The sequence below is a fragment of the Aethalodelphis obliquidens genome, unplaced genomic scaffold, assembly GCF_003676395.1.
Source record: "Aethalodelphis obliquidens isolate GAN/ISIS:26980383/991018 unplaced genomic scaffold, ASM367639v1 scaffold70, whole genome shotgun sequence".
Lineage (NCBI taxonomy): Eukaryota > Metazoa > Chordata > Mammalia > Artiodactyla > Delphinidae > Aethalodelphis > Aethalodelphis obliquidens.
The window spans coordinates 3,380,912-3,453,000 of NW_020838014.1; the positions used below are offsets into that span (position 1 = coordinate 3,380,912).

General features: G+C 43.8%; 1 protein-coding gene across 1 annotated transcript; it reads right to left on the bottom strand.

The window, feature by feature from the left end:
* Window positions 1-8,264: 8,264 nt before the first annotated feature.
* Window positions 8,265-50,253, bottom strand: TSPAN2 (tetraspanin 2). The gene is made up of 8 exons (XM_027090967.1): window positions 50,124-50,253; window positions 34,289-34,391; window positions 25,854-25,951; window positions 24,267-24,341; window positions 22,887-22,985; window positions 21,344-21,415; window positions 18,985-19,068; window positions 8,265-10,664 (listed from the first exon to the last, which is right to left on the bottom strand). Exons 1-8 carry the CDS (start codon window positions 50,190-50,192, stop codon window positions 10,599-10,601), a joined length of 666 nt encoding a protein of 221 aa, XP_026946768.1. The 5' UTR covers window positions 50,193-50,253; the 3' UTR covers window positions 8,265-10,598.
* Window positions 50,254-72,089: the final 21,836 nt, after the last annotated feature.

The following is a 72,089-nucleotide window of genomic DNA, read 5'->3' on the forward strand; positions in this document are numbered from 1 at the left end:
AAACGGGGCTGGAGTAGAGAGAGAGAGTAAGGAATATATGAAATTTGCAATATACTACTTTATCCTGTCATTCAAATACACAAGATAAAACTTCACCAAAACTCAGTAAACAGTATATTTTAATCTATTTAATTTAATTACTCTGGTGGGCCTACTGACTTATGAAAGTTATACTCCAAAAGCCTAGAAAAGAGGCCACGATCATTTTACATGTAGAAGTCTAAATCCTTTGTAGTCTTTAAGGTAATTTGAGACACTTCCCAGCAACTTATGCTGTTTTGGCTTTCGATGTCATGAAAAACTATTATGATTATGAAAGATTTTAGGAATAGTGGTAGAGTGCTAAGGGATCTAACAGAGAGGAATCATCCTAAATTCTAACCTAAACCTTCAATAGTTAAACACTGTTTTCCAGTAAATGTGCTTAGAGAGTGGTTTATTTTTCTCTTCCTTCCTTAGGTACTCTTTCATTTGAGTTTGGTTTCAATAGCTGCGTGAAGTGAGACAGACCTAGTGTCCTGCTGACTTGACCTCATAAAAGATGACTTATCCTATATTTTTCCATTTCTCTCTATCCAAATTGCTGCCATTGGGTGAAAATCAATTGTCAGCAGGGCCAGTTGTCTTTGTTATATCCTAGTCATTGGTTGCATTCATCTGGGCATGTTGTAAATGCCTGCAGGCTGACAGTGTCCAAAGGGGGGATGCTAAGGTGGTGTAGATGGATTAGTACCAAACCCATGCTCTGCCAATGGGGACAGAATAGTTGTACATTTATATGCAAAGTCATGAATCCACATTATTCTTACCTTAACATGTGAAGTCAATGTTATCATGATCTCCAAATATTAATCTGGGGTTTTGGGTTCTCATATCACTTGACAATATGGACACTTAAAGCTGTAGAATTAAAACATTCCCTCTGAAAACTGTATATCAAATATAGATTTTTGATTAATCAAACGTAACTGGCACTAATCACACATGCCTTGCACAGAATCTGAAAAATGTTTTCCAAGGACTTGAGCTGTGGAAAGCCTATGGGGTTCAGTGAGGCCCCTTATAAACAGTCCAGCTCAGAAGACATTCATTAAATGGGCTTCCTCAGCATTCAGGGAGGAGGCTAGGCCTGGACATGGGTGTGGTGGCCTGTATCAGCATGGAGCCCTAGAGTGAGTGCATTAGAGACTACTTGTTGCTTTCCACTGAAGGCAGTCCATTTGGATTAGATGCATATATAAATTATCTTAAACTACTTTTGAAAATGGAGTTGTCCAAGGCAAAGAATCCTTAGAAAAGAGCTTAGGAATTGGCATGACCAAAAATTTACCTCAGCTAGATCCAGAAACTTGGGTATATGGAAATGCTATTTTGGAATGTATTAGTGTTCTCTGGGTTTAGAAGTGGGAGAATGAATAGAGAACTTAGAGATGGGGAAGTGAAGAATTATTGCTTGTGTGAGAAGAGAAAGATGGAAATTTTGGAACATCTTCTGAACTGGTCTTTAATTCAACCTGAAGTTTAATAAGTCAGTTTTTGGCAGAGGAATTTGAGATTCAGTTCTTTAAAAAGAGTCCCTCTTGTTTCTCATTTGACTTTGAAATATAAAGAGTTCTTTCATAACTAAATGGATGCTGCTAGTAATAGAAATTCTCTTTTAGAGGGAATGTACCTCAGCATAATAAAGGCTATATATGCAAGCCCACAGCTAACATCATACCGATGAAAACATTTTCTCTAAGAAGAGGAACAAGACAAGAATATCCACTCTTACCAATATATTGGAAGTCTTAGCCAGAGCAAGTAGACAAGAAAAAGATAAAAGACATCCAAATTGGAAATGAAAATGTAAAATGGTCACTACTGCATGATACTATATATAGAAAACCCTAAAGACTCCATCAAAAAACTGTGAGAACTAATTGCAGGATACAAAATCATGTACAGAAATCAGTTGCATTATATATACTAGTAAAAAACTAACAGAGACATTAACAAAAGTATCCTATTTACAATTACATCAAAAATAGATAGAAGGTAAAGACCTGTACACTGAAAACTATAAGAAACTAATGAAAGAACATGAAGAAGACACAAGTAAGTGGGAAGATAGTCTGTGCTCATGGATTGGAAGAATTAATATTGTTAAAATAAATGTCCATACTACCCAAAGTGATCTACAGATTCAAAGCAATCTTTATCAAAATTCCAATGCCATTTTTTACAGAACTAGAACAAACAATTCTAAAATTTGTACAGAACCACAAAAGACCTCAAATAACCAAAGCAATCCTGAGAAAGAAGAACAAATCTGGAGCATCATCCGTCCTGATTTCAAACTATATTACAAAGCTATAGTAATCAAAATAGTATGGTATTGGCATTAAAAAAAGGCACTAAATCAATTGAACAGGATAGAGAGCTCAGAATAAAACCATGCATATATGGTCAATTACTATAAAACAAAAGAGCCAAGACTATACAATGGGGAAAGGACAGTCTCTTCAATAAATGGTGTTGAGAAAACTGGATGTCTACATGCAAAAGAATGAAACTGGACTGCTTTCTCACACCATATACAAAAATCACCTCAAAATGCATTAAAGACTTAAACATAAGACCCGAAACCATAAGTCTCCTAGAAGAAAATGTAGGCAGTATGCTCTTTGACACTGGTATTAGCAATATTTTTTTTCAATCTGTTTCCTCAGACAATGGAAACAAAAGCAAAAATAAATAAACATCAAACTAAAAAGCTTCTGCACAGCAAAGGAAACTATCAACAAAATAAAAAGGCAACCTACTAAATGGGAGAAGGTATTTGAAAACAATATATCCCATAAGGGGTTAATATCCCAAATATACAAAGACTCATGTAACTTGACATCGAAAAAAAAAAAAAAATGAACAGCCTGATTTAAAAAATGGGCAGAGGACCTGAATAGACATTTTTTCCAAAGAATACATGCAGACAGCCAACAGGTACACAAAAAGATGTACAATATCACTAATCATCAGGGAAATGCAAATAAAAACCCCAATGAGATATCATCTCACATCTGTTAGAATAGCTATTTATCAAAGAGACAACAAATAACAAGGAGAAAAAGGAACCTTGTACACTGTTGGTGGGGTTATAAATTGGTGGAGCCATTATGGAAAACCGTATGGAGTTTCCTTTAAAAAAATGGAAAATAGAGCTACCATATGATCCAGCAATTCCACATCTGGATATTTATCTGAAGAAAATGAAAATATTAACTGGAAAAGATATATGCACCCCTAAGTTCATTGCAGCACTATTTACAATAGCCAAGATTTGGAAACAACCTAGGTGTCCATTGATGGATGAATGGTTAATGATGTGGTAGATATATATAATGGACTACTGCTCAGCAGACAAAAAGGAAATCTTGCCATTTTCGGCAACATGGATGGACGCCGAGTGTATTATAAGTGAAAAAAGTCAGATGGAGAAAGACTGCCAATCATTGCCGTTTGATTTCACTTATATGTGGAAAGAAAACCCCCAAAAAGCCCATAGAAAAAGATAACAGGTAGGTGCTTGCCGGAGGTGAAGGGTGGGGAGGTAGGTGAAATGGATGGAGGGAGTCAAAAGGAAAAAACTTCCAGATATAAAATAAATAAGTCATGGCGAGGTACAGCATGGCGACTGTAGTTAGTAATACCGTGTTGTATAGTTGAAAGTTGCTAAGAGAGTAAATCTTAAAAGTTCTCATCAGAAGAAAAAAATTCTGTAACTATGTGTGATGACAGATGTTACCTGGACTTATTGTGGTGATTATTTTGAAATATTTACAAGTATTGAATCATTATCTTGTACACCTGAAAGTAATATAATGTATGTCAATTATACCTCAATTTTTTTAAAGTTGTTTTTTATATAAGAAATTACCTCTCCCCCGTTTATTGAGCAGCAAGTCTGAGTTTAAGTGCCATAAAAATTCTTATATCATGGTATCTTCCACTCTAGTTCTAATGTTCAGTGTTGGGTTCTTCCTTACCCTCTCATTTCTTTTGACCAATTCTTACTTATCTTTTAACACAACTCTGTCTCACTTTCTCTACTTCTATTACCCTCCTTTCACCTACCATTTTTGCCTGGCTAACATCCATGTCCCTTCTTTTGGTAGCTGCACCTTGATTTTCCTTTGGGGGCTCTCCCCCCATCCTTTTCCAAGTCAAATGGTTTGAGTGGAGCTGATGGAGGTAGGCATGCTACTTAAGCTCAACCAAGCCTGATGGATTAAGGGGTGGACATATGACCTAATCTCTTCCAGTAGGAGTCAGTCTCAGGGCTTTAACTGTAACTGTTGGACAAAGAGGAGTGCTTGGCCTGTTGGGGTTTCTAAGCTGCTAGAATGTGAACCTAGAGCCACTGCTAGCCATCCTTGGCATCTCCTAGAAACAGCCAGCCTGAGAATAAAGCCAACCCAGAGAAGAACAAGAGAGTGAGGAAAGGGAGACCTTCTGATATCAGTAGGTCTAATCTGAAGCCAGCTTCAACCCTTAAAGAAGTCATAACTTTCCTGTTCTGCTTAAGCTAGAGTTGGGTTTCTGATACTGTTTCAACTGAAAATTACTGATTGATTCAGCACCTTTTCCACTAGTTTAAAAAGATGCTCCTCATCCCATCCTCCATTTCCTCCAGGACCTTGCTGTTTCCTCTTCTATCTTCTCTTACTTCTGCTTTATGGACTCCTTCGCTTCAGTATAAAGCATCCTTGAATGGTTTCTCATCCAAAAAAAAAAAAAAAAAAGCAAACAGCTCTCTCTCGACCCTGTGCAACCTTATATTTATTTACCCCTCTCCTTGAATTCTTATTCCAGGTTCTTTGTGAAATAGCCCTGTCTCAGTCTGTTTGGGCTGCTATAGCAAAATACCACAGATTGGGTAGCTTATAAATGACAAAAATCTATTTCTCACAGCTCTTCCGGCTGGGAAGTTCAAGGTCATGGTGCCAGCATGGTCATGTTCTGGTGAGAGCTCTTCCTGCTTCAGAGCTGGCTCCTTCTTACTGTGTCCTCACTTGGTGGAAGGGGCAAGGGATCTCTGTAGGGTTTCTTTTTATAAGAACACTAATCCCATTCATGAGGGCTCCACCCTCATGACCTAGGCACTTCCCAAAGGCCCCACCTCCTAATACTATCACAATGGGCATTAGGATTTCAACATATGAATTTTAGGGAGAAACAATCAGACCAGAGCAAGACCCTTACACTAAATATTTACTGCCTCACTTCTCATCGTCTTCCTAACCCATTACAATTTGACTTCCACTCCTATCTTCCCTTGAAACTGTTTTCAATAAGGTCAACAAAGACTTGCTAATAGTCCAATATTCAGGACAATTTTTAGTCCTGATCTTCCCTGACCTTTCTGCTTCCCTAGAGGGCCCAGTGGAGGTCACATATCTGGAGTCTCAATGTAATACATTCATGGCATTTATAACCAGTCCTAATGAGGCTGAAGTCAACATTTTCTCCTGTCATGCCTTTATACCCTTTTTCTCTAAGATGACTCAAAATCTATGCTATGGTGTTTAGCAGGCAACAGTAATATAGTTCTGGACTATACTTCCTTCTGGGAATGTAATTTTGCTTGGTGCTGTAGGGGTGAAGGTTATAAACTTTGTGAAGGAAGGGCTACTGTTGTGATAATCTTATGTGTCCTGTTGACCTTGTGGACACTGTTCAATGTAGAGCATATGAGAAACTTCAATTTGTATTCATTCAACCTTGGTTGTCCTAAGGAATTACACTCATTGCATTAAAAGACAGTTTAGATGGCAGCTATTGAAGGAATGCAGGTAGCTAAGAGACACTCCAGTCTGAGATTAAGAAATGCATGGGGAGTAAAGAATTGTTTGGGGCTTTTATCTTCCTAGAGTAGGAGATTATAATTTTTTAAACTTTATCACTGAGATCTTAAATATGAGAGGTGGCTCATATTGTTCAAATCTGGGCATTACTACTTTTATGTTGCAGATTCCTCAACTACAGTTCTAGTCTAGACTTCTTTCCCGAGCTTCAGAGTCATGTATCCAGTGCCTGTTTATATATCCTCTTGGATGTCCTGTAGTCATCTCCAACTAGCATCATCAGTACAATCTGCTTTTCCTCCTGTACACCACTATCTTCCAGCTGCCAAGAAACCTAGGCATGGCTCTAGGCTCCTCTTTCCCTCAATTTCTCTTGCATCTGTCTACTACTTCTTGGTAGAATTTGCATTTCATTAGTTAGAAATCCTCATGACTCTGGCCTTTGCCCTCCAATCACTGTTTATACTAAAGCTAAGTAATCTTTAAAAGAATGAAATTTGATTTTGTAAAAATTAATTTGATTAAAATCAATTAATCAAATTAATTTGATTTTGTTTAAAAATTTCCCAACGACCTCTGTACAAACCTAAGACTTCTTAGCACAGTTTAACAGGGCCCTTTATCAACTCAGTTCTTGACCTTCCCTCTTTGAATGTTTCCATGCTTTCTCTGTTTCAGGGCCTTCTTCATACTGTTCCTCAGTAATCCCTTTTTCTTTTCTACCTCTGTTTCTTTTTACTTGACTCATTTGTATGGGTTCTTCAGGACTCAGTTTGGTGACCTCAAAATTCAGGAAACCTCTTTCCTCTGACCATCCTTCCCAAGGCTGAATGGATCCACTCCGGGTTAATGATTATCATAGCACTTACCTCATGGTAATTATACTTGCCTTTTTTCCACTCTAACCTCCTTGGGGACAGAGACTTGTCTTGTTCATCTTAGCATATCAGCATTCTTATAAAGAGTTTTTTCAAGTGTACAAAATAGTATTTCCAAAACAAAGTAAGAAAACAATTCTAATATTAGAATGGGTTGCATCTTACAAGGCAGAGCAGGCCCAGGGAAAACTATAGGAACTGTAGCTATGGCTCTTGATATGTAGTCTTTAAATTAAAATAGAATTGGGAAATATATAAAAAAACTATTCATTAATTCAGCAAATGAATGTGTTCAAATAGGTATTTGGTATCATGCAGAAGTATCTTTAGTTATACACAATTACACGTTTGATTTATAATTAACAAAAACTCATAAACATAATAATTGTAACAATAGGTAATAATATTCATCAGTGCCAGGCATGCTAGGCACTTTGTTGGTTATTTCTTTTAATTTAAGTTAAATTTCTTCTATTGAATATAAGTAAAACCATCATAAATTATACAGGACAAAAACAAAAACAACACCAAAATTTTGGAGTGTTTCTGGTATATTAGCTAAAAACTTTGTGAAATCATCATAGATTTTGCTTTGCAACATTCAGGACATATTACTTCTATTCTTCATGTATTCCATGTCCCCAGGAGATAGCCATCTGAATAGTGGATTCCTGAAATGTATTTAGTGGTTGTTTTTAAAATGAGAAAACCAACAAAATGATTAACAACAACATTTTGCATTGTAGTCTTTTTACCTTTCAAAAGACACCTACATACAGTACCTTACATTTTATAGAAAAAAAAAAAAGTCATATTGAAAGAAAATAGAAACCATTTGTCTGTCTTAAAGTATACCTTAACACAAATTTGATTTTGATGAGGCCAAACTAAGATGATGTAGTTAAGTGACTAGCTTCAAGGGTTCATTAGTGCTCCCTCCTAGGGGTGGGGAAAATGGGGCTGCTGAAATCATAGGGGCTGGTAGTTACATGGGAGCGGTGAACCGGGAAAGCTGGGGTGCACCTCCTAAATACTCAAGGGCTGCCCTTGGGGCCATGGAAACCACATTTTACCCATGACACAGAGGGGGTCTCTTCTTTTTAATCTCTGATAAACTTACTTCAGAAGGGAAAATACACTATCTCCTTCATTGCCATCTTTCCAGGAGCCTCATTCTCACCACACCAAACCTACTGGCACTGCTCACAGGGGAAACGAGAGCACCTGTCATTGGTGACTGCACGGGCGGTTACACTGGCCTCTGTATCAGTGTGTAATTTTACAGGTTGTACTATGGATGACAAAGGAGCTACTCTGGGGGAAAGAGGTGTAATTCGGGTGAAACAATATTAATTGAAACATAACTATATGCAATAACTTTGTTAGTGTGTTGTTAAGCCCAGCGCCTATTAGTAACACTATAGAAAGGTTACTACTCTTTCCTTTTTCACCATATTATTTGGGTTGATTGACAGGCATTTAGATAAGTTGAATGAGTGTGTATAAAGATATAACAGGATTTTAAGATAAATCAAACAAGAAATTCTGGTACATAGAAAATTTAATTTGAAATAACTTAAAATATTTCATCAAGAAGTTTTAATTCTGTGCCTTGGCACCATACATTTAAGAAAATCTTTGGGCCTGATCTCAAATTAGTTCAGATAAACAGATATAATCAAAACTTTATACGTGTGTGTATATATTTGTACACATATATGTATACATGTATGTGTGCACATATACATATATATACACACACGTATACATATGTTCAAGTTATACATGTATATATATTCAAGAGATATATATTCAAGATGCATATGTAGATTCAAGATATATAGGTATGTAATTCTTCCCTCACTCAGAGATGAAATTCTCTAATTTTACTCATGGCACATACTTTAGAAAAATTACTCCCAAAAGTCACACTTTAATCACATATGGAACAAATCTCTACTCTTCCACTTTTAGCTACACTTCTTTAAGGTTAATTCAGATATAGAATGAAACTCACTTTTGTTGAATCCCAGAAGATTCTGAGCTGGAAGAAACCTAAGTATGCCCTTAAGCCTGTTTCCTGTCTTCAGGCAGACAGGTGAAATAAGCCACCAGGAGAGATGGTGGCTTTTTGTTCTTTACTTAAAAAGCTCTACTTCTCAACTACCAGGGTAGAAACATCTATTGAGTTTCTTAAAATAGTCTTTCTGTTAGCTACAGACACAGCAAAGTAGCCATGCACAATTAAATTTTTGGCTTGCTTCCAGTCTGACTTTTTTTCTAGAAATCTTCCTCCACAGTTAGTAGCAATAGCAAGTATGGCAGGAGAAATGTGGTTCCCTATGGGAGTGAGATTATTTCAAATGGTTACACGTTCTCAGCAAAATGTTTTGTAGAACTTTCTCGGAGTGCACACTCTCCTTTAGTGTAGACCCAAAGACTTGTGTTCTCACATGAGTACAAACTTACTTGGGGGTTTCCAAAAGTCCCCCATACTTTCATTTTTGTGTGGCCTTTTAAAATGTAATTTTAAAAAATCCATGATTTACTAAATGTACCAAGTTGCTATTTAAAAATGGACGTATATGTCAATTTAGATTGTAAATTTGGGATTACAATGAAGCGTCAAGACCATAAAGAACACAAACATTTTATTTTTATAGGAGACCTGCACAGAAGGAACATATTTCTGTTGTGTGTGTATTTTTGTTTCCTTAGCTTGTCTCTCTTGTGTGCACAAAACTAGGAGAGGATGTTTTTCTTTATTTTGGTTTGGCTAAGATGCTCATGATATAGTATATTTTAAGTGGCAAAAACTGTAGTTCTTAATCTATAAAGAAGAATTCTCTAGGTGAATAAATAAGAAAAATACCAAAAAATTAGGAAAATATGTAAACTCAAGTTATGAGGTATTTCAAAGATACAGTGCCAGTAAAAATTCTCTTTCCCACAATTCGCAACTGCCAGATCTCTTGCTTTAGTCTTTCTATGCTTACATCTGAAGAAATACAGAAAAGTTGGAGATAAAAGCCCTTTTGTGTATGTGGGGGTTACAGTAGTTCAGGGAAGAGTCAGAAAAGGAAAGTCATAAAGCAATATTTAAATGTCTTTATATAAGAACAAAAATATTTCCTTAAAAAGTTGTTAAAAGATTTTCTTTCTAGTCCTAAAAACACTCAGTTTTATAGGGCATGTGATTGTCTGTGTGACACCTCTTTCCAGAGCAACGTTTTCTTTGTTTTGTTTTGTTTTTTAAATACTAGGAAAGTATGACTTAGTCAAATTAGATTTTCCAAGCTATATTTAGTTTTATAGATGTGTTTAGTCCTGAATTCTGGGGAGAGTATGTATATAAGAAAAATCCCAGGAAACCCTTACACCTAACCCAAACACAGTTACTTTTAACACTGCACCATGATCTCTCAATTCCTGTAGCTTATTGCTTCCACAAACTAGAAATCCCTGAATTCTCTGTATCTAACTTCCTATGTCTAGAGTCTGAGAAACTGACCCACTATCATATTTTTTTCCTAAATAACCCAGTTTTTAAAGTTTATCAAAGCTTTTTGATCTTTTTCTGAGAGTTAAATATGTGTTTCTCTCACATAACAAGAATCAGGAATTCCCAGCAAACAGATTTCATTATGCATATACCAGAAACATGCAGATCACACATGAATATGCTTCAGTCAACACACATAGGCATTCACTCAAGGGGTAAACCAGTAATGAGCCAAACATACATACATGTGCAAATGTACAATTAACAGCAAATTATTTTAGATCCTAATGTCCTTTGAATATTAAAAATGAGCCAGGAGACAGCTCCTGTGACATTTGTATGCTCTAGATTACAACTTTACATGTAGAAGTAGCTTCATATGACATCTCGTGAATTTCGTATCGCACAGCAAAGGACCATGCTGAATATCATGCCAAAGATCTGAAACAGAAGGAACCACTTATTAATGACTTTCAAATGATGAAAATTGATTTTAAAAAAAGGCCAGCAAACTGCTTGCATGTTTAACTCATGTTGACAAATAATTATAAGCAATAATTACTGAATATAAGTGGCACTTTGATATGTGCTACTTAATTATGGCTACTGGTTAAAGACTTCCGTTAACTGCTTAAAATACATTCCTATTTTATTATTGTTAAAAATAGCAAGACTCTGGTTTAAGAAAATGACTCTATTTCTAGCTTATAGGGCAGTTCTTAATAATTATAAAAGACTAATACACTACTGGTTTTAGAATTTTATATTTCAGGTTAATCCCAGATCTAATTTATATATATATATTTTTGAAATTCTGAATTTTATTTTTTTTATACAGCAGGTTCTTATTAGTCGTCCATTTTATACACATCAGTGTATACATGTCAAACCCAATCTCCCAATTCATCACACCACCACCCCACCACCCTGCCACTTTCCCCCCTTGGTGTGCATACATTTGTTCTCTACATCTGTGTCTCAATTTCTGCCCTGCAAACCGGTTCATCTGTACCATTTTTCTAGGTTCCACATATATGCGTTAGTATACGGTATTTGTTTTTCTCTTTCTGACTCACTTCACTCTGTATGACAGTCTCTAGATCTATCCATGTCTCTACAAATGACCCAATTTCATTCCTTTTTATGGCTGAGTAATATTCTATTGTATATATGTACCACATCTTTATCCATTCGTCTGTCGATGGGCATTTAGGTTGCTTCCATGTTCTGGCTATTGTAAATAGTGCTGCAATGAACATTGGGGTGCACATGTCTTTTTGAATTAAGTTTTCTCTGGGTATATGCCCAGTAGTGGGATCACTGGGTCATATGCTAATTTTATTTTTAGTTTTTTAAGGAAACTCCATACTGTTCTCCATAGTGGCTGCATCAATTTACATTCCCACCAACAGTGCAAGAGGGTTCCTTTTTCTCCACACCCTCTCCAGCATTTGTTGTTTGTAGATTTTCTGATGATGCCCATTCTAACTGGTGTGAGGTGATACCTCATTGTAGTTTTGATTTGCATTTCTCTAATAATTAGTGATGTTGAGTAGATTTTCATGTGCTTCTTGGCCATCTGTATGTCTTCTTTGGAGAAATGTCTATTTAGGTCTTATGCCCATTTTTGGATTGGGTTGTTTGTTTTTTCAATATTGAGCTGCATGAGCTGTTTATATATTTTGGAGATTAATCCTTTGTCCATTGATTCGTTTGCAAATATTTTCTCCCATTCTGAGGGTTGTCTTTTAATCTTGTTTGTAGTTTCCTTTGCTGTGCAAAAGCTTTTAAGTTTCATTAGGTCCCATTTATTTATTTTTGTTTTTATTTCCATTACTCTCAGAGGTGGATCAAAAAAGATCTTGCTGTGATTTATGTCAGTGTTCTTCCTATGTTGTCCTCTAAGAGTTTGATAGTGTCTAGTCTTACATTTAGGTCTCTAATCCATTTTGATTTTATTTTTGTGTATGGTGTTAGGGAGTGTTCTAATTTCATTCTTTTACATGTAGCTGTCCAGTTTCCCCAGCATCACTTATTGACGAGACTGTCTTTTCTCCATTGTATCTCCTTGCCTTCTTTGTCATAGATTAGTTGTCCATAGGTGCGTGGGTTTATCTCTGGGCTTTCTATCCTGTTCCATTGATCTATATTTCTGTTTGATAGAGATTGAACTGAATCTGTAGATTGCTTTGGGTAGTATAGTCATTTTCACAATATTGATTTTTCCAATCAAAGAACATGGTATATCTCTCCATCTGTTGGTATCATCTTTAATTTCTTTCATCAGTGTCTTATAGTCTTCTGCATACAGGACTTTTGTCTCCCTAGGTAGGTTTATTCCTAGGTATTTTATTCTTTTTGTTGCAATGGTAAATGGGAGTGTTTCCTTAATTTCTTTCTGATTTTTCATCATTAGTGTATAGAAATGCAAGAGATATCTGTGCATTAATTTTGTATCCTGTAACTTTACCAAATTCACTGATGAGCTCTAGTAATTTTCTGGTGGCACCTTCAAGATTCTCTGTGTATAGTATCGTGTCATCTGCAAACAGTGACAGTTTTACTTCTTCTTTTCCAATTTGAATTCCTTTTATTTCTTTTTCTTCTCTGATTGCCATGGCTAGGACTTCCAAAACTATGTTGAATAATAGTGGTGAGAGTGGACATCCTTGTTTTTTTCCTGATCTTAGAGGACATGCTTTCAGTTTTTAACCATTGAGAATGATGTTTGCTATAGGTTTGTTGTATATGGCCTTTATTATGTTGAGGTACGTCCCTCTATGCCCACTTTCTGGAGAGTTTTTATCATTAATCGGTGTTGAATTTTGTCAAAAGCTTTTTCTGCATCTATTGAGATGATCATATTGTTTTTATTCTACAATTTGTTAATAGATGGTGTATCACATTGATTGATTTGCATATATTGAAGAATCCTTGCATCCCTGGGATAAATCCCACTTGATCATGATGTATGATCCTTTTAATGTGTTGTTGGATTCTGTTTGTTAGTATTTTATTGAGGATTTTTGCATCTATATTCATCAGTGCTATGGGTCTGGAATTTTCTTTTTTTGTAGTATCTTTGTCTGGTTTTGGTATCAAGGTGATGGTGGCCTCATAGAATGAGTTTGGGAGTGTTCCTTCCTCTGCAATTTTTTGGAAGGATTTGAGAAGCATGGGTATTAGCTCTTCTCAAAATATTTGATAGAATTCACCTGTGAAGCCATCTTGTCCTGGACTTTTGTTTGTTGGAAGATTTTTAATCACAGTTTCAATTTCATTACTTGTGATTGGTCTGTTCATATTTTCTATTTCTTCCTGGTTCAGTCTTGGAAGGTTACACCTTTCTAAGAATTTGTCCATTTCTTCCAGGTTGTCCATTTTATTGGCATAGAGTTGCTTGTAGTAGTCTCTTAGGATGCTTTGTACTTTGGCGGTGTCTGTTGTAACTTCTCCTTTTTCATTTCTAATTTTATTGATTTGAGCCTCTCCCTCCTTTTCTTGATGAGTCTGGCTAATGGTTTATCAATTTTGTTTATCTTCTCAAAGAACCAACTTTTAGTTTTACTGATCTTTGTTATTTTTTTCTTCATTTCTTTTTCATTTATTTCTGCTCTGATCTTTATGATTTCTTTCCTTCTACTAACTTTGGGTTTTGTTTGTTCTTCTTTCTCTAGTTCCTTTAGGTGTAAGGTTAGATTGTTTATTTGAGATTTTTCTTGTGTCTTGAGGTAGGCTTGTAATGCTATAAACTTCCCTCTTAGAACTGCTTTTGCTGCATCCCATAGGTTTTGAATGGTCGTATTTTCCTTGTCATTTGTCTCTACGTATTTTTTTATTTCCTCGTTGATTTCTTCAGTCATCTCTTGGTTATTTAGTAATGTAATGTTTAGCCTCCATGTGTTTGTGTTTTTTACATTTTTTTCCCTGTAATTGATTTCTAATCTCATAGTGTTGTGGTCAGAAAATATGCTTGACATGATTTCAATTTTCTTAAATTTACCAAGGCTTGATTTGTGACCCAAGATGTGATCAGTCCTGGAGAATGTTCCATGTGCTGCTGTTTTTGGATGGAATGTCCTATAAATATCAATTTAATCTATCTGGTCTATTGTGTCATTTAAAGCTTCTGTTTCCTTATTAATTTTCTGTCTGGATGATCTGTCCACTGGTGTAAGTGAGGTGTTAAAGTCCCCCACTATTATCATGTTACTGTTGATTTCCTCCTTTATAGCTGTCAGCAGTTGCCTTATGTATTGAGGTGCTCCTATGTTGGGTGCATATATATTTATAACTGCTATATCTTCTTCTCGGATTGATCCCTTGATCATTATGTAGTGTCCTTCTTTGTCTCTTGTAACATTCTTTATTTTAAAGTCTATTTCACCTGATATGAGTATTGTTACTCCAGCGTTCTTTTGGTTTCCATTTGCATGGAATATCTTTTTCCATCTCCTCACTTTCAGTCTGTATGTATCCCTAGGTCTGAAGTGGGTCTCTTGTAGACAGCATATATATGGGTCTTGTTTTTGTATCCATTCAGTGAGCCTGTGTCTTTTGGTTGGAGCATTTAATCCATTCACATTTAAGGTAATTATCTATATGTATGTTCCTATTACCATTTTCTTAATTGTTATGGGTTTGTTTTTTTAGGTCCTTTTCTTCTCTTGTGTTTCCCACTTAGAGAAGTTCCTTTAGCATTTGTTGTAGAGCTGGTTTGGTGGTGCTGAATTCTCTTAGCTTTTGCTTGTCTGTAAAGCTTTTGATTTCTCCGTCGAATCTGAATGAGATTCTTGCCAGGTAGAGTGATCTTGGTTGTAGGTTCTTCCTCTTCATTACTTTAAATATGTCATGCCACTCCCTTCTGGCTTGTAGAGTTTCTGCTAAGAAATCAGCTGTTAACCTTATGGGAGTTCCCTTGTATGTTATTTGTCATTTTTCCCTTGTTGCTTTCAATACTTTTTCTTTGTCTTTAATTTTTGTCAATTTGATTACTATGTGTCTTGACATGTTTCTCCTCGGGTTTATCCTGCCTGGGACTCTCTGCACTTCCTGGACTTGGGTGGCTATTTCCTTTCCCATGTTAGGGAATTTTTCGACTATAATCTCTTCAAATATTTTCTCGGGTCCTTTCTCTCTCTCTTCTCCTCCTGGGACCCCTATAATGCGAATGTTGTTGCGTTTAATGTTGTCCCAGAGGTCTCTTAGGCTGTCTTCATTTCTTTTCATTCTTTTTTCTTTATTCTGTTCTGCAGCAGTGAGTTCCACCATTCCGTCTTCCAGGTCACTTATCTGTTCTTCTGCCTCAGTTATTCTGCTATTGATTCCTTCAAGTGCAGTTTTCATTTCAGTTATTGTATTGTTCATCTGTTTGTTTGTTCTTTAATCCTTCTAGGTGTTTGTTCTTTAATTCTTCTAGGTCTTTGTTAAACATTTCTTGCATCTTCTCAATCTTTGCCTCCATTCTTTTTCTGAGGTCCTGCATCATCTTCACTATCATTATTCTGAATTCTTTTTCTGGAAGGTTGCCTATCTCCACTTCATTTAGTTGTTTTTCTGGGGTTTTATCTTGTTCCTTCATCTGGTACATAGCCCTCTGCCTTTTCATCTTGTGTATCTTTTGTGAATGTGGTTTTTGTTCCACAGGCTGCAGGATTGTAGTTCTGTTTGCTTCTGCTCTCTGCCCTCTGGTGGATGAGGCTATCTAAGAAGCTTGTGCAAGTTTCCTGATTGGAGGGACTGGTGGTAGGTAGAGCTTGGTGTTGCTCTGGTGGGCAGAGCTCAGTAAAACTTTAATCTGCTTGTCTGCTGATAGGTGGGGCTGGGTTCCCTCCCTGTTGGTTGGTTGGCCTGAGGCGACCCAATACTGGAGCCTACCTGGCTCTTTGGTGGGGCTAATGGCAGACTCTGGGAGGCCTCATGCCAAGGAGTACTTCCCAGAACTTCTGCTGCCTGTGTCCTTGTCCTCACAGTGAGCCTCAGCCACCCCCTGCCTCTGCAGGAGACCCTCCAACACTAGCAGGTAGGTCTGGTTCAGTTTCCTATGGGGTCACTGCTCCTTCCCCTGGGTCCTGATGTGCACACTACTTTGTGTGTGCCCTCCAAGAGTGGAGTCTCTGTTTACTCCAGTCCTATCGAAGTCCTGCAATGAAATCCTGCTAGGATTCAAAGTCTGATTCTCTAGGAATTCCTTCTCCCATTGCCAGACCACCAGGTTGGGAAGCCTGACGTGGGGCTCAGAACCTTCACTCCAGTGGGTGGACTTCTGTGGTATAAGTATTCTCCAGTTTGTGAGTCACCCACCCAGCAGTTATGGGATTTGATTTTACTGTGATTGCGCCCCTCCTACCGTCTCACTGTGGCTTCTCCTTTGTCTTTGGATGTGGGGTATCTTTTTTGGTGAGTTCCAGTGTCTTCCTGTTGATGACTGTTCAGCCGTTAGTTGTGATTCCAGTTTTCTTGCAAGAGGGAGTGAGTGCACGTCCTTCTACTCCACCATCTTGAACCAATCTCTCTCATTTATATTTTTATTTTGGAAAATGTGTTTGTAACCACTTGTTGTTTAAATACACTTGCAGTCTAAATAGTTTTCTATTGCTGGCAAAGCTTTGAATTTTTGCAACAGTGACCACATATTAAAAAGTGGAGCATCTCTTCATTCCCAGTTCATTTTTAAGTGTACATGATGCTTTATTATTTAACTCAATAGTTTTACCAAAGCATAAATTGTGGTGTTTGTACTATGGTACTACTGACATCTTCTACCACTTGGATGCTTCTTTGAAAAGACAAATATTTAGCAAAATTAATAGTTACTTAAATGGTTTGAATAGAAGGACGTCAAAAAAATCCTTCTTTTCCTCAATCACTTCTCCTATTAATTTTGCAGAACCTATGATATGCTATCTGTAGGTGCGTTGTTCATAGACTACTCTCAATGTTTGTTCAAAGAAATCAGTACCATATCTCTCTGATTCTCTCCTCAATCCCATCCTACATTAGACTAGGATCTGTAAATGCTGAATTTAAAAAGGCATGTGTTATCAGTTATTGGAGGGGAAGGGGCAGACTTAAGGGAATAGCTGGGATCAGGGCTCCAAGCTTCTGGCTGACAGAACTCAGTACCAGTGTGTGGCAGGGGAGACACCTAATGGACATTTTGTTAACTGATTACATTGTGAAACTCTTACCTTATGAAGAAAAGAATTAAAGAAGAAACTCTGGGCGTTTCTTCTGAGGCCAGATGGCCAACACAGGGCCTTCCCCTTTTCCGTGGTTGTAAGGTTGGATGCAACCCCTGCTTAGACCTCGTTGTACCTAAAGGGATCCCCTCAGAAAGAAACTCATCCTGCCACTGTCATGAGTCAGGGGTGACCACTTCTAGAATGCTCATTCCTTGAGACTGTAGAATTGTTGGGAGAGTCTATTTGATACCTCCGTTAATGCAGAACATTTTCAAACCATCTGCCTCAGAATTGTCCTTGGGAAGCCGCAGAATGGCCATCAGGCTAGCCCCAGGGCGGGTGGGGAGGCCCTGAGAGAAGACCCTGGATTGGGAGGTCCTCAGCATAGTATTTTCACCCACTGCCCCAGCCCTCTGTGCTCTAAATACAGAAAGGAGGGAAGATGATTGTGTGTCCCCTGAGACCTGCCAATTCATTGATTTCCTCACAATTCCATTGCCCCTGCCTCAGCTTAGGCCATGAATTAATCTACATAGGAGGGCTAGAGGGTAAGTATTATCTTAGCATTAGCTATTATCACTCAGCCCTTGGACAATGGAAATCACCTCTTTATGGGCTTACCTGACTCCAATCTTACTTCCCTCCAACTTTACCTCCACACTGCACTACAGGTCCTTCCAAACCTGGGTGGCTCCCCTCTACCTTAAGGATAAAGCCCAACCTATCAAAAAGTCACACAAAGAACACAATTATGTGGACCCTCATAACCCTCTCCAGTGTCATCTCTTGCTACACTTACCATAGCCTTCTGCCCCTATGAACTCTTGCACACTCTTCTTTTGTACTTTAGAAGTACTGAGCTACCTACAGGTGCAAGGATGCACTATGCTTCACACTTCCATATATAGTTTGCCTGGATTCAGGGTTTGGGAACACTCAGATTCTATGTAGAGCTAGCATTTATTGAGTGCTATGTTCCAGACCCTTTATATGAATTAATTCCTAATAATACTTTATATGTATTATTCCACTTAATTGTCACAACAATTTTCTGAGGTTGATATATTAAAATCCCCATTTTGCAGATGAGGGCATTGAGACATAGAGAAATTAAGAAACTTTCCAGTGACCCCAGGGTTTGTAAGTAGTGGAGCTAGCAGTTGTATCCAGACAGTGTGATGCCAGAGTTTGCGCTGTTAATCACTACACTGTGCTACCTCTGCAAATCATAGGTGAGAGAGTTTAATCTATGTTGTCTTAAATATCTAACGAAGGAAGAGACCCAGAATTAAAAATCACTCATCTAGTTTAAGCTTGGTGACCTTAAAATGGGAAGTTATTACAATGATAAACTCAAAGTCATAATTAGCTTAACATTGAAATTTGTATCATATTTGAGAGAACTAAGTATTGATGTATCTAATTAGCTTTGTTCTTAGATATTCTGTCAAAAACATCTTTGTCTTTTATGAAAAATCTCTCCTAAGATACTGCCATATCACACTTGAAGAGAAACAAGATACAAAGGTTCAAGGCTTCTTAGGTGTCAAAGAAGGTATGTTGTGGAACTTTCTTACCGTGAGGGCTGCGATTCCAATACCGACAATTCCGATGAGCTGGAGCTTAACGCTGATGATGCGCTCAATTTCATCAATGCAATTCTGTGTTGGAAAAGAAGAAGTCAGGAATAACAGCTGGTGGTATGTGTGAATCATCACCCTGATCCAATCCTTTCCTTCTCTACAGAGCATCCTGTGAGAGTTAACCCATGTCAGCTTCTGTTCCTATTTAAACCATTCCTCCCAGATATCACTCTGATAAATTTAAAGCAAAAGTGTTTTTGGGGGAAAAATGACAATACTCTCCTTTTGGTGGAATTTTCCTATTTAGGCCAATGGCTGCTTCAAAGCCCTGAAACCTGGCTGGATGAAGCTATTCTGGGACCTGAGGCATTAAAACTTTGGGGCCTCTTCTTACTTTCAGCAAATAAAAAAAAGTAAAATATCCCCAAAATAACAGCCCCTTGCTTTTGGATTGTCATTTATAGTTTAAAAGACTTTCTACATACCTAGTCCAATTTACTATACAAGGTAGGCATCACCTAGTAAGAAGCTATAAAGTCTGTATAGATTCAAATTTAACAAAGGAAAGCCAAGTGTTGGGGGTTGGAGGACTGTTCTCTTCTATGGCGGCCAGGCTGGGTGGCCCTATTCTTTCATCTGTGTCCCATAGAGACCTGTGCAGTGTAGGTCCAAAGAACCTTCACAGATGGAGGAATATTGGACAGGGGGCAGAACAGATCACTTGTAATTGCAATTAGTTTCTCCAAATTCTATTTGGTCCTCTTAAATACAGAGGTATTCTCTCAACCCAATTTTGTCCTTAGGCTGCCCAGGTCCTTTTACTTGTCAATGGTCAGCTCTCTCTGATACCCACCTAAGCTATATGAAACTCTTACTGCTATCCTCACATCTCCTGTCATACTTCATTCATTCATCATTCATTCATTCAACAAATATTTCTTGAGCATCTGCCTTGCATTAGTCACCAGAATGGCGTGGTGGATATGGAGAGAATAAGACATGGTTACTTTTGCCCTCAGGGAGCTCACAGTTTAGAGAAGGACACAGACTCACAAAAATAATTACAATACATTCTGGTAAAAGTTGAGAACCACTGCTCTAGATAGTGGCTCCCTTACTTATTGGAGTCAAGCTGTAGAAATTCTTCCAACCTTCCTCACCTGCACCTATAAACTTACACACTCCATTCATCCGGTGGCAGGTGCTGCTGTAGGCAGTGAGCATGCAGATGAGAAAGGCACACTGCTTCTTACTTCCTTCTCATTAAAGTCAAAGAAGTGCCCTGCTCTGCTGAAAGTCAACCCCTTTACTGGCTCTGGATCTTATTCTCTCATCTCCTCAGGAAGCCTGTGCTGTCACTTATCTCCTTTCCTTCCTACACACTCAGCCTCTCCTTCTCTGTAGCCAAGCAGGCATCTGAAGTCTTAGCTTCCTCCCTTTCACTCCCCACTCACACCCAGTCAGTCACCTGTGCCTGTTGACTCTACCCCTGGACGTCTCTGTATCTGTCGCCTCCTCTCCCTCCCCACGGAACGTGACTTGCTCTAGTTCCTCATCCTCTCTCACCAGGAAAAACATAAGTGCCACCTAAGCGGCCTCCCTCCATTGGTCTCCAGCCTTCTGTTCTACCAGTCATACCCAGCAGCCTGAGTGCTCTTTCAACAATGCAAAACGGATTATGTTAATCCTCTGCTAAAAGCAACCGCTTCTCCAAACTTCCAGGTATAAAACCATGCCATTGCCTGCCTTTTCAAAAATGTCCCTCACCATTCCCTCTGGACTCCCGATTCTCCTCCAGTCCTGGAATTTCATGCTTCTGTTCTTGCCGCTTTCTGGGCCTGGAATGACCTTCCTTTGTCAAAACTTGGCTCAAGGATCCATCCTCTGCAAGCTTTCCTGACTCCACTGTATTCTGTACAGATACTGTGCTCTGTCAAGCATCAGCTCCCTTGACTAGTCTGTGAGGCCACTGAGGCCGGGACCATGTGTTTTTCACCTTAGAGTTTCCAGAACCTGGCATCGTGCCTGCCACGCAGCACTTAATAAAGGAAGCATTTATCAGTGCGATGACACCCCTGGAAGGGTACGGGGCAACGTCCTTAGGGTGCATACCTCTGGCCCTGGTGAGCTTAATTAATGCCACTGCATTTGCATCATTACTGGCAAGTCAGCACACCATTATTCCCCAGGGTACCAGGAGCCTGGGACTCATCATTGCTTCACTTATTCTGCATAGAATAAAGCTGAGGCTAGAAGCCACTGGCAGAGGGCCTCCCAGAATCACCCCTCCACCCCAAGGGCAAGAACCATCTTAACACCACAGGCAGGATAGGAACCTGGTAGAGAAGCTTACCTTGTGTTCTAGGAGCTCCTTTGGGCAGGTCGGTTGGACCTGTTCAGAGCTTTCTTTTCCACAGCACTGAAACTAGAGAGTCCGAAAAGAGCTTTTAGCACAAGGAGGGAGAAGCTGAAGCTACAAGTCCGGGTATCACTGCTAAGGACTGGGCGTGCTGAGGCCGCAAAACAGCTCTGAGGCCTGACACTACAACCTAGTGGCCGTTCTGGAGACAGGATGAAGAGTCACACAGTCGTGCTAGCAAAGCAAGAAAGGACTTCACCAAATCTGTCCAAGTTTTATGACAGGAGGTGATTGAAGGCAATGCAAACAAGGCAAGAAGCTAGCTGACAGTGCCTGTGTAAACCATTGTTTTTAGACAGGAGTTAGGTCTTTAGATTCTTCCTTTCAGCCTTGCTGATAGCTAAAGTTTTATGAGCTTCAGGAAAGGCTCATTAACTGAGGAGAGCCTGGGACGGACAGGAGAAGTGGCCACAGTAAACCCCAGGGGCTAAAGACTGGGGCTTGAATACTGGCCAGCCAACAGGTGTCCTGCCTTACGGCTGCCCTTCAAAGACAAAGGAACCTGTGTGCTGTCTGATGTCCCTGGGGCAGCTGCAGCTGAACAGGATAAATGGTTGGCACCTTCCAGGACAGACCTGTGACAGACAAGAACTGAGCTACCTTAAAACACCTGGCCAGGAGTTCATAGCTACTTCTCCATATGACAGGGGTTGAGAAATCAGGATGACACTGGCCTGGCCCATCTCCCCCGGGGAGCCTTCCTTGATGAACTGCCTGTAGCTGAGAACACTGCACTGACAGCATGTTCTCACAGGATGTCCCGGGAGAAAAGCAGCGTGCCTGTCTCATGTGCCCCTTCATTTTACAACTGAGGGCGCTGAGTGAGGATCAGGAAGGCAAGGAACTCGCTTCAGGTCACAAAGCTGTTCATTGGCACAGCTGCAGCTAGAGATAAGCTTTTCTGTCTTGAAGGTCACAGCTGTTTCTGTTACATCACAAGGCCACTCTTGTTTTTGTTTTTTGTTGTTGTTGTTTTTGTTTCTTGCAGTACGCGGGCCTCTCACTGTTGTGGCCTCTCCCATTGTGGAGCACAGGCTCTGGACGCGCAGGCTCAGCGGCCATGGCTCATAGGCCCAGCCGCTCCGCGGCATGTGGGAGCTTCCCAGACCGGGGCACGAACCCGTGTCCCCTGCATCGGCAGGCGGACTCTCAACCACTGCGCCACCAGGGAAGCCCCACAAGGCCACTCTTGAGAGAACCTGATATTTACTTGGGCGGCTTTCTCGATGTTCTTATTTGTGTGTGCGCTTCTGTCCCTTTGGGTGCATGTCCTGACTTCCTTCTGTCGACTCTGTGTTAGGCCTCTTTCTCTTCTAGGTTCTACACATAATGCAAACCGTGGCTCCCACGAAGGCAGACATATAGTGCAGTTGCCTGGCTTCACTCAATTTATTTTTAATCTAGGTGATTAGAAAGAACCTGGCTCATGTATAATCTTTAGAAAATTCCATTTTAAGGAAGAAGTAAAGTCACTTACTGTTGAGTGGAAGGTAATGAGAGTCCCATTTCCCTTTTCCCTGTCTCTAAGGTAATCGTTATAAGCTTCTTCATACATGGTCTGAACATGTCGTATAGCCTGAAAAATTACCAGGAAAACAAGAGGACGTGAGTGAGAAGTTTCAAACGTTCCCCTTTCATCAAGAATAAAGCCCCTCTTCCCTACCCTTCAAAAATATGGCGTTTCCATATGTTTACCTGGATTTAAGGGTAATTCTGCCTATATGGAACAGATTATAGATTCTGGAGTTTCTAATATGCTTCTGAAGATGGAAGGATAGATTAACCAAGAATAATTTTCATAGACTAGAAAGATTTCTTAGAGTGGAGGTTCTCAACCTTGAATGGACATCGGCAACAGCTGAACCCCAGATTCCTGGGCCCCAGCCAGGTGATTCTGGTGCACAGCCAGGGTAGAAACCTATGCATTCTTGGGACTCCATTGGTTACAAGTATTCAAGTCTTTTCACGACATGGTTTAAAAGGTGTTCATGACCAAGGAAAACTGTTCCAGCATTCAAATATAGAAAACGTAGAGAATGCTTTTTCTAGTATAATTGCATGTGATCCCCAAATCCATAGGCTCTCAAGAAGTCGTAAGATCCAATTCCTCTAACCTACAAATATAACCAGCTACTTTAGACAAATTCCAGAGGAGGTGACATTACTTATTCTACATGTTTACCGTTTTTAAAATCTAAAATAAGTTCATAAACACAATATTGATAGCACATGAATTTATGTAAAATACAGTAAACTTAAGATTCCATCCTTCCTCCTTTTCCATTTCACTCCTCTCTTCCCCACTGCATGTTTACACTTAAAAAGACCCCTTCCTCTGTGGATTCTCCTGACAACCTATTCTGCTCGCCTATAGTTTGAGCAAAAATCTTAAACTGGCTTCACTGGCACGCAGGAGGCTGCTGTCTTTGAGGATGACCTGGCCTCTGCCCAGGCCAAACCCTAAGGACAAAGGACAGGCTAACATGGGATGAGAATGCGTGTTCTTCCCCATCCTTCTTTCTCATGTCTGCAATCTAACTCCTCCCACATTCCAAACAGGATCATCTTAAATTAGAGATCCTTCTGTTACAAAAAACATAGGCCCCTCTATATATCTAATGAAAGCTAGGAACTATCTCCCCAGAAATACGTGTGCACCTATATGCACGCACACACATACACACATATGCTAAAGTCCACACCACACTCCTAGGTTAAAAAGTTCTGCATAAACGATTATTGTGGGGGTTATTTGGCTTTGGAATATCACTGTGGGTACCAATATTCTCATGACCTTTGCCGTAAAGAGAACACTTTAACCATCGTTAAAAAACAATTATAAGTCATATTTACTTACTACATCCTTGCCTATAAAAGCAAATACTCCAGTGGTTATTTCAGCAGCAAATATCACCAATAGGCAGGTAAAAAACTGTAGAGGAGAGAAAATACTAACTTCATTAATTCAATACCTTTTCAGTTTACTTAACCTCTTTGACTCTAGTTCCTTTTGAAAAGCACTAGGCAAGGTTATTAGTTTGAAGAGATCTAGCGGGAAGCATTTGGCCCCTTAGTTCATCCGCAGTTTGCTCACACATTCATTCACTCATTAATTCATTCAGCAATTGTTTATTGAGCATTTGCTTTGTGCCAGGTACTGTCCTTGATACTGGGCATACAGTGGTGAATAAGATAAGATCTCAGTGCCTCTGCTCTCGGGGACCTTATAGTAGAGAAAGGAGGATATGATAAATGAGTAAGCAATAAGAGAGTAAGTTAATTTCAGAGAGTGATATAGAAATCCCACAACCTAGAACAGCACCCGGCACCCATATGTTCAGTGACTACTTGATGAACAAAAGAGATTCTATAAAGATATAAAATAAGACCAGAAGATAGAGAGTGGCTGGTGGGACTGGGTTTGGGGAGGGGGTGACTTGAGACTGCGTGGTCTGGATGGCTTCCCAGAGGAGGTGGAAGTGGAGGTGAAGGGTGTCCTTCTGGACAGATTTCTGTTCCAATCTCGGGGTCTGCTCTGATTAAACTAAGTTCAGTGATAAACAAGACCTGAGATGCTCAGCAACAGGGGAAAGAGAAAGAATAGAGAACTGAGGGAATGAGTTAGAAATCTTACATGGCAAGAGATCAGGAGAAGGGCTTCCCTGGTGGCGCAGTGGTTGAGAATCTGCCTGCCAACGCAGGGGTCACGGGTTCGAGCCCTGGTCTGGGAAGATCCCACATGCCGCTGAGCAACTGGGCCCGTGCACCACAACTACTGAGCCTGCGCATCTGGAGCCTGTGCTCCGCAACAAGAGAGGCCGCGATAGTGAGAGGTCCGCGCACCGTGATGAAGAGTGGTCCCCGCTCGCCGCAACTAGAGAAAGCCCGTGCGCAGAAACAAAGACCCAACACACCCCCAAGTCAATCAATCAATCAATAAATTTATTTAAAAAAAAGAGAGAGATCAGGAGAAGCAGCCACAGTTCAAACACCAAAGGTTGCAATGAGTAAGGAGAGGCCGCCTAATAAAACTGCCATTTCTCCTCATGGAGAAACACAAAAACTTTCTTCCTGCTCCCCTTCTTTCTTAGGTCACACTGGCACTGGATGTATAGCAGTTAACGGAAATTATTTCATTTTTTTTTTTAAAACCAGAGGCTACTAAACTAAATAGCCTTAAAATAAACCACAAGAGGTATGTTTGTTTAAATTACCGATCTCAAACAGCAGTACTTTTCTTATCGATAACAGTGCTTCCCTGACTATGGGAATCTTGTAGCTGCCTCACTCACTGTGAAATATTATGAGGCACTTTTTCTCCCAAAACGTCTTCACACTAATGACCTATTTTTTGTTTTTTTTTTCACATTTTCCACAGAGGTAGGGACAAAGAGAACGTCCAGCTCCCTTCAGGCCAAGCCCCTCCCCACCTCGCCCCACTTACAGATCCGAGAACGCACTGGGACTCCCGCGTGGCTCCACAGCAGCCGAGGAAGCCCACGGCCATCATCAGGGCCCCCGCTCCAGCCAGCACGTAGAGCCCTGGGGGAAGAGGCCAGAGAAGAGGCTGACGACTCCAGATCGGCCCTCTCCCCGGCACCAGTGCTGCCAGCCCAGCCTCTGCCACCACTGCCCCAGGCATCTGGCCCCGCAGGGCCTTCAGTTGTTCATATGATAAAGGGAACCCTTGTGGAAGGCTTCCTGCTGAGAGCTTCATGAGGGGTAGGGGCTGCTGTAATCCCCAGGGAACAAAGAAAGCCCATGCTTACAGAGGTGAAGGGAGCCGCCCAGGCTCACACAACCAGCGAGGCTCGGAAATCGCCTTTGTCCCACAGCTTACGCTTAGTCATCCGCGAGCGCCTCCTACGTGCCACGCACTTCACCTGTCAGATCTCCGCCACCCCTGTAAAGTGGGCGTTAATACCATGCACAGAGATTGGCGACAGTGGGTCCAGGGGCGGTGAGGAGCCAGTGCCAGAGCTGGGACGTGAACCCCTACCGTCCTAGGAGCCCGTGGCCCTCGTGGCACTCTGGAATTAGTGGCTGTCCCCATCTCATGAGAGGCCCTGAGGACAAAGTGTCTGGGACGGGAGGGGGGCCGTTGATCTGCCCAGGCTCAGATGGAGAAGCAGGGAGTGGGTGGAACGGAAGAAGGGAGCTTTTAGTCAAGGAGAGGGGCGGAGGGCACAGCGATGAGACAATATGGTTTTGTGTGAATGATAAACTCTAGAAGGCAGTAAGTACCATATACACTGGAGGCACGCAAGGTGGTAAGTGTTACAAGAAAATAGCCAGTGAAGGGAGGTGATAAGGTAACATGCACCAAATAATGTTATTATTAATGTAATATTAGCTACATTTATTTTAAGGGTTTATTTTCTCCAGGCACTATTCTAAGCGCCTACCACAGATTTATTAATTTAATCTTCATGAAGCAGGTACCATTATTATCTCCATTTTTTTAGACAGAGGAACTGGGCCCCCAAAGGTTAAGTGACTTGCCCAAGATCATAGAGCTGGGATAAAAACACCCATCTGCCCCTAAAGCTAGCTTTATCCCATCCTGCCTCTCCAACAATAACGGCGGCCTTAACTTGGGTGGTCGTTTCACTTAGTTCTGAAGTCAAGCCACAGGAACAGCTGTTCCACAGAGAAAGAGAAGGGCAGAAATGTCTTGTTCTGAGAGAAATAAAAGCAAGCCAGTTTTTTACTTCCTTTTCTGATCCTGAGATAAGTTAGAACAAAATATGGGGCCTGGCACTCGACTTGCTTAGAATAATGCCAATCACCTCAACTTTATTTTCTGCATTTCATTCATATGAGTCAGCTGGGAACCACTCCCATCCATGAGAGGGCAGGGAGCTGGCGTCCCACCTCTGTGGGGAAACCCTGAGGTTGGCCTGCAGGGTGTCTCCAGGGGCCCCTCTGGGTGCTGACAGTTGTTTGTGGGCAGCCCTCTCTGTTCCCCGACAGACTAGGCGGCAGGCTGGGCTGCTCTGCTCCCTGCACCACCCAGGCTGTTCTCAGGGCCCTTTTCAGGGTCCGGGAAGCCCTGCTCTTCCGAGGTCCTGAGATGGGTATTTATTTATTTCCCAATAGGCAGGCTCAGCCACTTCCTCCCTTTTCCTTTTCTCTAAAAAAAATAATTTCATGGGGAATGGATGTGGTAATGAGAGAAATGATACTGTATTAAAAATAATACTATTGTTGGTCCCACTGCCGAAATACCTTATTGTTTTAAAATTTTTCTTTATTTTTCAAAGCTCTTTTATTTCCATCATCTCTTTGGCTCCTCAAAACAGCGCCACTAAGTAAGGCAAGTATTATACACATTTCTATTTTACTAATGGGGGTAAGAGTGGCAAGAGGGCTCCAGGCTGGACACGCAAAGCCTCGAGCCCCGATTCCCACCCCACTGGAGCAGTTCCCTCACAGAATGTCTCCTGGGTGGGCCACCTTACTGTACTGATTTCCTACTTACAATGTTCATTGCCTCTTCACTGCTACATGATACAGTCTACAGATACTGCTTCGAGTCACTAGAGACTGGACCCACTGGGGACATTATCCATCCTACACTCCAACCACACAGGAATTCACTATGATGTGACCCAGCCTACTCTTTTCCATGTTGTACCTCTGTGGGTTCTCATCTATGTCTCTCTCTGTAGATGTTAGGTCCTTAAACAAACCTTATTCACCCTACATAGAATATGCTAGGAACAAGACAGAATTCTCGGTTAGTGTTTGTTGGATAAGAGGATAAGAGCACACTAAATCTGAAGTTCTGGACTGGCTGTCTACGGTTGCCCATCTTTGCTTAGAGATACATGCTGGGGATACATTCCAACAAGCATCCAGGAAGCCACCAGAGGGCTGGGCTCTCCCAAGTCAGGTAGATGAGGGCGCGGCTGTACACCGCGGGGAAAGCCGTCTGAGAGTGTGGACTCTAGGAGAGAGGGGTGCTCCGGCTGGGGTACAGTGGACAGCGGCACCGGGCTCTGAGGAGGACAGACCTGCTCCCCACTGCAAACAAGCTAACTCAGCCCCTTTTCCTTCTGAAATAAGAGCTCCCCAAGAAAATTCACTTATTTGTACGATATTGCATTCTTAGGCTATCAGAATTCCAGAGCTCACAGCAAACACCCTGAAACTGCCCCAGGGGCTCCGATTCCTGAGGCCTCTCCCCAGCAAAGCTCCGTGTGCATGTGTGGCCGCAGGACTCAGTTCAATGCCAAATGAACACTGCTGGTTGGAGCTGATGGGAAAATCAGAAGAAATTCTACACGTGGCAAATTTCTTGGGCCTGCTGATTTCCATTCCAAATCTGGTTGTAATACTCTGCACACCACAAGGCCACTTGTAGCTTCCAAGCATACCTTATCGTTTTTTTTTTTTTTTGATCTGGCCCTCAAAACATAGTTGTTGAATGAATACATTAATTGGCAGTCACATTTTACTTCCAAGATGGTTTCTGTAGAGCCCTCTCGCTCCCGCGGCAGCTTTGTGACAAGTGTATGACCTATTTCTCAATCCCTTATGCTTTCTGAGTCCTATTTCCCTTGAGTTGAAAAAGGGAAAACACTTTGATATTGCATTTTTAGCATTAGTAGCTGGGCCTTGCAACGCCAGTGATCTCCAGGTGACATGCTACCACCAATTTCCTGACAATTCCATCACTTGTCTCTGGTTTCCGATCCTTCTTTTGAAGCTAGAAGCATCATTTCAGTTAACGCAGAAAGGAGACGGCGGCATCCTAAAAGGCTTGTCTGCATCAACTCATTTTTAAATGGCCCCCCTTTTAAGGACTGGGGAGTGACACGCTCATCAATTTCGGTGGCTTTTAGCTGCAGATGATTTCACATACCCGCCTAATGACCATTTTTCATCTGAAAATATTTTTCTCTGCCTCTGTGCAACTTTCCCTCTCTCCCAGCTTGCCCTGGACACACATAATTATATACGTATTTAGAATATTGGATGGGACTTAGTTTATGGGGAAGGTAAGGACGAGGTACTGTGCAGCTGTTAGTTATTGAGTGCTGTTCTAGGAGCTGAACATACATTAGTCATGGAGTCATTCAACACTGAGTAACCACCACCATTCCCAGTGCCTCAGCTGCTCTATGCAGCATCTGTCCTTTGCCCTAGGCAGGCATTATCTCAGGAACCTGCCACCTGGAAGCCTCAGTGCTACCAGTTGCTGTCTCGCCCTGACTACGTGGCATCTAAACCACTCTTTTATCTTCCCCTCTCTTACTCTCCCACATCATTGTGCCTCCCGCAGGCTGACTCCTTCCTCAGCCTGCCCTCACTGCGGTAATGACAGCTGACGTTTATTGAGGACTCATGACACAACAGGTACTGCGCTCAAGCACGTGCATAGGTTAAATCATCTCATACGTCAACCCTATGAGGTATGTAGAAATGGCATTCATATTTCACAGATTAGGAATCTGAGACACAGAGAACTAACTTATGGAAGATTGCATGACTAGTGAGGGGGGAAACTGGAACTGAACCCGGGGTTCTATTCCAAAGTGCACACCCTCACTCCTATGCTGCACTTTCAGAAGGAGCTCAGAAGAAGCGTGATTTTCTTAGCTAGAAATCTGTGAATTTTGCAATTTACAAATGGCAGGAGGGTTCTTTTCCTTCTTCCTTGAGAAAAATGCCCGAGGGATCTATCATTGATGATTTCTGGGTTTTCCCTTCAAAGCACATTGGTGGGAGCTAGAAATCCAGGTCTGCCAGCCGCGCCTTTAGGTAAGTCCTCTTATTCCTCAGTTTTGTTATGTGTAATATGGCAATAATTATCTATTAAGTTCTTGTAAAAATGCTTTGGAGAAATTGTCTCAACAATGTAAGCTATGGCACGTGTCTGTTCTGCAATTACTAGGAATCTCAGGTACAACTAAAAACTGAGAAGTAAAAAAATATTAGCAGAGTGAGTCAGAGTTTTTAAAGAGTCAAGCCAGCCCCTCAGCACTCAGCGCTGGAATGCTTTCCTTACACAGAACATCCAGCCGCCATCAAAGCCAGGCTCTGCGGCTCTGGATTCACAGGGAGGGACAGCCACAGAGAGCCTGCGATCCCGGAGAGTGAGTGGCTGCCGTCTGTGTGGGCAGCCCCTTCCCCTTCATGGAGAAACCCGATGACGCCCTCGGTCCTCTGCTCACAGACATGACTTCATGTGCTCCAGCTTTCTGAGGGCCGAGCGGATCGCTCCTCACTCTGCCTCCTGGAAAGAAGACCCCTGTGCTGCCTGTACCCCTAAGGGGCAGCCCCAGGGACAAGTTGTATCAGGAAAGCAGAGGGGCACATTGGTGGAACTTGGAAGACACTGGGGCCTTCTCCCAAGAGTTCACTGAAGGAGACTAATGTGGAAAGGGTCTGGGAAACACCAAGTCACCCAGCCTTTCTTGCTGCCAGCTCCACTCTTGCCAGGCTCTCCTTTATCCACGATAGCAACCAGTGGACACGACAGCCTGGGTCAGCCTCCAGGTCTCGACCTGAGCTCAGAGGTCCTTGAGAAGAGGCAGCAGGTGCAGTCAGTCTGACTACCCTGGCTCCCTGGCCTCATTTCCAGCTCCCCTCACAGCTGGATCCTCTCCACATTGGCCTCTGGCTGTGAAGTCACCTCCAGATCTTTATTATAAGCAGGGACCTTCTCTCCATCACCAAGGAGAAAGACCCAAGGGTCCCAGAGAGGAAAGCATCCCCCTAGAGGCGGCAGTCATCTGCCCAGAAGCAGGGAGCTAGACCACGTGCCTTCCCGAGGTCCCTCTCAGGGAGAGGTGGTATTTCTTTAAGAGTGCTTCAATGGGCCAAGCCTACTCTCCAGGGCTCTTTAACAATGGGGTGATAAGAGTGTAATGGGCTGATTGCTCTGAAACCTATTCTGAAAAGGAAAATACACAGAGCAGTGCACAGTACCCTGTGACATGAAGTGAGAGTTTCCAAAAACTGGGCCTGCTTCTTCTTTAAAGTCCTGTTACCTCACACTGTTTGCTATGCAATTCCATAAAATGGAATCCTGGTGTACTTTTCTTCTCGTTTTATTGCTAGGGAACTGGTGTCTTTCCTATTTGGAAAATTATTTATTGATGAAAGAAATATCCATTTCTGTAAACATGTATATTGCTCTTCCTATTTATATGATAAGAAGTATTTAAAGTGGAGAAAAGGTTCCTGACCTCACAAGGACTTTTTCTTGTTGGCACTCTCCAGAGAGACAGCACAGGGAAACAGAATAAGCACAGGCCTGGGCGTTGGCAGACTTGGGGTGCGGGCTGAGCCCCACCCTGAAGGGCTGGAAAACCACAGCTGACTGTCAGCACCCCTCCTCCTCTGCTTCAACCCCTGGTCCTCAGTTTCCTTATTCCGTCTAGCGCTAAGGCTCTATGAGAATCCACTTCTCTGGACTTCAAGCACTGACCGCGAGCATTCTCACCACCAGCTACTCAAGGGTGACTTAGAGAGGGGAGGGAGAACCAAGGGTGGGCAGACCCACGCCGCGCCCCAGGTGCCAAGAACAAGCAGGAAGGATTCAGGCCCTGCTGGGAGGGCTGTTGTTTTCCCCACCCAGAGTTCACTTCCTTTTCTTTTCTATTAGACAAAGAAACTCCTCCACTCTCAGTCCTTGTGGTCTGAGAGGGCTGACTCGCCTCAGCGCCAAGGCAGGTGTGAAGCCCAGGCTTCAGCCAACGAGCCCGTCCCGAGCAGCTGGCCGCGATGACTGGTGTGGGAACGGGCGCTGGACCCAAGATTGCCAGCGACAGTGCGACCCAGGACTTTGGTTGGATCAGCTGGAATGAAAGAAGCGTGTACTGTTGCTGAGGTTAGCTGGGAGATGGCGCCTGGAGCTGTGGGTGGACGTTTTATCACGTCTAGGGGGAACCTGCCCCAAACTGGGGCCACAGGAAAGCGGAGCTAAGAGGTGGCTACAGACTGCATTCCAATCACATCACTTGTGTCCCTGTGATGAGAACTAATCCTGACTTTTCAGTTACATGAGTCAAGAAATTTCTGTTTTGCTCTAGACAGGTTGAGTCGTTTCTGTGATTTGCAATTAAAAGAGTCCTGACCGATATGTCCATAAATATATGACATTTCTTGCATCTTGGGCTGTTCATGTTGCTTTAGTTTACATTAGGACATAGGATCAGGAATGTCTGTATAGAACTAGTTTGTTCTCCTATTTAATGCAGGAATCTCCTGTATTGATAACGGCTCCATTCTGATTTTGAGTTAAATACCAAGGTATCAGAGAGATCACTTTCATCTGTAGAAGTCTGCTCAGCTTCTTTGATTTATCAAGTCATTAGAAAGCTTTTCTTATGTTGGCCCCAAATCTACACCTGTGAAATTGCTATCAGTGCTTTGTCTCTGGAGCAACACAGACAGAGGCTGCCCCCCAGACTGGCTTCCATCTTTCCTTCCACATACCCGCCCCTCTCTCTAACCGAGCAGGGTCCCTTACCTCAGGTTTCCATCTGAAAGCCATGAGTTGTGACTTCTAGGCTTGACTCTGTCTATCACTGATATCTTTTTTGTTTTGATTCCTTCTGTCCCTGAGTTTAACGATGTTTAATAATAATATTTAATAATGCTTAATAAAGTTTCTTGTCTTTCTGTCCCTTTCTTCACAATTCCTACTGCAACCACCATGGGTTATGCCCTTATTTCTTCAGGCCTGACTATATCAATAATCTAGCACTGTCTTCTTCTGTCCTCCCCTCTCACTCCACAATAATCTCTTTAAAATGCAGTGTAGGTTGTACCCTCCCCCAAACCCTAAATCATCCTTCTATTGTTTATTAAATTAACTAGCCCTGACATTCAAGGCCCCCTATACTTGTCCTCTGTCCCTCCCCAACTTTTCTAATCTTAATTCCTACCATGCCCATATCCTTTACATTCTGGTAAGAGTCCTCTGCCCAGCCTCGGCTTGCTAATCACTATCCTGTAGACACACTGTGTGCCCCAAACCTCTGCAGTCCCTATTCTTCCTTTTCTCTATCGATTACGGTTGGTCTTTCAAACCTAACTCAAATCCTTCTTGCCTCACCAGTTTAGAATGACCCCTGATGCACCAACTGCAAATACCACTAAGTCAGCACTTGGTTACACACTAGTTTCTCATCCCCTACTTATCACATGGTCTCGGAATTGGAGGCTACGTCAGCCTCCAACTCCTCACCCCTTTCCCACAGTTGGAGGGAGACGGCTACTACCCCTCCCACACTAAGGCCTCTCTCCGTGGCAGCCCTCCCTCCGCCCCTGCCTCCTCTCTCCACCCCCCTCCTCTCCCCCTTCTCTCTCCCCTCTGCAGTCCCTAGTCATGGAGGGACTGAGATTGACCCCTCCACATCTTGAGATGTCTCTCTTCATTTTGAATTATGTGTCTCTCCTAGACAATTCAAAATACAAGATCACAAATACACAGAACCAGACCCTGACTGGGCAGGGGTCCCCCGTCACCCCAGATGGATGAGTGAATAACTGACTTTGCGGTGTGCCCACTTCACTCAGGGGGGCAAAGGGGCTTTTCCAATTCTTTGGAAATGAATTGTGGTTACACGCTGGGCTTCTTTTCTTGAAGTGGCTGAAAGAAACACAACAGTTCAGTCCCACCTGGTCTTCCTTGGTTTTAGAAGCAGAGGGATGAACCACGTGTGGGGTGGGCAGGGTAGGGGTGGTAGGGCCCCCTCCTCTCCGCTTGGACCACACATCCCTACCCCAGGGCCAGGTGGGCATCTGGGGCTCAGGTGTGCCTCCTTTCTCTCCCTCCATCCCCCGTCCCAGAAGTCCAGGTGCAGGCTCCACTCGAAGCCGGGGCAGCCCCAGCTACGGCGGAGGAGAGCTGAAGTCACTCACCCATGTAGAAGTACTCTGGGGAACTGTCCTCCGACGAGAAATCCTTCATGGTGCCTCCAAACCGAAACCACAGTCCAAAAGCAATGACTGCCGACCCTGCCAGCTGAAAGGCAAACAGCCCGCATTTACAAGGGAGGGGAAAGTGTGTGCAGGACCTGGGAGGCCTGAGGCCCAGAATCTGAGGGTTGGAGGGGGGTCCCTAAGAAACCAGCCCGTCTCCCCTTCACGTTTCTTATAATAGGAGTGGAATGATGTGCTCAAAGCCCCCAGCCCACCCCAGGTCCCTGATGCAATATTAAAACTGGGGTTTCCTGATTGCAAGCCCGGAGTTTCTCCCATTCTGCCAGGCTGCCCTGCGGTTATGGGGCATACACAGCACAGCCCAGGAGGCGTCTCAGAAGGGGTATTCCCACAACAGTCCCCCGGGAAGGTATTTGGTTCCTGCCCTATTGTCCCCTGCTGGGCACTTGGGATTTCCTCACCAACACCACAGTGAGAGGTCACCGAGAGCAAGGTGAACTCCAAGACTGGGGGAAACCCACTTTTTTAAATGGGAAGAAAACACGCCAACCTCAGAACCTGCCCACACCTCCTGAGTGTGCAGTGCCCAGTTAGAAAGCCGTTTCAGAGGCGTCTAGAAGCCGTCCTAACCCCCCGGCTGCCACTGTCACTGTGCCGCACTGCCTGGGGATGGTTTTGCAGGCAGTGAGGGAAACTGGCTGGGGTTGTTTTGTTTCTTTTTTTTTTTTTTTTTGGTTGCTATTTTGGGTTTCCATGGAAAGCAAGAAAGGAAAAAGTAATTTTCTGAAAAAGCCTGGTCTGTGTGCTGCGTGGCTCAGGGAGAGGCTGAGTGGCCGGCGCAGGCAGCGGCTGGGCAGGCTGGCAGCTGGTAGAGTCATGGCCCGCTTCCTCTCCGCCACTCGGAGGACTTTTGTGAGGCTCCGCACCTGAGCTGGAAGCCTTTCCTTCCCAGGACTGTCACAAAGGCCCGCCAGCAGGCTCCTCTCTCTCCACAAACACCCATCTCGAATTTCATTGTGTCAATCAACAGATGGCCACTGGCACCTTCTGGACTCAAGGCACCACAAGTGAGCAGAGATGTAGAAAGAGCCCCGTGGTTCTGCCAACCCATCCAGTTAGTGTTGGGCTCCCCTAACCCATCCCCAGACCAACAGTTTAGAGGCTGCCCCCGCCCCAGCAGGGAAGAGTAGACACAGATGCCGGCAAAAGGGAGAGAAGCACACAAGTCAGAGAAGTAGAGGTTTAATAAGGAAAAATGATGTCAAAGTCAGGGTCAGACCAGAGCCCTGTTTATACAAGATCCTTCTGTCTGTGGGCTATTTGTAAAGGGCCGGGGCTATCTGTCTGAATATATATGAGGACTTTATCTTTCTTCACTCTCCATCTTCCCAAGGCCCATTCCCTCCATGGCCAGCTTCTTAAGCAGAGCAGCATGACTGCTGCAGGAGGAACTGGAGGGGCAGAGGTCTACCAGCTGGACTCTCTAATGTGGAACAACTAAAAGTTTCCAGTACTTAGACGAAAGCACTAATTAGATAATGTGAGGAACAGCTAAAGGAACTGGGTGCAACCAGCTTTCAAAGGTTTTTGCATTTTTTAAAAGGGTAGCAAGGCGTGGAAAAATATTCCGAGAAGTCATGTCAAAACATTAACAATACTTTTCTTTGACAGGTAAAATTACAGGTGACTTTTCTCTTTTCACGATACTTTCTAAGGTTTGTGCGTGAAGCAGGTATTACTCTTGTAAGTTTAAAAGTGTGATATGGTAGTTTAACTGATCAGTCCAGAAAAAAAATGGGGAGAGTTTTCTTGGGCTGTGCTTTAGTTTGGGAGGAAATCGGCTTTGAGGTCATTGCTGTTTCTGGTGCAGGGAAGAGGTCATTGTGAGGTCACTGCTGTTTTCTGATGCCCTTGGGAAAGCCCCATCCTTGGAGTGCTAGGGGCTCCCTGGGACAGATGTGCCCAGCAAAGCCTCACAGGCAGCCCTGCCTACGCCGCCTCTGCAGCAACTCGGTGGAAAGAGTTTCCAAGTACGAAGCGAAAATCTGTTGATGGAGGCGTCAGGCCAAGGCCTGTAATCACCGAGCAGACTGTGGAGGAGGTGACTGGTCCCAGGGACACCCTATCACGAGGCCACATTTTTGGCACCTCTGACCACAAGCTCTAATTTATAGCTGTCTGGGATCATCCTCCCAGACGGAATACATTTGTCCATTTTTGGCACCGATGTGTTTGATGCATAATGGAAAATTAAAAGAGAGGCTGCAATTTAAAGCCAAGGGGCAAAATGAGAAAAACTCGGCGCCTGCTCGTCCACACCCCGCCAACCCCAAACCCAGGCTTTCCTCCTGGGTCAAGGAAACTGTGGTGTGGCTGAATGTCGTCACTGCGGAGGGAATCCTCCCAGCATGCCGCCGGATCAGGAAAACTGTGGGCGGGGCCAGGTCAAGCCCGAGGCTGCGCCTGATGACAGCCATCCCCGATTTGGAAAGTGGCATCAACAGAGACAATGAAGCCCTTTGGTCCTTTGTAACTCGCTGTTCTTTCAAGACTCTTGAAATACTCTGTGTTCACTGGACCTTGGTTGCTCTATCACACACCTGAAATTGCTTGAAAAAAATTCACACCGGGCTTCCCTGGTGGCGCAGTGGTTGAGAGTCCGCCCGCCGATGCAGGGGACACGGGTTCGTACCCCGGTCCGGGAAGATCCCACGTGCCGCGGAGCGGCTGGGCCCGTGAGCCATGGCCGCTGAGCCTGCACGTCCGGAGCCTGTGCTCCGCAACGGGAGAGGCCACAACAGTGTGAGGCCCGCGTACCGCAAAAAAAAAAAAAAAAAAAAAAAAAATTCACACCAAGTCCAGTCCAGTCAGGGGCAAAGTGAGCAAGTCTGGTGTCAGTAAGGCCCATTGCTCTGTGCGTCCCATACCCGGGAAGAGAAGTCTCACTGAGCAGCCTCTAGTGCTAAATTTTAACCCTACTAGACCAACCCCCCAACCCCACCCCATGCCCCTATTCTCAGCCCCTCCTTTGCATTCAGATACAACACTGTACCTCTGGTTGCACCTCAACACTGCAGCCAACATGAGAACAAATAAGGATGGAGAGGCTGCCCCTTCATGTTGCTTTCCTTCTCGTGCCCCCGCCCGTCCTCATCTGCTCTCCTTCCTCCCTGTCTTTCACGGAGGAGGTAACTATGGTCCTGACTGGGTACCGTGTTAAGCATTAGGGAAGCAATGATGAAAAAGACATGAAAAGTCTGACATGGAAGATAATCCCGTAAACTAATAAATGCCACAGGACGCAGGAAGTGTGCTCCACGGACCTGCTTCACTGCCCAGGGATTAGAGCAAAGCGTGATGACCAGCGTGCAGCAGGTGTTCCATTTTGACTTACAGCTTGAAGAATGAGTTAGAAGTGTCGGAGCAGGGAGGGACTGGAGGGAGGAGTGAATGCCAGGCAGAGGGAACAGTGTGGGTAAGGGCTGCGCTGCCTTTCATGGAACCCTGTGCTGGGGAGAGAGAGGAATCTGGGGAAGGTTGGAGTCTGGGGCTTGAAACAGGAGTTAGGGCACACGGCTCACGGCTTGTACTAAGCTTGCTACCATTGTGGAAAGTCCATGGCAGGGCCTTGAGGAGAGGGGAGGCGGGAGCCCTCATTCTGACGGGGGCAATGAGCAGCACGAGTGCTGCCTGATGCCAGACACGATGAGAAGCCAAAGGTAACGACCTGAGTGGTTGAAGGCCAGAGGGGGGATGTTAGGGGCTGGACGCGGTGATCGGCAAGGACCATGGTGGATCCGCTCTACCAACCGAAGAACTTTGCCGAGGGCTACTCCGCATCCGCGACTAGTACCAATCCCCATGCCTTTGGAACAATTACCATTAGAAATACTGTTTTTCCAGGGATGGACTTTTTCATACAACAGCATGAGTAGGGCTTTGATGCTAATCATTTAATAAACATTTGCTGAGCATCTGTCCTGAGCCAGGAGGCAAGGATTCATAGATAAGGAAGATCCAGTTCCTTCTCCAAAGGATCTCAGGGGCTAGTGGAGAAACTGATCCCACCTCTGTGGCCCAAGAGGGACTCTAACAATGCAGGTCAGAGAACCAGCCCCTGAGAAGACCCCAGATGTCATCATTCTTTGCATCACCATTTGTCTTCTGTGCACCAATTGTGCATTAAGCACTCAGAGAATGTGATGCAACAGGATTTTGAGGGCAAAAGTGTGTACACTAGTTAAAAAGAAGAGAGAAGTAAAATAGAAAAAGAAGATAGAAATGTAAGGAATAGACGATGACATTAGATCGGGGATTACCTGGTACAATTACATTATGCATTTTCATGGACAAGTCATTTCAGTAGCTAACCATATTCCAGAGAGTCTGCAGGACAAAGTTGCAAATTGTAAGCATATGTCCATGGAGAAGACTGTATGTGTTCTAAAACTAAAGCAGCAGAAAAGAGGACTACAGACCCAACTGGAAAACTTTTAAAGCAAAGGGGATGAACAAAAAGTTTCCTTTAATTAATGTTTATCTGCCAGAAAACAAGTCATTTAACATGAAGCAAAGCTTGTTATTGGATTTCAATTATATTGTGCTGTATTTATTTCCACTCTCCTGGGATTGCTGATGAAATGTTCTATCTTGAGGACATATTCTTTTACTTAAAAAAATTTTTTTTTCATGAATCACAAACGTGGTTCTTAGGAAGGCACCAAATTGGAGGGAGGGTAGTGCTGAGATACAAAAATGCGAAGATCACTCCCCAGGCCTGGGTCCTTCATTCTTCTCAGCCCCCCCCACCTCCACCCCCTGCCTCCAGCAGAAGGTAGCCCACCCTGATCACAAAGAGCGAATACATGCTACTGTGCTGTCTGATGACTAAACCCACCAGAAAGCTCCCTTTCTGGGTAAAAAGCATCACTTAGGGATGTTCTCAGGCAGCTCATGTGCTTTTCCCTAGATAGGAGACCCAGTTAATTATCCTCAGAAGCTCTAGCCACACAGTTTCAGTTCCTTTTCCCACTTGGGGACCCTGCTCTTGCTATTTCCTTAGCTTACAAAGTTCTCCTCTGCTCCCCTCCACCTGGCTCACACCCACTCACAGCTGTCAGCTCTCATGTCACTTCCTCTGCGAAGCCTAGCCTAGCCCAGGTGTGTGTCTTCCTCCATGTCTCATATAACCACTTCTGTTTAAATATTTCTGTAATTAAAAAAGAAAAATTAAGTCCTGAGCTATGTGAGGGAAGGGACAGGGTTTATATTGCTGCGTCCCAAGCACCTACCCCTCTGCCTTGCACAGCCACCTCCCAACAGACATCTGTTAAATGAATGCATGGAGGGCCTTCACAAAGGTACAGTTTAGGCTGTGCTGTTGACTGAACTGTGCTCCCTGCCACAATTCATGCGTTGAAGCCCTAACCCTCAATGTGATGGCATTTCAAGGTGGGGCCTTTGGGAGGTGATTAGGATTAAATGAGGTCATGAGGGTGGGGCTCCCAAGATGGGATTCCCTCATAAGAGACACCAGAGAGTGCTTTCTGCCACGTAGGACACGGGGAGAAGGCAGCTGTCTGCAAGCCAGGAAGAAAGCTTTCACCAGGAACTGAATTAGCTGATACCTTGATCTTGACTTTCCAGGCTCCAGGACTGTGAGAAATAAATTCCTATTGTTTAAGCCACCCAATCTATAGTTGTTTTTTTTTTTTTTTTTATGGCGACTTGACCTAAGACAGGCTGATAGAAGCAATTGTGAACAAACTCCTTCACAGCCCTCCAAGGGAATACTTCCCAAAGTACTGATTTCAAATTCATCTGCACCTGGGAAATACTGCGCAGACACCTCAGATGGCACTGTGTGAATACACTGTTGAATATACTCAGCAAAACATTTTCCCACAGAAAAACAAAACAAAACTAGAGAAGGTAGTATCAGTTCTGTGTTTTCCAAGCCTGCAGGGATGTGTGCCATGCATCAGGCATGGACACAAGGAATAAATCTATACATGCCTTTTATAGGCAAGACATATGAATACTTAATGTAATCATGGCAACACACACACACACACACACACACACACACACACAATGCACTTGAATGAAAAAATAAACAAAATGAATTCTGTATTCCTGCCCCTCCAGGGTGAATACCATGTACATACATACCCAACTCTTTTGCAATTCTATTCTTTGGGATGACGTCACTCAGAGGGAAATGACACTTCAATCCTAGAAATGTCATTAAAAGCTTTTAAGCTAATACTTGCTCTTGGTGGCAATTCTCACCCCAGATGGAATCAGGTAATGAACATTCACAATTCTTGATCTGATTGCAAATCACATTATGATACCATAAGGGTAGTGGGAGTTTCATCCTTTTAGCAGGAAAAAGTCGGAAGCACATTTGCTCTAGAAGATGATACTAATTTTCTCAAAGAGGTAAGCCAGCTCCCAAGATTTTCATCCAATTATGCAGTGAAAGCAAGGCAAGGATTGAGATGGCACTTCCTCAAAATCAAGGATTTTGTCAGAAGAAATCCAAGAGCCAAATGCCATATGACATCCAGGTGAAACCACCTCTGAGGAAGCTTGCTGTCCTTGCCTCAACATCAGGACCCGGTGAGGTGGAATTGGGAGGCAGGACTACGACAGCATATGATGAGACGGCTGCTAGGTTGGAAATGCGCGGCTGTCAGTCTGGAAACGCACTGGTTAGTTGCCAGTGTTTCTGATTTCCCCTATTATTTTCCTCACAACAATTTCATAAGAACAAGCTTATGCTAAGAAATTCCTGAAAGACTTCCTTCAGGTAAGGATATATTTTAAAAATCAATGCTTAATTCTCTGCACTAATGGATGGGTTCTGCAATTCAAACCACAATAGAGCAGGAGTGTTCTATGCATCTCCAGAAAGATAATTGGGCTACATATTTGTCCTAATTATACCTTCTGCTGTTTGTTTAGGTTGTTAGAGTTAACTCGTGTGGATCAATTGACATTGCTGGGGGGTGGGGGTGGGGGATAGTACAAAAGTGCTGGGGGGATACTAAGCTCAGGGGAAGGGAACTGAGCCAGGATGAAAAGCTTGCTCTGAATGATAAAGCAGATAAATATAGATATGGAAAGTGTATGTATTTATTCAGTGGTTGTACACAATGCCTTTTTCTAAAGAGATACAGGGAAAAGGAGAGGAGAGATCAGTAAGAATTAGGAGAAAGATGATGGCTGTATAGTTTTCTTCATACAGTAAAAACAAATGCCACAGGCTACTGGCTAATGATTCCACTGAGCAGACGGCTTTATCAAATGAAGATCAAATACAACTAAAGTAAAATCCAATCCACCAAGTTATCAAAGGGATTTAAAGCCAGTGTCTGTCTACCTGACCGGGGGGACGAGCTCCAGGAGGACAATAATGGTCTTTTCTGTGATCTCTGAACTTTCTCCTGGCAGCATCCAGCTGGCTCTTATCCCAGGCTTGCCCTCTGAGTAAACAGGACTTTGAGGGCTACCCTGACGTCTATGACATCTCAACTATATTGCACTTTTACATAAGCAAAGATGGAACATTAAACAATATTTATTTTACAGCCTAATATTTTTCAAGGTAGTTTGAGAGAACTACTCTTGAGCAGATAAACAGGATTTTTGAATATCAATCAATAATAATGATCTTCACCCGGTTTTAGTTGTTACAGACACAATGGGAGAAAAAAACGCTTCAGGTAAAACTCAGGTTAGATTGGAACAAGCCAAAACACTTTGTTTATTCAAAAGTTAGCTTGAATGGAATCCTGAAAGTCTTGTATTCTAGAGTGAATTTTTCTTAACAGCAATTTGACCAGAAATCATTTGGGGTCAGAGAGGCAGGCAGCACTGGGCCACTTACAGGGGACTAGACGGGTACAGGGAGCACAGGGAGACCACGTGGGCTTCCTGGATGAGTGACAGCAGCTTCCAGGCCCCATCCCTGCCCCACTGGGGGGCTCTGTTGTCCCTGCCTAATTCCTTTGCCCCAGTTTATAAACTGACTCTTTCCCAGTCACCATTACAATGGGGAGGACAGGGCTTGCCACACACCTTGGAACATTCCCCAACTGCTCTTGTAGAACATTTTACCTCTTCTGAGTATTCAGACTGAATAATGATGCTCTTGGACAGGATAGTAACAAAAACAATCCACATGTATACGCTGTGTTGTCGAGGAGTTGCAGCAGATAAAAACGGGGTTCTAGGCAGCCCGGGTTTGAATCAGGCTCTGCCACTTAGTAGTCCTGTGATCTCAGGCAAGTCCCTTAACCTCACTAACCTTCAGCTTCCTCAGCTGCAACATGGGGGTAATAATAGTGCCTCCTTAAGAGATTACATGAGTTCACCTTACACGCTTAGAACCACTCGGAACTGTGATTGCCCAGCACTTATTGTTATTATGGCGGTAGACTCACTAATGTTATATTCAAACTGAAAACTTAATCCGACTCAGGATAGGAAACACCATGGCCATGATTCTAATGATTTAGTCCTCGGCTGCCTTCCTCTACGAATTTTTATTTTAGCACTACACTCTTTCCATGACAGCTGGGATTCCCTTGAGTTTCTAAACCTCTATACTAGGTATGTCGGTCCTGCTTTCCAGAAAGTATGTTCCCCCTCTCTCTTTAGTTTTAGTTTTTCTAAGACCCAATAAGAGAAAAACAGGAAAAGATGACTTATGAGAGAAAGAATAACTATATTTAGGCCAGAGCTATCCAAAAGAACTTTCTCCAGTGATGTAAATATAAATGTTCTCTGTCTGTGCTGTCCAATACTGCAGCCACTAGCCACCCATGGTCACTGAGCACTTGAGACGTGGCTAGTGCAACTTAGAAGGTGACTATTAAATTCCTTTTAATATAGATTAATTTAAGTGTGAAAAGCCACATGTGGTTAGTAGCACAGCCGCCATATTGGAGAGTGCAGGTCTGGAATTCACATGCTCATCACAGCTTCAATCTTCTCTTCTTGTCAGTCTGTAGACTTGGAGTGGTTAAGCGGACAGTTTCTGGGGCCACGCACAGAAACCCAGCTCTGCCACTGGCCAGCTCTGAGGCCTCGGACAAGGCTCTTAAACTCTCTGTACCTCTGTTTCCTTATATATAAACTAGGGGTGACAATAGCTGCTATTTCAGAAGGTCATTGTAAGGATTAAGGAAGCTAATATACAAAATGTGCATGGGGAAGCAGCCAGCACGTACCTTCCATTTAGATAATGCTTAATATTCTTCTTCAAGTTTTTGCTACTGAAACTAATTTTAAACACTGTCTCTTGATACATACCCTTTCTCAATTCCCATCTTGCTTTTCCTCTGCCTTAAACCAATCAGGGGTGTTCTCAGACTTTCTCTTCTTTCTCCCACATGCCAGAGCGTTATGCACCTCTTTGCACCTGCATTTCTGGAATGCATCAAGACAATCCAACACTGGATATAATCTCCCCAGCCATAAACTTCACGTTTTCTAAGCCAGTAGCATTTATTATACCTTACATTCCATGTGCCCTCATAAATGTGTACAGTGAAAAGAACACAGGGTTTAAAATCAGAAGACCAAGGTGTGAATCTTGGCTTTGCTCCTCCCTAACTCTTGGACCCCAGACATACTGTGCTTGCCTTTCGGCTTTCACATCTGTAAAACGGGGATTACATTACTTCATGGGATTGTTGTGATTCATGATCAAATGGGATAATGTATGTAAGAGCATTTTTAAACCAAAGCATCATATGAATGTTATTTTTGTCCCTAATTAAATCCAAAGACGATGAAAAAAGCAAGGCAAGGTAACCCCTATTCGTCTGTATCATGTGCTTTCAGCCCATCTGGCCGCCCCATCTTATGGGCTTCTTTCTCAATTCCTTCTCCTTAATTCCTTTGCAAGCGTGACATGATGGTTCGTAGAGTGTCACTTGCTTTAGGAGAACAGCCCTGTTGTGATATTAACTGTCAGTGTGAAGGTGGGGAATGGAAGTTATGTTCTCTTTTGTCACACATGATTGGAGACCCAAAGATACTACATATTCTGGAATAACACAGTGAAACATAATGGGCAATGGACAGGTGGCCTCCTGGTAATTGTAGAAACCAACAAGTCTCAGTGTAAAAGAAAATTCTTAGAAGAATAACGGTAAAGTGGTAAATGGAATTAAGAGAACTGCCACAAGGAAGCCAGGTGAGCAGGCCTAAAGGAAGGGCGCTCCCTGCCCCATTCAGAAATGAGAGCCACCAGTGGATCTTTGACCTCTTAAGGCCACCTCTAAACCGGTGCTTCTCAAAGTGTGTTCCCTGGACCAGCAGCATGAACAGCATCTGGGGGCTTCTTAGAAATGCAGACCTACCAAATCAGAATATATATTTGAACAAGATTTGTATTCATGTTCAAGTTTGAGAGGCACTGATCACCAAAGGTTTTCCTATTTCTACCCCCTGGCCTTCCCTTGGTAGCACAGAAGCAGGGCGGGGAACAAACAAACAGCTCCAGCGCTAGGGTCTGTTAGCCAGAGCTGTGCCAGTGACTGCCGAAGCTATTCTAGGTGCTGAGATATGGAAGAAGAAGGATACCAGCACAGCACACTCCCTGCCCCGAGGAGCAAAGACATTAAAGAGTCAGTAAACTATACTCAAAGGCACAAAGGAGCACCAAATAAAGGTCTTTTGAGTGCCTCAAGATCAAGGACTGCGTCTCAACCATTTCTGAATGCCCAGCATTTGGTAGGGTGCTGGGCACATAGCTGGTGGTGAGCACGTACTGGCTGAGTGACTAATTGCAGAGGAAAGAACCTTTCCTTTAGACTTCAGGCCTTTGATAAGCTACAAGACTCTTGCCACTTTGCTTGGTTGGTTGGACTTAGGACACCTGTTTCCTACTTCTCCTTACCTTTATGAATCTCTTGGATTCTAGATTCCACTTTCCCACTTGTTTTCTAGTGTTTAAATATGACTACCAGTAATACATATCTATGTTACTGAATATTTACTATCTCATGTACCATACTTAATACTTTACATATATTTACTCTTTTATCTGCACCAAAGTCATACACTGATGTTGATACTTGATTATGTCCATTATATAGATGAGAAAATGGAGGCTCAAAGAGGTTAAACAGCTTACTAACAAAGCACCCCTGTTTAGTAAATACTATGGCCAGGAATAAACCCAGGAAGCGAGATGCCAGTATCCACCTTCCAGGCTTTTAATTCGTGGATGTGAATTGCCATGCTGCCTAGACCTGGCCGAGGTCTACCAGACTCCTGGAACCATAGCTCTGGCTTCTGCAGGCTGGCTCCTATCATAGAGTCCTGCCCCTCCCAGCACCACTGGGCCCCTCTGGTCCAAAATAGGGGAGGCTGCCGCTCTCTCCCCACCTTGACAGAAATCAGAAATGGAGACTATCCAACGACAGGGTCAAGGAAATTCCTATCTGCCTTCTGGGGTGGTCTAGCTTTCGGGTGGACCCATAGAATACTTTCTTCGGGTATTTTTTTAAACAAGTCTTTCTGACAGGTGGTAGCTCTGGAGCTACAGTTTGAAATGAATTTGGGAAAGAGGAGTAGACAAGTCAGACATCTCGTAAGCCCACGAGACACGGTCTTTCCTAAAAGCACCTGTTAGGCATCACCAAGTGAAACTCCAGAGCTGCATTAATAACAGTGAGAAGGAAAGGAGAGCAACTTCAAACAAGCCATATATGGCATCTGACTTTCAACAATGAACGGTCCTGCTTCCTGTTGGTCGGCGACCCTGAGCAGCTCACACAGCACAGCGGTGGGAAAACGCCGAGTACACAACAACAAACCGAGGAATAAACAGAGCCCAGGTTTTTTTCTTTCTTCTTTAAACCAACACACGTGGCTTGGTAGATTGTGGTGTTTTATTTATATCACTATGCAACGGAGGGGAAAAAAAAAAAAGGTGATCGCAGTGAAAGGCATGGGACCATGCCATGCTATCTGACTGTAATGTCCGAATTTAGACATGACAGATATTGGGAGGGGTTTCATGTTAGACATCAGCCATGAAAAGAGAAATTAATTTAGTGGGGCTTGGGGCCAGGCTTTACTTTTGTTTTGTTAAAATTCAATGGTGAGCACAGTCAGCAGCCCTGGGCCGGGGAGTGCTCTGCTGGCTCTGGCAGGCTCTAGCTGAATGTTTATAAAACCAGGAGCACAGCCTAGGGAAACTTCACCCAGCTGCCAGAAGGAGGTTGCGAATCGATTTGCAGATCACAAAACATACCCCACCCAGCCTCTGCGTCTGCCTTCTGGTGAGTTCCTGACAGGAAAGGAAATGGTGTCACCCAGGGGGACCCCAGACCTCAGAAGGACAGGCACACAAGCATCTAAGAGTGTGTAAATAGAACGCCTGAAGTCATGGCGAATGCCTGTCCTTCCAGGAAAACTGTCCCCTGCCCTCTCCCCCTTCCCCAAACTTCCCACAAACCCTCTAACCAGGAAAAAAAACAACTTCAAAAACTAGGGTGGGGCTTTCCTGGAATCAGGTTCCCTCAGTTACAGCGAAGGTACACATCTAGACAATTTATCCCAAACAATCGCTTTCCTCTAAATAATTAGGAGCCTGTTTCAGGTCGCCCCTTTCCCTTTGGTTGTACAGTTATAGACATGGGAGAGCTGTCTGTGACTGCTGCTGGTCCCTGGTCCCCATTCCCCATGGAACTGAGAGTGAGGAAGGCCCCATATTCTCCTCCTGGGCCCAATCTGTACAAAGAACAAACCGACAGGGAATGAGCAGGAAGAGACAGGCTCAGTCCTCCAGATAAAGTTGACAATTGATTACCTTTGCAAATCGGGAAGGCCATTTGTATCCAGTTCCCTAACCTGTAGATTCATCAATTCTTTCTACAGATGTTTATGGAATGTCTTCTATAAGCTGGGTACTATTAGGCGCTGGAGATATATCCATGAACAAGACAGAAAAAGATTCCTGCTCTCAGAGTATTCTAAGTCCTAGTGGGGAAAATCCACAAGTACAAACTGAGAAGCCAGTGTGTAGTCATCCTAAAGCAAAGACAAGCTGTAAGTTACTTGGCAAAGATATAGACTATTCCCCGATACTAAGGGACTGTGGGGAAAGAGCGCTAACTTTTATTAAATGCTTTCTATGTGCCAGGCACTTAATAATAAAAGTAATAATTAAAAAAATTTGAGCACTTACTACATACTGGGCTCACAGGAAGGTGAAGTCAGATACTTTACATATTTCCTTTGAATCCTCTCAGCAACTCTTTTACCTCAATTGTTCAGCTGAGAAAACAGGGCTAGAAGTAAAGGTAATTTGCTCAAGCACACTCTGCTTGCGGTCTCTGCACTTGAGCCTGATCCTTTTGTCAGCTGGTGGTCACACTCACCCTTGCTCTGTTCCTCTGCCCGTGGGTGGTGTGTCACCCCCCTCACCCTTGTCCACCTCCATCCTACCAGTCCTTCAATCTTCAGCTTAAACGTCCCCTTCTTCGGGACAACTGTCCCAACTCCTCACTATTGCTGGGAACTCCTTAATTAGGTCGAATATATAAAAGGTCATGCCTAACCCCAGCGGCTAATACATGATAGGCACTCTAACATTGCTTTGTTCCTACTTCCCTTCCTTCCTGTGTTTAGAGCCAGAGGTGTGAAATTTGTCACTTGATTATATGCTGTTGTTTTTTGTTTGTTGTTGTTCTATATTCATTGGTCATTTCCTCAACTAGATTAGCAGCTTAGGGAACAGTATTTTTAATTTATAAATTATATATATATACTTTTGTCAATATAAATTATGTATATTTATTTATATTTACATATATAAATTATTTTTACAGTTCTTGTGCATTGATTCTTTAACAGAGTGGTTCTCAAACTTGAGCAGGCATAAGCATTTCCTGGACTTGTTTAAATAGATTGCTGGGTCCCTCCTCCAGAATTTCTGATTCAGCAGGCCTGTGATGGGGCTGAGAATGTGCGTCTCTGGCAAGTTCCCAGGAGGTGCTGATGCTACTGGCCCAGGACTCACACTTTGAGAACCACTGGTTAACTACATGTACCACAGTGCTTAGGAGCATGAAGGCTGAGTCTGAGTCCCACCTCTGCCACTCATTAGCTGTGTGACCTTGGGCAAGTGGACCTATTTGAGCCTCAGTTTTTCCTTATTTGTAAGAATGGGGATAATAACAGTATGCACCTCAGGATTGTTGTGAGGATTAAGTTAATAATGAATGCAGTGTGCATAGCACTGTCCCTGACACACTGAAAATGCTCAATAAATGTTGCCTATTATCTTGGAAAGGCTGGCACAGCATCAGGCACTAAATAAGCACTGTACCCAGCCTAAGAATTCCTTCTCAGACTTCGATAAAACCTCTTTTGAATTTGTAAGCAGTGAGAGTGAAGAGTGTCACTAAAGCATGACATTTATAATTAACAGCTTTTGAAATTAAGCCAGACTATTCAAAAGCACAACATAAAGGGCCTTTAGAAATGCCCTTCCCGATAGTATGCTGGATGTAAATGCCCAAGCGTACAAAAGCCATGTGTATTTTTAAAATTCAGGGCTGTCTATGGGGTACCTCCTTCACACCTTCCCCTGCTGCAGGATGCTGAGGATGGCAACTTGACCTCTGAGAGCTTGGAATTGCTGGAGTCACCCAGGCATCTGGGCTAATGGGTTGGCAGACACAAGCAGAGACCATCCTTCAATAATTAATTAGTTGGAGTCACGGGAAAACAAACTCCCCAGAGCAGATAAGACAAACAGCAACCTCCTCTATCCTAGTTATTTTCAAGCACCCAGCCCCCTTGCTGCTCCCTCCCAGCTTTAAGAACTTCTTCACCCAATGCAAGATCTGTATTTTCCTTCAGGGTCTGTCTGAGCAGTTATAGTGACTGACATTCCCTTGAGGAAGCCCAAGAGGAAATGTGCAGACAAGACAATTTTCAGACCTTGTCTCCCAGTCCTTCAGGGCCTGAGGCAGAATATCCAGGAATCTAGGGATGGTCTAGCCCTAATCTTGTCCCAGTAATACAGGAGACAAGGGTCATGGCCCTATCAGCCGGTGAACCACTAATCCTGGGAATGTTGTTCATTCAACGCAAAGTTGAATGAGATCATCTCTGGGAGCAGTAGGATTTAGCAAAGGCTTTGAGCTGGGGTTTGTGGGGAGGTGCTGCTGCCCCTTGCAAGCCCCTCCCTTCCGCCCATTCCCTCACAGAAGAGCACCACCGCCTCCTTCCATCCAGCGGTACCCTCCCCTAATGCCCAGAAAAAGGCTGAACCCCCACCAATACCACTTCCACTGCTACCCCCAATTTCCTACACAAGCCCGCCACAGCCAGGTGATGTCTCCGCACACTCCGGATGGGGCACCACCTCTGGCAGTCCCGGCGCCCTGGCGGGCCCCTGCTCCAGCGGAAAGACAGAGCGAGAAGGGGGTGTGTGCGCAGAGAAGCTGGTGGCCCCGCACCTGGTGTTACCAGACTCCAGATGAAAACCGAGGCAGAGAGGTTCCTCAAAGGGAAGAGCCGCACGGGGTCTCCCCGCTTTTCACCATTTCTCATTGCTCAATCTCTCTCTCTGTCGGTTCTCTCCCCCTCCATCTTTCCCTCCCTCCCCCCCTCCCCACCCCGCCCGCTTTGTCTGCCTTTTTCTTCCCTCCGTCTTTTTGAACACCCTGCCTTCAGGAGCCCGGCTCGGAAGCCGCAGCGGTCAGCTCCCCGGGGCCCCCTGCCCTGCGTCCCCGCCCAGCCCCCTCCCCTGCCCGGCCCTTTCCGCTCCGGGTCTCACCCAGAAGAGCAGGTTGAAGCCGAGCAGCAGGTACTTGATGCACCGCAGGGCCCCGCCGAAGCGCCCCATGCTGCGGCCCCGGCGGCGGGATCCCGAGTCCCCAGGCCCGGACTCGGAGCTCCGGCAGCGCCGGGAGCCGGCGGGGAGGGGGCGGAGCGCGAGGGGCCTTGGGCGGGGCCGGCGGGGGGGCGGGGGGGCGGGGCTGGAGCCGGCACAGGGTGAGAGAGGGCCGGGGAGGACCCCGAGCCAAGAGGCTGGCGATGGGTGGGAGCGCCGCTGGGTGGGGGTCGAGCGGCCAGAAGGAGCAGGTACCCCGCTCACCTCCGGAACGAGAGGCCGCCTCCTTCCCTCCCCAGGCCGGGCGACGAGCCCCGCAGGCACCCCTCTCGCGGTGGTTATCGGAGCATCTGCGAGGAAGGAGCGTCCACTGGGGACCCGAGACTCATTTAATCAGAGCTCTGTGCAAAGACTCATTTGAGGCCTGCGGTGATGGTTGAGAATAAGGACACGGCCCTGGTGGCTATGGAAACTAGGAAGATGGCCTCGGGTAGAAGAGATAAGTAGGACCCAAAGCCGCCCAGAAGCTGGCAGTACCCGTCGCGGGACACCCGGCCCGGGGCATCCGGTCCCAGGTTGTGATTCCCCAGCGCCTTGCGAGCGCACAGGCCGCGGAAGCAGCTTCTAGGGGACCCTCCCTCGGCCCCTTCCGCGCGACTCCAACTCTTACCTTAATAGGCAAGAACTGGGAGAAGAAGGCGTGGGATGCGGCTTCCCTGCGCCCAGAAGACTGCGACCCATCCTGCTCGGCCTGGCCATTGGAGGGGAGTCAGACACTCCGGGTCCTGCTGTATTCGACTGATGGGAGAGCTTGGAAAGGAATCCAAATCCTCGGGGATTATTGTGATGTGGAAATGGGAGCAAAGGGGGGAAGGTTTTGTTTCGCTTTATTTTATTAAGTTAGGGGTCTGGTGGGGAAACCAGGCTCCCACTCCGAATGACTAAGTGTCTGCAACATGTGGTGCCAGGCAGTACGGGGGCGACAAGAAAGTGTAAAATCCAGGGAGCCTATGCATTAATTCAGTAAAACTTTAAGTGCCCGTTATAGGCCAGGGATAGTAGCAAGCCTCAGGGACTCGACAACGAGGAGACAGCCAGGCCTGCTGCAACTGGCTCTGGTGGTAGAGACAGATCTATGAGCAAATTATAGCAAGGTGAGGATGTGGGGCAAGGTTCTGGTAAGCACCGCCTGCCCTCTTGGCACTGGGCAGGGAAGGCTTTGCTGAGGACAGTGGGCCTGAGCGAGTCCTGAACGAGTCTGAGCAGAAGGGAAGAGCAGACGGGGCCGCAGGTGCCAAAGCACAGGGCTGGAGAAGCCAGGGGCTCCTGGGGGGCCTGTGAGAAGGGGAGCAGCCCAAGTGGAGCAGAGGGAGGTGAGTGGAGAAGGTGCTAGGGCACAGCTTTCAGTCAGCTCACAAAAGTGCCAAGCTGTCCTGGGGCCTCAGTTTCCTCATCTGCAACATGGAGGTACTAGTACATACCTCGTGGAGTTGTGCAGGTTAATGAGTTAATATTTGTAAAGTACCTAGAACAGTGTCTGGCACAGAGTAAGTAAGTACAATATAAGGGTTAGCTATCACTGTGTTGTACTCTACCAGTCAGTTTCCACCATGTTGCCGTCTTTACCATCTGTGTCTTTGGACACTTGTTTGAATATCTCATGAATTTTAACTTATGAAAATGAAGAGAAGACAGAAAAATGAATGTGTGGATTCTGGTAATAAGTATAAGCCCCAAATAGTGAAATAGAGGCAGAGATGGAAGTCATTAGGAATGCAGAAAGAGGCACATCTTTAGTTTCAGTCAAACACTTATTGTCCTCTCTGATCTATCCAAAAAGAAAAGAACTAAAGAATAGTGTCCAGTACATGGTAGGCGTTCAGTAAATCTCTGAACTAAATGAACAACAATGCTATGATACTTTAAATATATTGTTGAATTTTATGTCTCTAAGACAAAATACATTCTCGACCCTCTGGGAACAGAACCCCTATTATAAATCTATTATTCTTTCACACTACAATTTTAGCACACATGCATTAGAGACAGAGGGTTGCCTGCCTAACGTAACAGATATAGATTTTGAGTGTAGACTTCCCCAGCCACCCACCCTCCAACAAAGCTGTGCCTTAGGGGAGCTGACCCTTGACAGGACTAGGACATCCTAACTGATAACACGTGTTCAAGAGTACATCATTATATGAAAGTAGGAGACTACATTAAATTAAATAAGGAAGTTAGCCTTTAAACTAGACATGATGCAAAGCCAGAGACAGGAGCTAAAGCAGGGCATAAGATGGTTAGACTTCTATTTTTAGTCAAATTGGGGCTGCATGGAGGATGCTTTGAAGTTAAGGCTTGAGACTAATTAAGAGACTACTATGGCAGTTCAGGTAAGAAATGAGAACCTGAACCAAGACAGTGGCAATGGGTTTAGGAAGGAGGCTCAGATTTCAGAGGTATTCAAAAGCTTGATGAAAGATCAAGACAGATTGGATATAGGGATAGGAGGAGAAACAGAGGGAATGATGACTCCTGGGTTTCTTACTTGGGTGAGTAACCAGGCAGATCGTGGAACCATTAACACAGATAGAGCTTATAGACGATGGAGCAGGTTTTGGGGAGAATGTTACAGATACTGTAGGTGGGCTCACCTGTCACCCAATCCTATGTCCAATTTAGAGGCTAGGAAGGTTAAGTACTTGCTTCCTGGTATCCTTTGCAGGTAGGGGTGGTAGTAGGACACAGTTCTGATTAATGGGATTTATGTGGAAGTCTGTTGGGAGGTTTCTGGAAAACCTGAAATTGTCTTGGTAAATGGTTCAGTTGTGGGACTTCCCTGGTGGTGCAGTGGTTAAGAATCTGCCTGCCAATGCAGGGGACACAGGTTTGAGCGCTCGTCCAGGAAGATCCCACATGCTGCAGAGCAACTAAGCCTGTGTGCCACAACTACTGAGCCTGTGCTCTAGAACCCGCGAGCTACAACTACTGAGCCCACGCGCCACAGCCACTAAAGTCCGTGAGCCTAGAGCCCGTGCTCCACAACAAGAAAAACCACCACAATGAGAAGCCCATGCACTGCAATGAAGGGTGGACCCTGCTCACCGCGACTAGAGAAAGCCTGTGTGCAGCAATGAAGACCCAACGCAGCCAAAAATAATAAATAAATAAATAAATTTATTTATTTAAAAAAAAAAAGATTCAATTGTCACTGGCATTGCTTCCTTCCCTCTTTTCCTGTCTTGAACTCAGGCATGATGCCTAGAGCTGTAGAACATTTTGTGACTATGAGGAAAGGCCAAGAGAATTGCAGACCTGCCAGCCAGGATATCATTGAACTGCTGAACCAACACCAGCAGGCACCTATCTCCAGGTTTCTTGTTATGTAGGAAAAATAACCCTCATTTTGTTTGACACTTAAATTCTGTTACTTTTAGCTGATGATATTTTAACTGACATGTGAAGACAATAAATTCATGTTTAGATCTGTTGAGTTTTAAATGTGATGGGAAATCCAGATAATGTGTCCAGGAGACAAATGGAAATATGATTGAGATTCTGGGGAGAGGTTTGGACTGTAAGTTTAAGTTAAAGATTCATCAGCAAATGTTGATAATAGAAACCAGTGGTCTCCAAACTTTTGCTCACATGTTCCCTAAAAGAATTATGAAAAAATATGTTCTCCCTTGCACATTTCCCCCAATATTTTATTATGAATATTTTCAGGCATACAAAAAAGTTGAAAGAATTGAGCAGTGAACACCATATACTCACCACCTAGATTCTACTATAGCTGATTCACTTTGTTATAAAGCAGAAACTAACACACCATTGTAAAGCAATCATACTCCAATAAAGATGTTATAAAAAGTATTCCAATCAGAAATTTTATCATGATTTACAAGAATCAATATCTAGTGATGTATAACATTTTTGTATATTTCTATTTTTGTGACATACTGTCGGTAAGGCATATGTCAGTCAAGCACACCCATACGTAACTTATTTCCAGTTTATTAAAAGTCATATAATTCCATCTGCATCCTCAAATTACCCTTAAGGCATTTTAGTAGCATAGTACACCCAAAAATGTAATATACCAGCATTTTTACTCATAACAAATCAGATTTAATATTATACTTTATCAGATTCAATCTTCAGTTTGTATCATTGCAGATATTATTCTAATTTAAGAAATAAGCTGCATTTAAAATTTTAAAATTCACACCAACTGTCATCTCCGTTTAGCAAATGTCTGTTTACGTCAAAGAATATAGAAAGCCTTCTTCAAGTAGCCCTTATGGTGAAAATCATAGTTTTTTGGAACTACAACAAATAGTTTGAATAAAAACGTTTGAACTTAAAAAAATTTTTTTTTACTTTAGTTACATTACTTACCTCTTCATCTGTCCATTTATCAGCCTATCTTATTTTTTATGCATTTCCAGATGAATTTTAGACAATATATTTTACCCCTAAACTCTTCAGAATGAATAACGTAACTAGAGTTCAAATATTTGCTTATTGTCTTTCTTTTTTTGGATAAAATTTATCTGAATGAAATGTTCACATTTTAAGCATACCTTTGATGATTTTTGACAAATACTTTTGCCTTTCTAACTCCAAACCGTATTAAGGCATAGGACATTACTATCACCACTGAAAAGTTCCCTTGTACCTTTTCCCAGTCAATCCATGACCCCACCTCTCCTAAAGAAAACTACTGTTTTGATTTTTTTTTTTACTATAGATTAGTTTTTCCTGTTACACAATATTATATAAATGGAATTGTACAGTATTTACCCTCACACGTGGTTGACATATAAAATTATTTATTATAAGTTTGAGTATATGCAAAAGATGTCATTTCTGATGTATTTCAAATTTTGACATTTTAAAAGAAAATGGTCACATCCCTCATTTTAATGCATTCAATAGAAACTAAATACCAGTGTGATCGGCTACCAACCATCGTCCATTTTTTTTTAATCAGATTTGATATCTGAAATGACAACATGAAATTTTTGATCAAGACTTGTAGATGATGGTATCTTCAATTTTTAAACATTCCTCATTGATGAGAAACTTAACTCAAAATTTTTTTTTTTTTTTTTTTTTTTTGCTGTATGCGGGCCTCTCACTGTTGTGGCCTCTCCTGTTGCGGAGCACAGGCTCTGGACGTGCAGGCTCAGCAGCCATGGCTCATGGGCCCAGCCGCTCCACGGCATGTGGGATCCTCCCGGACCGGGGCACGAACCCGTGTCCCCTGCATCGTCAGGTGGACTCTCAACCACTGTGCCACCAGGGAAGCCCCAAAATAATTTTTTAAATTGAGGTATAATTGACATGCAACATTATATTAATTTTGGATGTACAACATAATGATTTAACATTTGTATATATGCATCATCTATTTTAAAAAGTACGTGAAAAAGCTCCTCTTTAATATGGTGAAAGCTTTATGTCTTTCTTTCTTCTCCTTAAACTTGTATTTTATTTCACTTTTTCCATGAAGTGTAATCCCAAAGCAATGCATTTTTATGTGTGAAAGATTTTTCTTGAATGTTCTTTTATACTTGTTCAAACAAATATTATTATATGTTTAATAAAAGAAATTAATGTTTCCTTCTGAGACCATAAGGCTCTGAGTGTTAATTAATTTCTTCTAGGCTGAGTTATCATTAAAATTATTCTTAGTATACAATTAATTAAAATAACAAATACAATATAAATAATCAATCATTAAACATAAAATATTACTGGAAATGCATCTGTTAGTGAGATTGGTGGGGTTGGGATTTTTTTCTACTAGTTCATGTATCCATGAATGAATATTCCTTATTGCTAGAACAACACAGGGCTCAGCATAAATTCCCTTAATATTTTTTATTGCTTTGATATTAATGCTAAGAAACTTTGTTTAGACAAATAAGTAGATGAGGATGGAAGGAGTTGTTATAGCAATGCCAATCAATTCTTTAAACCCCTTCTGAATTGTATGCCCCAATTCACATACTGATCTATCATCAGAAACTATTTCTAGGGGCTTCCCTGGTGGCGCAGTGGTTGAGAATCTGCCTGCCAATGCAGGGGACACGGGTTCGAGCCCTGGTCTGGGAAGATCCCATATTCTGCAGAGCAACTGGGCCCGTGAGCCACAATTACTGAGCCTGCGCGTCTGGAGCCTGTGCTCCACAACAAGAGAGGCCGCGATAGCGAGAGGCCCGCGCACCGCGATGAAGAGTGACCCTTGCTTGCCACAATTAGAGAAAGCCCTCGCACAGAAACGAAGACCCAACACAGCCAAAAAATAAATAAATAAATAAATTTAAATCAAAAACTATTTCTAATGATCAATCAGCTGACAACTTTAGTGTTTCTTCAATTTTATTTAAAGCATAGTTGGAACCCTTCTAACTTACAAGAGCATTTGCTACCCATGTTATAGTCATTCACTATATTAATGTCATTGTTAGTGGTCTCAGTACCTAAGGAATTTTTCAAGTTGCTGGCCAAAAGATTTTTATATAAGCTCAGGAGAAATGTACTGTAATAGGATTTCAGATGAGTGAGAGGTAGCTTGTGAGGGAAGACACCTTGATCACAGGCATATTCTCAGGCAGATTGATTCTAGGAAGGAATACACGTGGAAATTGAGGATCTGGAAAATTGATTCTTTTAGAACTATTCACGTGGGAGTACCCTCTGGAAAGATTTCTTACATTGCCGTTATATGCATGCCCCGGAGATAGAAGGCTGTTTTAGGCCACGAGGATGGATGATAAGGCCAGGGAGAATGTGAAAACAGAAACTTAAGAACAACAGCAATTTAGGAAGTGGGCAGAGATGTAGACTCAAAGTAGACTGGGAAGAAATGACCAGAGAGGTAAGAGAAAACTCAGAGGAAAGTGATGTCACAGAGGCCGAGGGAGAAAAGAGCTTCTGAGGAGGCAATGGCCACCGTACAAATACCTCAGCAATAATAGGTGGATTATAGTTCACTGGAATTGGTATTATGGTAATTTAGGGCCTTGACAACTGGTGTAAGAGCTATTTCAGAATAGCGGAGGCGGCTGTGCTGGAGCCAGACTGCAGTTTAGGAGTGAAAGCAGAGTGGGGAGCTCACTATGATTGCTCTTTCAGGAAGCTTAGCTAAAGGGATGGAGCAAGATGAAAGGGAAGCAAGTTTTCCTTTTTTCTTTCCTTCCTTCCTTGATGGGAAAGATCTGGACATGTTCTTAGTCCTTGAGGAAGGTGTCTACGGAGAAAGAAAGGTTGAACAAGAAGTAAAGCAAGGGCAGAGTCTCGGAAGAAATAGAAGGTGGCTGAGAGCCAGAGCGCTGGTGGGGATTTACATCTGGAGACAGGAGAAAATAGGTAAGCGTGGAGTTGTAGAAAGATTTTGTCTTCTGTATCTCCTAATCCCAATATTTGAACTGTCATCTGATTTTGCTGGCTGTGGAATATGCTGCTTGGAATTTTGTGTCTCGCCTCCTTGTGTATTGTGTGATTTCTTTCTTCTTTCTTTTCTTACTGTAAGCTGCTCATTTTCCTTGGAAAATTGTCGAGATTCTTTGAGTCCTCAGTTGAGGTTTTGTTCCCCCAGAGAGGGTATACTTTGACTTCTGCAAATCATCTTAAGGCACTACCACAGAGTATTAATTCAGATAACAAATGTATTTACAGGCTGGCTTTACAAGTTCCCTGGGGAGATTTCCCCCTACTCACCATGATCAAAATAAATACATAGCCTTTTGCATGATGGGGTTTTTTCCTATCTACTCGTACCTTGAAGGTGTAGCCCTTGGGAGGGGGCACGAGGTTTGGGTGGGGTCTCCTAATAGACTCCTTACCTTAGTGGGATCTCAGGCTTTACTTCATGAACCCCAAGCCTTTGCAACTGTTGAAACAGAAACTCGGGGCCAAAGCTGGTCTTGGTAGCTGCTTACTTCCTCGGGTTCTTGCTTTCACTTCATTTTGGCCGTTGTAGATTCCCTTCCTTTTGTGCTAGCTAAGCAATGTGTTTTTTAAAAGATGCTTAAATATTTTCTCCAGTGCTTAGTTTCAATGGAGAAGGTAGTTCAGGATATCAAGTCTGCCCTAGTGCTGGAAAAAGAAGCCCAATGTGCCCACTGTTGATTTTGGTTTTGATAAGCAGGACATGAGCAGTGTTTTGACTGCTGGGTTTGCAGCATATTAATCCTGTTGCTATGCAGTTGTTACTGGAAAATAGTCTGTGGCTCAGGGTTTCTAAACCAACCATGTCTGGATACCTAGAGAAGGAAGGAAGGTGAGGGCCTTGGTTTGCTAATTACAAACTATCTCCATGGTTACAGGTTACTGAGCTCTCCTCTCACGATGTTCTCCCAGCAGCATTCAGGCAGCTATGGCTTCCTCTCATTATTTTTCAGCTTCTGGTGTTTGCTGGTGAGAGGAAGGCATGCATACGTGCTTGTGCAGGCATGTGTGAAGCAAGAGAGGACTATGAAACAGGAGAAGGGGGCAAACTCAAAGGACAATTGATTGTTTCCATAGGACAACCTTAGGAGTAGGGAATAACATACTCATTTTAATTTTCACTTTTATAGGGGGATGGAGGAAGGAGAGGAACATAACCAACTCAGGTACAAGTTCTAAGTCTGAATGTTTATTGTATCTTCTAGATGATTCTCATTTGAATCATCTGAATTAGGAAATTAATTAATTAAAATTTACCAAATAATCATCTGGTATTATTTTAATGTGACTTCTCTTTTTGTTTCTAAGTTTCAGCAGAAGTCCCAAAATACTGAGGGCAAAGTCATAGGTACTTAAGGACCCTTACATTCTAAAGCAAAATGAAAGATTATCTGCATAGGCAGGGTTCTCTAGAGAAAGAGAACCAACAGGATGTATGTGTATATATATTATAAGGAGTTGGTGCATGTCATTTGGAGGCTGAGAAGTCCCAAGATCTGCAGTGCTCAGGCTGGAGACCCCGGAGAGCCAATGGTGTAGGTCCAGTCCAAAAGCTGGTAGGCCCAAGATCCAAGAAGATCTGACTGTTTCAGTTGGCGTCTGAAGGCAGGAAAAGACCACACAGCTCAAGGAAGTCAGGCAGGAGGAGTTCCCTCTTACTCAAACTTTTTGTTCTATTTTGGTCTTCAACTGATTATACGAGGCCTGCCCACATTAGGGAGGCAACCTGCTCTACTCAGTCTACCAATCAAATGTTAATCTGAACATAGACACCTCCTCACAGACACATCCAAAATAATAATCACCACACTATGTAGGACTTGCAAAAAGATGGAATGAAACCTGGCTCTGCCACCCAAGGGCATCCCTTATCATCTTGGCTAAGAGGAGGCTAAGAGTACATTGACAGATTGAAAAGAGAGGGTCAGTCGCACTCCACCAAGGAGAGCAGTGAGGGAGGGGATGCTTTCCTTCCCCAACTTCAAGTCAGCTGTAAGAAGCTTCAAGAAAACCCCTGGAGGGCTTGATGTATGTCCCCTGGAGTTTGGGGAACAGAAGAACTGGTCCTTGACTCATGATAGGGCTACAACGAGAATGACAGGACCTAATGACACAAGTGTTTCCAGTGGACCAGACATGGGCCCTTTGGAGAGACCTGGACTTGGGATGTCCTAAAAGAGACCTTGTGCAAGAGGAGTTCCCAGCAGGGGTGGGGACAGTTAGAAGCCAGGGGCTTAAGGGATATTCATGATTGCATGGCTGGAAGGGCCCTTACCCAAATCAAGAGAGCTAAAGACGGGGAGGGGGCTTCAGAGACCTTGCAAAGTAGCCCTTGAGAGAAAGCAACTAATGTGGACATGTGCTACCTCTAGGGGTCAAGTAAGACCTTCTTTCTTTTGCTTGCTTTGGGTACTTGACCCTGGAGAGTGGGGGAGGGGGAGGATGGGGTAAAGAAATGGGAGTTACCACAGTCTCTTCCCTTCAGGCTTCTTAGTCTCAGATAGGCCCAGGCTAGGGCTGGGGGAAGTCTTAGATGGAATGAGGAGCTGGAGATTTGAATTATTCTGGACTGGGACTCTTATTAACTGGAAGGGACCAGGAAAGCTTTGGGAACTGCCTGAGAGTTCATGTAGGTGTGGCAAAGGTGAGTGCTGCAGAGCAGATTTCCTGGGTACGTGGTGAGACAGGACAAAGTTGCTTGTTTGCACCCTTCTGAGTGTGGAATGATATCTTCAGTGTCCTGAAAAAAATAACTGCCATTCTAGGAATTTGTAGGCAGCAAAAATAACCTTCAAGACTACAAGAAACAAAAATATTTTCAGGCCAATAGAAATAGTCTTTGCCACCGAAAGACCTGCATTAAAGAAAATACTACAAAATGTATTTCAGGGGCGTCCCTGATGGTGCAGTGGTTAAGAGTCCGCCAGCCCTGAAGGCAGGGGACATGGGTTCGAGCCCTGGACCAGGAAGATCCCACATGCTGCGGAGCAACTAAGCCCATGCGTCATAACTACTGAGCCTGTACTCTAGAGCCCGCAAGCCACAACTACTGAGCCCGTGAGCCACAACTACTGAGCCCACGTGCCACAACTACTGAAGCCTGCACACCTAGAGCCTGTGCTCCACAACAAGAGAAGCCACTGCAATAAGAAGCCCATGCATCGTAACGAAGAGTAGCCCCCACTCACCACAACTAGAGAAAGCTGTTGCATGGCAACGAAGACCCAATGCAGCCAATAAATAAATAAATAAATAAAAATGTATTTCAGGCAGAAGGAAAATGGTCCCAGCTGGACAGTCAGAGATGCTAGGAGAAATGAAGAGCAAAGAAAACAGAAAATATATGGGTACAGTAAGTCTCTTACATATGAACATTCAAGTTGCGAACTTTCAAAGATGCAAACGTGCCCCTGTATGCCAGCTGTTGTACTGTACTACTATACTTTTCAAGGTACTGTACCATAAGATTAAAAATGTTTTATTTATCTTTTGTGTTTTTTAATGTATTATTTGTGTGAAAAGTATTATAAACCTATTATAGTACAGTACCATATAGCCGATTGTGTTAGTTGGGTACCTAGGCTCACTTCGTTTTACTTATGAACAAATTGGACTTACAAACGTGCTCTCGGAATGGAGCTTGTTCGTATGTAGGGGCTTACTGTATATCTGAATAAATAGGCAACCACAGTTTTCCCACTAAACATGGAATGCAAGCTTAATCAGTTTAAAAATAATATTAAAGGAGGGTTGACAGGGGAACTCTTGAGGCAAATGACGCTTGGTTTACTTTTATGGTATCTGGTAGTTTAGTGATGTTAAATGGTGAAGACATGAGGGAACTAACTAGAAAGCCTTTTAAGATTCTTTTAAGGAGAACATAAGAGTTGGAAGGGACCCTAAAGATCAATCATTCTAATCTCCTCATTGTACAGCTGGGGAAACTGAGGTCCAGGGAGGTCATGTGGTTTGTTGGTGGTTAAGGTAAGGCCAGATCCCAGGTGCCCAGATTTCTCACCAAGGTGCTTTCAACTCATAAATGCCCATTGTCTTAGGTGTGTATCTTGAAATAATTCCATCTTCGTGCACTCACATTATCACTTTATCCATAATGAATCCCATTTGGCCATGTTTCTTCTTCTTCACCCAACTTCTAAAGACTTTTTAGGAATTTAGAAGCAAAACTTTACTGTCATTTACAAACATGGAAAATTCATGGGGCAGTCCATGTTCAAGCTAGCTACGCAAGAACTACATGAGACCCATCCAGTCACAGAGTTTTTGATGGGAATAATGTAAATAACAGACTTTATTGAGCATGCAATGTGTAGAGCTCTATTCTAAGCTCATTACAGTTATTAACTCAGTTAATTCTTAAGACAACTGTATGAGTTATTACCATTTTAAAAATGAGGAAACTGAGGTACAGAGGAGTTAAGTAACATTCCCAAGATAAACAGTGACAATGTTTGGTTTCAAATCCCAGAGGTCTGGCTAGAGAGCTTACATTCTTACCCTTGCATTGGTCATTCACCAATGTTGAGTACCTACTATGTGCCAGGCACTGCTCTAGGCACTGGGGATATTGAATAAGATACCTGCTTATGGGAGCTAATGGGCCAAAGGAAACAACAGTCTTTTAAAGGAGAAATTCTAATATCATTGACAAGTGCTTCAGTAAAAGGGGAGGGGGAAGGGTAAGCTGGGATGAATTAAAAGCGTGGCATGGACATACATACACTACCAAATGTAAAATAGATAGCTAGTGGGAAGCAGCCACATAGCACAGGGAGATCAGCTCGGTACTTTGTGACCACCTAGAGGGATGGGATAGGGAGGGTGGGAGGGAGGGAGACGCAAGAGGGAGGAGATATGGGAACATATGTATATGTATAACTGATTCACTTTGTTATAAAGCAGAAACTAACACACCATTGTAAAGCAATTATACTCCAATAAAGATGTTTAAAAAAATGTATAGAATGATTTGGGAACACAGAGGAGAGCTAGGGAAGGCTTCAAGGAAGAGAGGCCATTTTAGCTAACACTTGAGGACTGAGTTGGAGTTTGGTAGAGAGGAAGTACGTTTCATGGGCTGCTGGTAGGGAGACTAGACAAAGAGACAGCAAGGAGTTGGGTGTGGCTAGAGACTGACTGTGTGGCTGGGAGGAGAGCGGGGAGATAGCAGAGTGGATAAAATGACATTTGGGGCCAAATTGTGAAGGACATTTTCTCTTTATGTCTGCTAAGTTATTGGAACTTTATTTTGTGAGAAGCAGGAGAATGACGTCAGATTTGCGTTTTACCAAAGAGAAGACTGAATAGTGAGGGGGGATACATTCATTCAATAAGTGTTAACTGAGACAGACCCTCTGTAAAATGACCAGCTACGGTCTCAGAAAGCCTGCGGATGTTCTGAAAGAGGAGAAGGCGTCTACCCAAACCTCCTATTTCAAGACCAACACTGAGTCCTAAGTGAGAAGTACCCAGTGCTCTAAGTGCAGTGAGGGTTCAGAGAGGCGAGACGCCTTCAGGCCGGGAGAGTCGGGGAAGGCCTCAGCAGTGGAGGGCATCGGAGGGCTGGCCTTTAAGTGATTAACGTGATTCGAAAGGCAGAGACGGGTGGTGGGACAAACATGGGCGTGGGCAGTGTGTGCAGGGAAAGGTGAACCGTCCATTTTGGCCGGAGTGCAAGGTACGTGAAGGGCGCCTGGTGGGAGCCACGGGCAGGCCTTGAATCATGTTTCCCAAAGTGTGGTACCACGAGGGGATTCACAAGATGATTTCTGGTGGTACATGATGGTCATTTTAAAGTTAGGTGTTTATATTCATGTACATTGAAAATATGTAAACAGTAATTATAATATTGCTTACAGTGATGCAAAGGAAATGAGGCAATTTAATCAATATTCAGGAAGTAATAATATAGATGGTACATTGATATGACAGAATCATCAAGGAAATAAAGATTTGGGAAAATTGGGCTAAGGAGTTTGGAATGATTTAGGAGGGTAGGTGCACCAGAGTGGTGATTCAATAGAAAGATCAATCTGAGAGCTGGTGTGAAGTGGATTAAATTGGAAAAAGAGATCTGAGCTGGAGAGATCGGTAAGGAAACGACCAGAGTGCATCAGTAATAAGAGTTTCCTCTTTCAGGAGCCTGTGCTGCTCAAGTTCTTATTGTAAATTCATCGGATGGCGGCACACGGAAGCCGCACGTGCTGTCAGAAGCGGCCACGGTCTCTCCTACCGCCTTTCTGCAAGAGAGGCATCTCTTGGTTTTGGCTGTGGCGTTTTGAAGATTTGACAGATTACACATCACGGTTTCATCTCTGAGCTCCTTTCCTTGGAATCATTGCCACTCTTTTTGCACCAAAAAGTTCATCTAATGCGATGGAAGACGTCTGTGAAAGAGGGGAAAAAACAAGTCTTTCAGAAACTGTCAGGCCGATGCCTCAAAACTGCACAAGAACCTTGAGCTCTATTCCAAGGAAGCGAAAGAGCACGAAGGCAAGCCAAGGCTTCCCGTCCTGCCCTGATGTCCAACTCTTGTGCAATTTTTATCTTTAGGCCTTTTGCAATGTCTTCCTAAGACACTGCAACCCACATTTGAAATGTTCTTCCTGTGAGAAATTATGCGTTGAATTTACACATTTTGAGCAAAGCTTGCTTGTCCGGGAAGGAAACCACAATGTCATCCTAACAGACAGATCTGTAGTAGCAGGGGAAGTGGCTCTACCCATATTGGGTGCTTCCTGCCTGCAGGTCTGTCAGCAGGTGTCATGACATATTTTCCTTTTGTCCTGCACACCAGGGGTCTCATCAATAGGTAATGCTTGTCTCTTCCTTCACCCTCCAAAGCAGAGGAGCCTGTCAGAGGCAGAGGAACATGCTTATACATAAGTATTGGTAGAATGAATATATTTCTTCTTAGTTTCCTCTGCCACCTCTCACTATGCTTGGTGGCTTATTTGTTTAGTGGTTACCTTATCTCTCTGAATGCTGCAGATAACTCAGAGAATGAGGCCTGGGGGAGGGCTATGTGACGTGTGACCTGATATGAGTTGCCATCTGGTAGCTCCTTTCTCTATTTCCCATCTCCCAAGCCTCCTATACGGTCCACACCCTTGACACGATGCTGTCTGAGTTTGTTTCCTGGGCAAAACCATAGGAATCCAGTTTGTCCTTAATGATCCTCCTGCCTTTCTTTCAGAATCTGTAGCAGGTCCCTGATTTTCTTTTCCAGAATCCTTTCCCGCTTCTTTGGGAATGTCACCACATTTTTTGGTGATTATCCTTTGGGGAACACTCGTCCCTCCCTGGAAGCTGTTTTATCGAGAGACTGCAGTCTAGGCGTATTGTCCTGTGGCCAAGCCGAGCCCATGAGAGTTGGGCAGATTCGTTCTGATGGTGGTGACCATCCCTTAGTCCCCACTGCCTGCATCTGTGGCACTTCCTTGGTTCCTGTCCTTTTCAAGGCTCGGTTGTTCAGCCTTTCCTTTGATGTTACAATATCTGCTTCCAATAAATTAGTTTTTTTCTGAAGTAAATCAGACTGTTACTGTTGTTTAAGATCAAAGAACCCTGAAAAGGCCATTCCCTGCTCCCTTTTCTCAGTGCTCTTCTAGCTCCCCCTCTGCTTAAAGCGCTGTCGTGGCTGCACACTTTTGTTAGACCAAGACCCAGATCCCACAGCCTGCAGACCCAGCCTGTCCCACTCTTGGTGGCCTCTCCGCCCACCTTCTCCATCGCTCTCTCTGCTGCCTGGTTCACTGTCTTCCCTTATCTTGAGTGTTCCATGCACTATCATGTGGGGAATTCACACACGCTATTCTCTGCCTGCCCGGCTCCTGGAGTTGGCCTTCCCATGCCCTTCCCAACTCATGGCCAGGTTTACTGCTTAGGTGCTCTCTCAACACACCTGGTACTTCCCCATCATAACACTTATCTCAATTTGTACACGTATACACATATATCTACTTGTGTTTTATGTGATCATTATTTGTCTCCTTCACCAGGTGACAAGCTCCATGAGGATAGGAACTATGTTTTTGTTCCTGACTGTATGCTGATGTCTAACACAGCACCTGCTATATGGTAAGAGTCCAAAACATTTTTGTGGAATGAATACATGAGAAAACGTACAACCTGACCTTGTCAGACAACCTGAGATGTGAACTGTGCTCCCAGCCTTCCTCTCATCGGGGTTTCTGAGTTTCATCTGTCCTCTTTAGGGCTCCGATCTGCACTGGGCAATGGTGGATGCAGTGGTTCAATCAGACACATAAACATAGTTTCTGCTAACAAGCTTTCCCACAGCTCACCTTTCTCCAATATTCTCTCATACCCCTGCCTAATGTCCACCTTATACCACCGGATTGTATTCTCCTTTGGAGGCTCATTTCATGGGAGGATTATTATACCCATGAAGGCAGGAACTAGGGGTATAAAGACTAATTCTTTTTCTGGTTCTGCCCAAGTAGTTGGGTGGACATTAGCTAGTTCATTTAATCACACTGAACCTTAGTTTCCTCATCTTTAAAATGGGGATAATACCTGTTCTACTATATCATACAGTCAGTCATCTCTTGGTGTCCACGGGAGAATGGTTCCATCCCCTCCCCACTTCCCACATCTACCAAAATACAAGATACTCAAGTCCCTTATGTAGAATGGCATAGTATTTGGATACAACCTCCTACATCCTCCCTTATATTTTATATCATCTCTACTTATGATACTAATACAATGTAAATAGTTGCCCATGGGGCAAATTCAAATTTTGCCTTTTGGAACTTTCTAGAATTTTTTCCCCTGAATGTTTCTGATTTGTGTTTGGTTGAACCCACAGATAGGAAGGGCTGACTACCTGGTGGTGGTGAGGAAGAGATGATGAATGTCAAAGTACTTGGGAAAACTGCTCAATGGATATAAAGTGTAAGAAACATTATCACCTCCATTTGGCACACTCCAAATACTACAATGCCTTAATCTCTCTGCCCTTATTTCATCTAGTAAGTGAAATAAGATGTGCTACTAGTTACCACTGAGTACCTACCAATAGCCAGGCATGGAGTAAAAGGCTTCATATATAGGACCCCATTTCATCCTCACAAGGCTATGAGGCAGACATTAGTTTTCATCATTTGACTGGGAAGAAAACTCAGGCTGAGACAGGTTAAGCAATTTATTCAAGGTCACACAACTTACAAGTTGGGGAACTGGGGTTCAAATCTGAGCCTACTGACTCCACGGCCAGTGCTCTTCACCAGGACCCACAGGGCCTCCCCTGCAAATCCCTCAGGTGGCCAAAAACAGGCCCCACTTTGCTAAGTGCCCCCATGCTCTGGGCACTGTGCTGGCTGATAGACATCCTTCCTTTCCCTTTATGTTTACACTATCATCATCATTTCACAGGTGAGGAAGCAGAAGCTTAGAGAGCGAACCTGGACTTCCGCTCCTGGGTAGGACAGAGAGAGTTGCAACAGACCACCACCACTACCACTGCAATAACACAGTAACAAGAAGAAAACTGGGTAAGTTGTCAGAGTCATGTACTGAAACAATGGAGACCAGTGGAAGCAATGAGCAGGAGGCGAACTAAACTAGAGAAGGAGCCTTTCCTAGGCCAGCTGATCCACACTCATTTTCTTCCCTGGGGGCATTTGCCTATTCTGAGCATGGGTGTGGACTTGACCTGAGCAGAGCAGACTCCACAGAGGGAAAGAAAAACCACAGAGGTTGTGGCCATCTTGAGGGGCTGCTATGACAGATGAGAAACCACAAAGGCCAGGCTGGTTTTCCCCATGGGACGTTGGCTGAGCTCTGGAGAAGCTGATAAGAGGGCTCAATAAGCCGGGAGCTAAATCTGGGACTGATTTGCCTGCATCACAGGCCAGTTTTGTTTTGAGTTTCTTTTCTGGGGCCCGTGGGGCCCAAAGGATCCTTTGCACTTCTTCCCTTTGGCATCTGTATTCCTCTGCACCAATCCTGTCTAGATTTTCTGCGACAGGTAGTTTTTCGGAGACATTGGCGCCCCCTGCTGTCAGAGAGCAGCTCTGCAAGGACTTGGAGCCTGCCCTTAGCATCTTCTGTCCTGATAACCATTCTCCCAAGAATCAGGGGTTTAACCTCGATGATCATTTCCAAAGTCTGAGATTTTGTCTCACTGGTCTCCCTTGAGTGCTGACTGTCTAGACTGGTAGATGCCTGTGGCTGTCACTTCCTCGTCTGTAAAACAGAGTCAACGGTGACCACTTCCCAGGTTGGTTGTGTATTAAGGAAGGCACTGGATAAAGTTCTTAACGTTGTCTGGTATACAATTAGTGCCTGGTAAACAGTAATAATAGCAGTGGTGTTTGCTAAGGCTGCCTTAGGTTCTTCTCAAAGCTCCTCAAAGCACGCAGCCCCAGCTGTCACTCTCAGTGGTGGTGAGAGCTGCTCTGACTCTGGATGTTCCGGGACGTTCAGATGTTCTCAGCCCTCCTCGCAGGAGGACACCAAGGACCTGGAGGCTGGTGCCCAAAACCAGGAACAGGAAGGCCTGAGCTGCAGCAAGGTGAGTGCCAGGCAGTTCCCCTGACTTCAGCCTCCAGTCTGTTAGCTGGGTAGCCTTGGCAATTCTCAAGCCTCAGGCCTGTGGGAGCTGAGGTTGCTAAAACTGTCTCTGAAAAACTGCCTTTCTCGAGGGCGACGCAAGAGGGAAGAGATATGGGAACATATGTCTATATATAACTGATTCATTTTGTTGTAAAGCAGAAACTAACACACCATTGTAAAGCAATTATACTCCAATAAAGATGTTAAAAAAAAAAAAAACTGCCTTTCTGAAGGTTGCACCTTGGTCCCCTCTTAGAAGATGAAACCTCCGACTTCCCTGACGTCTGAGTTGACTTCGCAGGGAGATCAGGCCTTCAGAGTCTGTGGCTTCAGCTCTGGTTCACGCCGTTTCCTGTTTTTCAGTTTCTCCGCTCTCAAGTTCCCGTGTACCAGTACCCCTCACAGCGTGGGTCTCACGGAGGTGTCTCTCCTGGCAACAAAGAAGACTTCGCATCACTCTTCATTTTGAAAGCGCACACCTTCCCTTCGGCACCCATCTCCGTTCCCTAGATCTTGGCACCACCCCCCCCGAGGCCCCGCCCCTGACCCGCCCGCTCCCAGGGTGCTTTGCGTCAGCTCTGGTCGAGCGGACGAGTGGACGCAGCTGGCTGCGAAGTCGCGGGACTTGTTTTTCTGGATCTCACCGGGCCCACGACCCAGGGACAGGGACGCAGCCGGCAGGGGCGGTCAGAATCTGAGGTATTCCAGATAACCTGGGCACTGCCGGGCAGCCCCCTGCTGACTCTGAGCCACTCTTTATTTTCTGCCTTCTCAGCATTTTGACGCTATGACTTTTAAATTTCTGCCTGCTCACACATTGCCGCATATATGGACTTAGGTTTGGGCCTTGTGATTTTGTTGAGTTCTAGAGTTGCCAGATACAAGATATCTAGTTAAATTTAAATTTCAGACAGAGAAGGAATCCTTTTTTTTAAAGTTTAAGTATGTCCCACATATTGCACAGGAAATACACTAACAAAAGTTTACTCGGGCTTCCCTGGTGGCGCAGTGGTTGAGAGTCCGCCTGCCGATGCAGGGGACACGGGTTCGTGCCCTGGTCCGGGAAGATCCCACATGCCGCGGAGCGGCTGGGCCCGTGAGCCATGGCCGCTGAGCCTGCGGGTCCGGAGCCTGTGCTCCGCAACGGGAGAGGCCGCAACAGTGAGAGGCCCGCATACCGCAAAAAAAAAAAAAAAAAAGTTTACTTGTTTATCAGAAATTTAAGTTTCACTAGATAGCTCATGTTTTTATTAAGTAGATGCAGTAACTCTATTCTGGTCTTCCTTGTCAGGGGCCTCCCTGCGCTAAGGAACTTTCTGGAGGAGGCTCTTTACCTGACAGCAGGGACTGCACCACTCCAGATTAGGAGCATCATCACGATGATTTCTTCCTTAGGCTGGGAGCTCCTTGGAGGCAGGACTGGCGCTCTCCTCCTGCCACTACCGCTTCAGATGCTCTGGGTAAACCTGTCTGCGTGCAGGGTCTCGAGCTACGGCCCGAAGGCTGGGCCCATTGTGAACAATTTGGGCGAGGGGCTCCCTTTCCTGAAGAGTTACCGGTCAGGGCTAAAACCACACGTGTCCTGGTGCTGCCTACCTGCACGGGGACTACATTTCCTGAAAGAAGGACTGGCTTGTGAGCAGCAGGGAAACCTGGAGGGGGAATTCCCACGGTCACAGGTCTGGTGATGTCTGCCGGGCTGGGGGATGTGAGCTGAGCTTCCGCCCAGTGGGCTTCCTCCGGGTGCCTTGTGCCATTTTGCAAGGCACAGAGGTTCATTTGATACTTTTCTGTGGTATGTGGTTTAGGATAAAGGGCAGACCTGGACTCCCTCCTCTACCCAATGGCCTTTCAGTTTCCTGGCTTGTGCTTCATCTCAGAACGAGGGGAACAACTCCTTTGTTATGTGCGTGAGGAGAAACCATTTGAGCGGAATTTGGCGCTTTTGGCTCTCAGTCCAGTGCTTAGCACTGGCTGTCTCTCTGGGGAGCTGGCGAAGGAGGGTGCGGAGGAGGATGGCTCGGGGCAGGAGATTTACCCATGCCCCAGACTCTGGCAGCAGCGACTGGTTGTTGCTTCTCTTCTCAGCAGAGATGACAGAAAGTGTCAAAGCCACATATTCACTGGAGGCAAAGTCTGAACACCTGAAATAAGATCTAGTGACTCATCTGGTCGTGGGCTTGGGACTCTGAGAATCCCTGCGGGTTACATACACTGATAGCTGAGCTAATCTTAGGAAGGTGGACAGGGGCACCTTCTGGTGTTTATATTTTGAAATTTCCCCTTTTCTCCTCCATTCAGGAAAAATGAGTTTTATCTTTGTGTTGTGAAGCTGAGGAGGCCTCTGGAAGCCTATCATCAGTGAATGACAAAGTCAAGGTGTGAACACTAGGGACAGAGAGCCTTGGGCTCAAGCAGCCCCCTTCCCTTCTTCCTCTCTGCCCTTTGATGTCCACTCATTTCCAGTAACCTGTGCTGATGTGCAGATCAACCAACGCAGGTTCTCTTAGAGGCACAGAGGTTACCCCTACTGTCCCCTGCCTCAGTGAGGCCCATCTGAAAGGGTGTCTCTTTTTTTAAAAAGTGCAGCTGTTTCTGCTTTAGCTGGAGCTCTCCTTAGTTCATTACCCCCACCTCCCATCATTATCATTGTCTTTTGCTACATTTCACATCTCTAAGTGCCCCTTAGAGTCCTCTGTTGGGACTTGCCCAGTCCTCTGGTGGTGGAGGGCTACTCCTGCCAGTTGGTATTTCTAAACTGCAATCCCTTCCCTTGGGCTCTTTTCCACTTCCCCACAACCTCTTGCCCACCTGGCAGCTCTTAGGGGTGACTGATGGTGTTGTCTCCCATTATGTTGCCAGAGGGGAGAAGGTGAAGAGGCTGAGTGAAAGAGAGGGGCCTGGGTCTAGGGGTAGGTGGGCTTGTTTCCCTGAAGGGGCCTGGAGGTCCTTTTTTTAAAAAAAATTAATTAATTAATTTTTGGCTGCATTGGGTCTTCATTGCTGCGTGCGGGCTTTTCTCTAATTGCGGCGGGTGGGGGCCACTCTTCGTTGCGGTGCACGAGCTTCTCATTGCGGTGGCTTGTCTTGTTGTGGAGCACGGGCTCTAGGCACACAGGCTTCAGCAGCTGTGGCACAGGCTCAGCAGTTGTGGCGCGCAGGCCCAGTTGCTCTGCGGCTGTGGGATCTTCCCAGACCAGGGCTCGAACCCATGTCCCCTGCATTGGCAGGTAGATTCTTAACCACTGCGCCACCAGGGAAGTCCTTGGAGGTCCTTTTTAATACCTTAAATTTCATGCAAGGACTCTTTGTGGTCAATAACGTAATTTTTTATTTAAAAAGCAAGTTTTAGAAAGGACTGCTCCCCCTCCCCCCCAGCATTGATGTTCTGGCATGAGAATAGTTTATTCTTAAACAAGACATAAAAAGAATTTACCATAACGTTGATTATATTAAAATAAAGAATTTATGTTTATGAAACATCTTAAAGACAAGTTGTACACTGGGAGAAGATATTTGCAATACATGTAACTTGCAAAGGATCAGTATCAAGATTATACATGCAGAATTCTTGCAATTCAATAAAAGGAGAATGAACAACTCAATAGGAAAGGGGTAGATGACATGAACAGGGGTTTTACAGAAAAGGAAATTTATATGGCTAAGAAACATGTGGAGAGGTATTGAGTCTCATTAGTTATCAAGGAAAAATAAATTAAGACAACAATGAGTTAACATTTATCTGACTGATTGGCAAAAATTACAAAGTCTGTTAATACAGGGCATTGGAAAAGATGTAGACATTCATTCATTTATTCAATAAAAATTAATCCAACCCTACTTTGCCCTAGT

Excerpts from the sequence above, each read along its gene's own strand:
- TSPAN2 (XM_027090967.1), bottom strand. The coding sequence starts at position 50,192 with ATGGGGCGCTTCGGCGGGGCCCTGCGGTGCATCAAGTACCTGCTGCTC. Across the intron at positions 24,342-25,853 it reads CCCAGTGCGTTCTCGGATCT|TTTTTTACCTGCCTATTGGT; the intron begins GTAAGTGGGGCG and ends TCTCCTCTACAG. Across the intron at positions 22,986-24,266 it reads CTTTTATAGGCAAGGATGTA|GCTATACGACATGTTCAGAC; the intron begins GTAAGTAAATAT and ends GTAATTTTTCAG.